General features: G+C 43.0%; 1 protein-coding gene across 1 annotated transcript; it reads right to left on the bottom strand.

Moving 5' to 3' along the window:
- Positions 1–35,720: 35,720 nt before the first annotated feature.
- On the bottom strand, positions 35,721–59,752 carry LOC142775285 (uncharacterized). Its single transcript, XM_075876620.1, has 14 exons — positions 59,650–59,752; positions 56,864–56,916; positions 54,995–55,198; positions 50,512–50,673; positions 49,015–49,106; positions 46,074–46,233; positions 45,046–45,051; positions 44,688–44,860; positions 44,140–44,210; positions 43,128–43,244; positions 42,447–42,922; positions 40,579–40,705; positions 35,924–36,063; positions 35,721–35,852 (listed from the first exon to the last, which is right to left on the bottom strand). The coding sequence occupies exons 1-14, from the start codon at positions 59,750–59,752 to the stop codon at positions 35,721–35,723; spliced, it is 2,016 nt and encodes a 671-aa protein (XP_075732735.1).
- Between the last annotated feature and the right edge of the window lie 12,337 nt (positions 59,753–72,089).

Raw genomic sequence — 72,089 nt, 5'->3', positions numbered from 1 at the left:
GGCCACCTCTCATTAAGTCCTTAGAATTTCCGCTGGATGGCGGTACCTGTATATGATGAATATATGATGAGAAGATGCGAGATAAAAGTACTTGGAGTGTTCACTAGATAGGCGGATGGACAATCAGGCAGACAAATCGCCGTACAGACGGACAAACAGACGCATGAACGAACGCAAGGGTGGAAGGACAGACGGATGGACGTGCGGATGCTTCGACCAACTCATCATCATTCACTCTATGTATATGATCTGACTTCTTTAACCTCATTGGCCCACCCAACTTCCTGTCTCCCATTCGTGCGTTCACGTTCTCTGGGCCTCAAGTCAGTTACCCTTAATGACCAGCGGTTATCCTGCCTACGTGCTGCGTGGTCGGTCCATGTCCATTACTTCTTCTTGACTTCAACTATAATATCCTTAACCCCGGTTTGTTTCCTGACGCACTCTGCTCTCTTCCAGTCACTTACGGTGACACCTATCATTTTCCTTTCCATCGCTCGCTGCATCGTCCTCAATTTGATTGATTAATTGATTGATATGTGGGGTTTAACGTCCCGAAACCACCATATGATTATGAGAGACGCCGTAGTGGAGGGCTCTGGAAATTTCGACCTTTGGGGTTCTTTAACATGCGCCCAAATCTGAGCACACGGGCCTACAACGTCCTCAATTTAAGCTGAACCCCCTTTGTAAGCCTCCAGGCTTCTGCTCTGTAGGTATGTACTGGCAAGATGCACGTGCTATATACCTTCCTATGGAGGGTTAGTGGCAGACAACCATTCATGATTTGAGAATGCTTGCCAGATGGGCTCCACCCCATTCCTAATTCTTCTAGTTGCTTCAATCTTGTGGTTCGACGCCACGCTTATTACCTGTCCGAAGTAGACATACTCCTTAACAAATTCCAGTGCCTCTCCACGTATCACAAAGTGCTCTTTTCTGCCGAAATTGTTGCACATTACTTTAGTTTTGTGCATATCAATTTTCAGACCTACTTTTCTGCTTTCTGTGTCCAGTTAAGTAATCATTAACTGTAATTTGTCCCCTGAGTTACTAGTTATGGCAATGTCATCAGCGAATCGCAGGTTACTAAGGTACCCTCCAATAACTCGTACCCCTAAGTCTTCCCAATCTAGGGGCTTTAAAAGCTCCTGCAGACACGCGGGGAATAGCACTGGAGAGATTGGGTGTTTCTGCCTTGAACCTTTCTTAATTAGGATTCTCTCGCTCTCTTTATGGACAACTATAGTGGCTGTGGATCCACTGTAGATTTCTCCCATTATGTTAATGTAGAGTTCTACGATGCCTTAATTCCGTCGTTCATTCATCACTGCTGATGTATCGACTGAGTCAAACGCCTTCTCGTAATCTACGAAGGTGTGTACAGGGGTTGGTTGTAATCTGCACATTTTTCGATTGCCTGATTGATAGTATTAATATAGTCTATTGTGGAATAGCCTGTTTGAAATCCTGCTCGTTCTTCGGTTGATTTAACTACGATGTCGCCCTGATTTTATTAGCTTGTAGGAAACGGACAGTACGCTGAACAGTTTGTAAATTCTCAATTTATTGACGCCTCTTTTCTTATATATTAAGATGATGCTGGCGTTCTTCCAAGAATCTGGTACCCTTCCTGCCAAGAAACACTGTATATAAAGTGACAAATATTTCTAACCCAATTTATCTACCACCTTTCAAGAAGACCACTGTTTCCTTATCCTCAGCGGCGGCTTTGCCTCTTTGCAGTCCTTTCAGGGCTTTCCTTACTTCTCCTGTCGTTACTGGCAGGATGTCGAATTTTTCTGGACTGATATTGTTTCTCATAATATCATACTGAATATTTTAGCTTCTGTACAAGCTCTCTGTAAAAGTTCTCCACTATTTCAATTATCCTATCTATATTGGTTATGAAATTGCCTTGCTTATTCCTTTATGCATATATCCGATGCTTGCCTATGCAGTAGTTTACCTTCGCAGCTTTTGGGCTTCTGCCACTTTTTACAGCCTTTTCAATTTTCTTCATGTTATACCTTCTGACGTCGGCTACCTTACGTGTATTCGTCCCCTTCGAAAGATCCATTAGCTCTATTTTGTCGGTTGCATTTGAGGCTTTCTTGTTCTTCGTCTTCTCAGACAGTTTTTCATTGTCCTGTCTACTGACTGTACCTCCGACTCTTATGGCACACTCTTTAATGATACTAGTAAGATTATTGTTGATTATGTCAACGCTAACGTTGGTTACCTCGTTTATGTCGTATCTATTGTGAAGCGAAACTCTGAATTCCTGTACTTTCACTCTAAGCACTAGTTAATTATTTGGCTTCTTGTGTATTAGTTTTTTTTGTTGCATTTTTACTTCTAGGTGAACACGAGCTCCTACCATTCTGTGGTCAGTGCATCGAATCCTGCCAACTACTTTTACATCCTGTAAAATACCTGGGTGTGTGCACACAATGAAATCTATTTCATTTTTAGCTTCACCATGAGGACTTCGCCATGTTCACCTACGATTAGCCCATTTTATGAAGAAAGTATCCAAGATCCATAGATTTATACGTTTTGCGATTTCTACGAATAACTTCCCTCTAGAATTCCTAGAGCCGATGCCGTATTTCCCTACTGCATGGTCTCAAGCCTGTTTCTTGCCTACTTTGGCTTTAATTCACCCATCTGAATAGCAAACTGTGACTTTACTTTATTATTGACTGATTATGCGTCTTCATAGAAGCGCTCAACTAAATGATCATGATGGCTTGATGTAGACGTGTTGACCTATCGTAGTGTATGAGTGCGGTGCCGAGAGCCGTCGGGTTTATAATTCAAGCTCATGCATTGTGGCGTGTTACACAAACAAGTCGTTGCTTCCGTACGCAGTTTCTTGCCTTTCGCCACTTTCTAGAACTAGAACTAATTCGTTCTTCACCTTTTCATTCAGTATTTACGTTATTAGGCTAACCTTAGGTATGATTCTTAGTACCTATAGCTGACTCCCGACTGATGGCCACTGCCTACTTGTTTATCTATTTACCAGTAGTTAATTACTACTCCGAAACGCCAAAAAATGGGATGCAGCCCTAAAGGCAGCGCCAGGCTAGTCTTTAGCAGTTAGAAACTTTTCGCGTTTGATTTTTGTGCACTCGAACCACCCGCGACGTATACGCTTAAAAAAACATTCAAATAGGAGTAGCCGGTTACTTCAGAGAACAGGCGCGCGCAACTCATCCATTGACAGGAAACGACAAAGTAGGAGTGTGACCGCTGGATATCAGCGAAAATCCGACATTGAGGAAACTTTGGAGACAATTATGTGAACTTTTAGCGAGAAAAAAATAGGTTAGGGAAGAATAAACGCATGAGGAGGAGGGTCACCAAGGCGCTAAGCCGGTCTAAGCTTGCATAATGAGATGTTCGAAACCACGGCCGTATTTTTTAATTTTTAATTGAGAAATGGACTTTCAAACAGTTAGGAAAAGGCCAGGTGAGCTTTGAGTCATGTGAAGTTGATAGTATATAGGCAATCAGGTGGTTTCTACAGTGCTAAGAAAGTTCAACAGAACCCCCTACTTAGCGATATCGCAGGAGCCTAGCATGTAATGACAAAATTCGGTTCGACTACAGAAGCCGTACCATGCCCAACTGTAAATTTACCTAAAAAGTGTGATAAACTAACCGTTTAAAAAAGGTCTGGGGTGCGGCCTTAATGGTGACCACCTGCCACTAATGCACTTCCTCACCAGAGCAGGATCGGCCACACTGGTGCAGTACTTGGCCACTACAACCAGCGACTACACCAATTAACCCTTGGCCCTCAGTCCCCAGGGGCTGTGAAGCAACTCTAAAAGGCGGTAGTAAGACCTGTGGCACAGCGTATAGTGCTCAGAATTTCTGGGTCTGGACAGGTTGCCATTGGATTATGAACTTGCATGGCTATCGACAACGCTAGAACGCTATCTAGTAAGGCTAGTCCAGCTGCCCTATTCACTGAAGTAGAGGTTGCTCAACGGGATGTAATGGGGATCAGCAAAGTTTGGAGTACACGTGAGGCTGATACAGTGCTGAAGAATGTATACGTCTTACGCTACCATGGATTAGTTGAGAGAAAAAAGTGCGGGTGAGGTTTCTCATACACAAAATTATCACTGCCAACATATAGAAATACTATAGCATCAGTGAGAGGGTGCAAGTATCATAAATATTTTAACAAAAGAATAATTTTAACAAGAGATACAAGATGAAACTGGTACAGGCCTACACACGTACATCAAGCAAAAACTTGGCGTAATCGGTATCACACGAAAGTGAAACTTGTCTTCACAGAGGTAGTTGTGTGAAGGAATGCATGCTACAGAAACAAACTGAAACATCACGAGAAAAATGGCGAGCAGCTCAAAATTGTAGTGCGCACCTTATTCGGAAAGCACGTACGAAATAAGCATAGACAATTCGAGCAAGGACTAACTGTCACCACTCGACAATTCAAACGTGATGTTCAAATAAAAAGAAGGAGGCACGAAATAAATTGTGGTGGTGGTGGCAGTGATTGCTAAAGAGAGGAGAAAACGTGCCGAATTTCTCTCTGCCATAAGGTGACACGGCGCAGTGCACTAGTATATATACATTACTTGTGTGCTGTCACAACTCTTCGTCGTGTGCGAGCAGTGCGCCTCTTTCACAAACGCGGCCGTGCAACGAGCGGAGTTATTTTCGTGATTTTCTTAACCACTGCAACTTCAAAGCGAACTTGCCTGCGGGGGAACCACAGGAGGTAGGAAGCTGTTCATTCAGGAGCTAAGCGTGCGCGTCCAACGTCCTGTCCATGGAGATGCGCTCATTGAAACGCACAGGGCAAACACCTTTACAGTGCACCCAAGGCGTGCCCTTCGTGCTATCTCGCTACTGATGACAAAAGCGCACTGATGTTGTTGACCTCTGAGGACCACCAACGACGTATGGTGTATACAAATGGCTCATATCTAGCTTTCACGGACACTGAATGATCAGCGCTCATATAGGCCACTGCTGGAAGCTATGCTGTGGTTTCAATGAGACAGGGTGATTGTTTGATAATAAAAGTCGTACAGGTGCGTATTTCAAAACTTCTGAAAGGGGGCTCGTTCTATAAGCTCTACTGCCCTTCACAAGTACCGCATTATTAACATCTGGCCTTTCATTCTGTTTCCACGAAGACTAGAGTTTGAACAATGGGATCTTAAGGAAGGTATACTAAAATCACACCTTGTTTTCAGGACAAAAACAGGCCACCTTAAAAATTTGGACAGAAACCTGCAAATTTCTAGTACAAAGACTCCCGTTAGCAAGGCTTCGTGGCGTAGTGGCTAAAGCGCCGCACTCTGCGAAGTGAGAGATCCAAAACTCGACGCCTGTCTATACGAAATTTTCTCTCGTTTTTTGTTCTTTGCTATCTCACAGTAAATACATTTAAACGTCATAAGGGGGACAAAAATGCGTCGGTAGAGCCATGATCGACCTCGGCATAAAACGTTTTCGTGTTAAAAAAAGGGTTAGGTGTCGAATGTGATCCTAAACAATGCGCTTTCTTGGCCTTAAAATTGAAGCAGCAAATATCCTGGTCACCATCACAAGTGAAATACTCAAGTTGCCTTTGTAGAAACGTCACCTGCGATGGCATACCACCAGCGCAAAACTTCAGTGAATTTTAGTGAATGTTCTGCCTGGCGTCGCATAAGTATAGTTTGTTTGCCAGAGTTGGTGGTAGGCATGTGTGCCTGGGAGCCCAGTCACCTTCACCGTGCCGCTTCGGCGCTCTCACTATTTGATAGCATCGCTCTAACACAACCAAAGCTGACCAAAACGCTCTGCTTTACGAATTACGCCATAAGCAACGTTTATACGAAGCTTAAATGTCTCTTCCGCCAATGACGATAACACTTTTACCATGGGTCTCTTTAGGACAGGCAAATGCGCAGCGAACATAGGGCACACTGGAGAGCTATGTAGAAAGAGAACGCGTGGATAAAAGCCCAACAGGCACGCGTCAGCACAAACGTGTGCGCACGAGCAGTACAAGGATTTGCCTCCCCCCCCCCCTTCAATGTTCAGAGAAGGGTGCCAACTTTTCCACAAACATTTACACGGACGAACGTGTCTCTTCATTGTTTTAAGTGAAATCAAGTCTAAAACAGCCGTTTTCGGGAAGCATGTAAGTGCTTGGTTTTCATTGTTGCGTTCACTGTAAAGCTCGTTCTCTTTCGAACGTTTTCAATGAGTGAGGGAAAGGGGAGGAACTGTGAATAGGGAACCCTGCACACTCATATGCATTGAATGCTCCTCTCAGTGTACCTCATGGGGAAGGAGAGGGAAGCCCTCACGACGCCTCGTGGCGTGAGCCATCAAACAACCACTCTGCAATGTTCCGTACGCAAAATAAAAAAAACGCCGTGTTCTCATCGCAGAACACGGCGTTTGACCAATCAACTTCGGCCAAGTTTTTTTTTTGTGACGTCATTCAATACATAAGGGAAGCCTGCTGAGCTTAATGATGATATTTTGTTCAGAAAGAGAATCTATATGAAGTGTGCGGCGGAAAAAAATGCTGGTAAATTTGTTTAAATTTTTGTCTCACAGCTTTCAATAAAGTGAATACGCGTGACCTTATGACCTTAAACACAATACCGGGTTAATTGTCGGAACATGGGAGAGGCCTTGGTCTTGCAGTTGGGCGTAGTAGGCCGATCATGATAATGATGCTGACTTTAACAACTCCTCCGTGACACTCTTTTATTTCTTGACAATCGACCAAGTAGTGCCTTTCAATTTTCATTTTTATTACAGTAATAAAAGATGCATCGCTTCCCAGAAAAGCTGACCTGCACCGTTTGTTACCCGACGCGGCGCCAAGAAGTGTACGTAGGTAAATAGCGGACAACTTCTCAATATGTTTTTCTTCGGCTTCTTTGACTGTTTTAGGGCGAATGTAGTTGTAGTAGTAATATATAGCCACCTCTAATTTAGCTCTTGCAGTGTTTACTAGATAGCGATTCCTGTAGTTGATGAAAAGATGTGAGATGTTATAAAACTAGATGGCCACACTTGGAGTTGGTAGTGAAAGATGCAAAATGTTATCATATGAATGATGTCACATATGGCGCATGTCATTGCTGAAAGGCAATTGCTCGATTCAGTGCGGCGACGTACGCCAGGGGGTAGCGTTGTAATAAAATTCATTCGCTGCTGCCACGTACTCGGGGTCACCGGATGGACAAGACTGCAGAGCGGCGAATGCGCAAGGCGACGACAGCGCGCGCTCTCAGCATCCCGTTGTGCGAGCCCGCGAGGCCGAAGCGCGCCGTGAAGCTGAGCTATGACGCCGCGAAGATCCTGCCGTACGAGAGCGGGAGGCCCAAGTGGCACGGCGTACACACACAGCGTTTCTCACGTCTTTAAATGATGATCGACTGGGCGAATTACACGGAAAATTCACGGTTTACCGATTATTGCCTCCGGTGCTTCGCCCACTCATCATCATTCACCACGTCGATATGCTGTAATTTTTCAAGTTTCTTTAGCTAGGCTAACTTGTTCAATCTTAATAAAAATCATCTGAACATCATCTTCTGATAGCTTAGTTCGTGAAAGGACTCACAGACCCCGAAAAATGCAACAGTTCTGTTGAACGCAAATCCACCTCTTGGGCCAGCTTCTTCCTCACTGGCAAGCGTTCTTGAAAGCGCTTTTTTTAACAGAAAAGTGTTTTATTCCGGGGTCCACCATGGCTCTGCTGACGTACTTCAGTCACGGAAGTGACGAAATAAAATAATACAAAGAATGAAGAAAAAAATTTGGCCCCATATGTGCATGTTACGCTGCAAATGTCGTCGAAAGAGGGTAGTCTTGCGTCTGGAGAGAGTGAACAAAACGTTTATTTGATGTTCTGCGCGAGAAAATCGGTAAGTGGTATTCTGGAGGAAGTGCGTTAGAGTGCCTCAAGCGTGCAGCAGAGGCGAACGATCACAACAAGCCACGTCACACGTGAGACATGAGTGCTATCTGGCAGTTATCTTGGAAAACGAAACGCGCGCAGCCTGCGCGCCCGTCTCGGAGGTGATAAGGTGTACAACGCAAGGTGACGGGTAAGTGCCACCACCGTGTTGTCTTAGCAAAGTGTTGGAAACACTTGCCTTTTCGTGCAAGCGTTGCATGGTCAGAGCAACGTGATAAACGCTACAGTCTTTGGGATTACTTATGTATGCCTTTTCCAGTAAGAGACACACAGAATATGAACGTGTTGCTATGGTGTCTCAGATATGCGCAATGTTAGCTTTTTAATTGACAATCACACAAGTATGAACGCTGAATCTCGAGCAATATTGGTGGGTTCTGCGGATGGCGCCGGCGGATGAGAGTATTGTTTGGACAATTTGGTGCCGTTTAGAGTGCCGTTAAAGGTGGACAAACAGACAAATGAACAAGCAGATAGACAGACAGACAGACCCAAATTTTTGCGTCGAAGGCCCCCAAGAAAGACTATCGTCTTTAAAAAAAACAGAGGTGAGCATTTGTCGCGCGGAATCAAAGCAGTAACCTCTGGAACCCCAGCGTGCGGCGCTAACTGCGCGACAGAGCGTGCGTTGGCGGGAATGCTAACAGAAAGTCTTTTCACACACAATACACCATTTCACATCCCCCCGTGCTTCGAAACAATAGCGCATTTTCGTTATCAGTTTGGAGATGGCGCCACGTGCTCGCGCTGGGCGCGGTCTAGAGGTCGTCGCCTCTACCAAGCGCCACCTACACGGTGCGTGGTCTCTTCTGCGCGTGCGCTTATCAGATTCGTAATTCAGGAGAGAACGAAGGTCACTTTTCATGCTGCCATGGCTAATTTTATGAAAGGATTGGGCTGCTGACACGTGACACAGGGAGAATTGTGAGAGGTGCTCGTGCTTGTCCTGTGTATACTTGAGCACTCGCTTCGTGCGTCTTTTTGTTGGATCAGCGTGCTTTAAGTGTCGAACTGTGACCATTGTTAATCTACGCTCGTAATCCATGCTAATTTCGAGCATGCTTTCTGCTTGAGATGTGCGCTGTTAGTTTCGCGCTGCTTACTGTTCCTAACGTGACTTTGCAATTTGTTTCTGCTGTTGAAACAATGCACAATAAACGCTTAACTACCTCTGTAAATACACGTTTCACATTCATGTTATGCCAATTTTTATATAGAGCGATCAGCTACATTTTCCGTTCTCTTTTTTGGAGCCTCGCATAAAGACTTGTATCCAAACATATTTTGAGCAGCCATCCCACTCTGTGAAGGTGAATGTACAATGGAGCTATTTAGCGCGTGCATGACACCAAGGTGACACGGAAATTCAAACAATACCATTCACACGCCATGAAATTGTGACTAATTCAAAAATGGCTGTCCGCAAAGTTTTGTGCAACTCCCACTGAGTCTTGCAAGGCTACCACACAGCGAAGCTAGTTTGCTTTCGGCTGGTCTTGGCTTGGCTATGCACACGTCCTTTTCACTACCAATTTCATGATTCTTTCGTGAAACATGAGTACCGGCTAGATATCGAGCGGGTTAGATGGTGTATCGCTTGACAATCTCTGCACCAACTCACTTAATAAAATAAATCACTTATAAAGACGATAGCTTATATTGGGACGCTTCCACGCAAAAGGTTTGGTCTGTCTGTCTGTATTTATGTCTGTTTGTCTGTTAGTCAAGTGAAATGAAACAAGCCGACCACATCCGAAGCACCCACTAATATTGCTCAGTTTTTACACTTGTGTGATTGTGGATTAAGAAGCAAATATTGAGCATATCTGAGGCAAAATTACGAACACATCACTATTCTGTAGTGTGTTTCTTTATACAAGAAAAGGCATACATAAGGAATTCCAAGAACTGCCACATTTATCACGCTGCGCTGATATTGTGACGTCCTACCATAAAAGTGATTCTCCTACGCTTTGCTAAAATGGTACGGTGCTGGCACCTATCTTAGAATCTACAAAAAATGGCCTTCAAGGGTGTGCGCGCTCGCTATAACCGATGCAACCCTTTAGTTTTTATGATTATCGCCAGGTGGCACTCATGTCTCCCGCAGTGCCTCCAGAATCCCATTCACAGATTTTCTCACGCAAAATATCTAATGCATATTTTATTCTTTTGACTCTCTCCAGACGGAAGTCTTTTGACGACATTTGCAGTTGAAGATACAGATACGAGACTATTTCACGTCTTTCTATTGTGCTTTCTATTTTGGCTTTATTCCTTTTTTCTCCTTCTTCACCTCTTCTCATGGCTCATACACAATGCAGGGGATTGACAGATTGTTAGTTGAATTTTTTTAATTGTTTCTTCGCAATATCTCTTGTGTAAGCTAGAAATAATCATTAACACAAACTTACTTATGAAGCATTAGCATTGAAATGTCTAAAAGGATAAAGAATTTAGCTCATTATTTTTTTAATCTGACTGATAAATTCCTGTATGGCATAGTAAACATTCCTGTTACTGTAGCCCATAGTTGAGGCTCCAAAAGAAAGAACAAATGATTCGGATATTTCCAAGCGCAAGTTTTGAAGAGGTGGTGCTGTGAATCTTCTCATCAATTACGTGTACTGGTGACGGGATAGAAATTGATGACTGTTTCTTTCCTTCTCCCCATTTTCTCACGCATCTCCGTTATTACACCGCACAACAGATGAATCAGAGCAGCATCAGCGCATGCACCGCGCGCACGTGTTCGGGGTGCCAAGTGGAAGATTACCGAGAGAACAACCCAGCCTGATGATCGCGGTTTTTGTCTGTAAAAGTGCACGCTGAATTTAGCGAAAGTTTCCATTTGAGCAGTACGCGTCTTTTCGCCTGATTCTTCGTTGGCGCGACATGCTTTTTATTGTCTAGGTGTGTGCATAGTTATTCATAGACAATCTTTATTTATACATTTATATATTTATTCGTCTGAAAATACACAATTTCAATCGCGCAGAAGTACGAGCTTCACCTGACTAGGCCTTTGCACCACACCGTACATTCTACGCCCCGAGCGACTGAATTGGCACAAAAAGAAGGGCAAGAACGCAATCAATTTTTCTTAGAAGTTTGAAGTTTGAAGTTAATGAGTAAGTAACAATATAGCCATACATAAAATAAAATACGTTTTACAGACTAGGGTCCCATAGTCCGAAGATAGGGGGTGACGCACAATAAAAAAGCCTGAAGAATACAAGGGCAAATGGCAAGACACTTTAGTAGTAACAGAACAATGTTATAAAACAAGTATCGAAAAATAACGAAGATATAATGGAGTAATAAACACAACTACGACAATGCAATGCCGAAATCACAATTCAAAAAAAGTTATGGGGATAGAAGATATAAATTCAAAGCTTTTTTGAATGTGTATAGGTTACCTAAAGACTTCATAGTTTGTAGAATAGAGTTTCACAATAAAATGGCTCTGAAATAAAAGCACTTTATGCCGTAATTAGTGCAAACTCTGGGTAGTAGTAAATTTTATTTGAATGTGAATCGAGTGCGGTTAGTGTTTATTATTAAGTCACAGTTGATGAGGTTGAATGGTAGCTGCATGACGGTTAATCATAATAAAAATAAACAAGTACACGGAAAATCAACTTTCTGATACACAGAATAAAATCCTGTCTGAGTAATAATTGGTGTTTCAACGACGAGGGCTGAAAGTGATAATATGGGTTGCTTGGTTCTGTACGTGTTGTACAGGTGAGATGTATCAGTGATAGATGTGTGAGGAGGTAGTTACGCCATAGTTAAAATTACTATGGATAAATGAGAAGTAGAGTGATCGTAATGCATTAGCAGAGAAATACGGCCTAGCTTTATTTATAGCGCGAATACCCAAAAGTAGTTTTTATGTCTATAAGTGTAGAACAAAACAAATAGTTTTGTCTAAACATACTAGGAAAAAAGAAACAGAATCACAAGCATAGATAGTATTCAAGCCCAAGGTTATAACAACAGTAGTTAACAAATGTTTTTGAGAAGATCGAAAAATTATGAACTGAGTTTTGGAGAGGTTCGTAGGTAGAACATTATATTTACATCATAAAACTACATCGCTGAGTACAGATTTTAGAATTGATAATAAAGACGGAACTCTCTTGGCCTTACTTGATAGTGTTGCGTCGTCAGCATGCAAAACAAAATGTGCAGAAGATATGACATCAGGTAGATCACTTATATAAATAATGAATAGGAGGGCTCTTTTTTGGTACACCTTGATTAGTAATCCTAATGTTAGAACAAGAGCCATCTGCAGAGACCACATTTTTTCAGTTGGACAGGTATCGTTTCAGAAAGTTCAAAGGTGGTCCAGTGAAACCATAAGAATGTCTCTTATTAAAAATAATGGCGGAAAAAAGGCTAAATTATATGCACGTATCATTTCAAAGCAAGTAAACAAAAGTGATAAACACAGCAATAGTGGCGCAGACACCACAGTTTCATATGAGAACATAAACACAGGCTTTTGCACATGAACAGTCAGTCTCAAGAGCAGGCACACATAAAACGCTTTATGCATACATATATGAGAAAATGGCTTAACGAAGTGCACTCGAGGCTTCAATAAGTACATGTGCTCTAAGAAGTACATCTTCGACATCTTTCTGAAAGATGATATGGAAGAATCATGGATTATCAAAGTCAGTGCTTGGGGATGACTGGTTAGTAGATTAGGGATTCACTATTTTAAGGTTCTGACCATACATAGTTTTAGCTCTTGGTTTCAAAGAAGTGGGATGCCTAAAGTTGTAGTTTCGAGCATTGTTAGTGTAGGTAGTGAGAAATTGTTGAGGGTACGTCCTGTATTCTAAAAATATGTGCTCAGAGAAACGCTCGTGATATATATTTCACGGATGCGAAGAATGTTCTTTGATGGAAAAATGCGTGGTATGATTAGTTATGATTGAAACGAACAGCTCTTTTTTGCATGAGATACAAGTTGTTCAGATTAGTAACTCCCCAAATAAAAACACAATAGTGCAAGCTGGAATGAAATAAAGAAAAGAATAATTAGCCTATTAACGAGTTAGCTAACAAAATCCGATATCTGTTTAGCACATCTGTCGATTGGCTCTGTTGCTTACAAGAAATGCTACGTGTGATGTTTCCCATAAGTTTTCGTAAAATTTCACACCAAGATATTTATATTAGCAGACTCATTACAGTACTTGCGTCTTAAGTATTAGCAGAGGGGATGAAAGAACTGCCTTATTATTACCATGGAATATAATGAATTTAGTTTTGCTGATATTTAACTTTAACTGAATTTCACTTGACATACCTGCTAAATGTTGGAGCTATATGTTTGCCGAATCCACGAGACAAGGTAACTTAGAAGAAAAAAACACTCACAACATTTGCATAGAGGACTATTTCAGGAATATGAGGAACTTAAACAATATTGATACACAACAGCCGGCACAGCCTTGCTGCAAGAAAGAGAAAGACGACGTTGGTGGCTTGTTGTTGATGAACTGTCGCCATCTTGTTCGCCGAGCATGGTTCATCGTATTTAATTTATTAAATAACTTACCCGTAACATTATTGGTGGAGGTGGACGACTCCCGTACCTCCATAGAGACGCGCAGTGGTCGCAACACCGGGGACTCTTCGGCTACTTCAACTGCCAGTGTCTCATCACCACCTGCCTCTCGATCCGAGTCGACAACCTACGTCACTCTGCCACCCTTGCGGGATCCTGGAAATTTCTCTGCTGACGGTACCATCGACGTTTACTCCTGGCTGCACCGGTACGAACGGGTCAGTGCTACCCACCACTGGGATCCCACGCCCATGCTCGCCAATGTTGTGTTCTACCTCGACGGCAGACGCGGACATGGTTCGAAACCAATGAAACCGAAATCACAAGCTGGGACCTTTTCAACTCGAAGATCCGTGACCTTTTTGACGATTCATCTGGTCGTCAGCTCGCTGCCAAGAAGACTCGCCACTCGCGCCCAGACTTCTACTGAATCGTACGTCTCATACAATCTTGACGTCTTGGCGCTTTGTAGCAAGGTCGACCAGCGCATGTCAGAAGACGAAAGAGTGAATCACGTCCTCAAAGGGATTGCTGACGATGATTTCAACCTGCTGGTTTTTATTATTGTCACGAGCATCGACACGATCCTGACAGAATTCCACCGTCTAGAACAGGCTAAAGCCCACCGCGTCACCCACGGCATCACTTGCCTGCCGAACACAGCTGCTACTTCCTCTTGTGATGACGCCGTCCGCCCAGTTTCCCGATGTGACAACCTCACCCGCATCATTCGTCGCGAGGTCGAGGCAGCTCAAGCAGTAGCTACTCCATTTCCAACGTCTGATCCTTCACCGACCACTATCTCACTGATACAAGCCGTCGTTCGTCAAGAATAATCGAACGTCGGCCTACACCCCATTCAACCAGTCTACACTGCCGAGCCTTTTTACCGTCGTCACTCTGCTCCTCGCTTTGGTTCTAACTACTCTCGACAGCACAATTTGTCCGAATGGCGCACACTGGACGACAAGCCTATATGCTTCAACTGCTGACGTGTCGGTCATATTGCTCGCCCCTGCCACAATCACATGGCTCTGTCAGCACACTATGAGCCTTCTACCCAGGCCACTTCTGTCCACCAGTCGTCTTCAGCATTTGATTTTGATTCCCCTATGCCAACCACGTCAACTGATTCTGCCGCACCTCTGACGAGACCTCGCTACGCCCGCTCACCATCCCCTGCTTGCCGTCAATCTCGTTCGCCCCACAACGCCGTTCTGCCTCTCCGACCTATTCGCAGGGCCCCCGACCAGAAAACTAGGCAGTGCAGCTTCTGGAGGTGAAGCTGCATTGACGACGATCTCTGCAAGAAATCCCCGTGTAGCATTACCGACCACCCGGAATCTGTTGAACGTTACTTTAGACAATGTACCTGTACGCGCGTTGATCGATACCGGGGCGCATGTGTCCATGATGAGTGCTGCTCTTCGTCGCCGCCTAAAGAAAGTGATCACACCCGCTTTGAACCGAGCCGTTTGAGTCGCGGACGGGGGAACTGCCGCCATTATTGGCATGTGCTCTGCCCGTGTGACTATCGCCAATAGAAGCAATGCTGTTCTTTTCACCGTTATAGAAAATTGCCCTCATGAAGTAATTCTAGACATGGATTTTATAACCTCTCACTCGGCCCTTATAGATTGTTCAGCCGGCTGTCTTGACCTTAAAATGCCTCTACTTTCTGATCTGACCAACCCACCCTGAAGCCGCCTTTGCTGCATTGATTTCGCACGCCTTCCGCCTAACTGTGTCACACATATTGACCTCTTCTCTACGCCACCTGTACCTGACGGCGATTACATGGTGGCACCAATTCATGCCGTGATGCTTACGCATGACGTCACTATTCCACACACCATTTTGACAATCGTTGAAAACCGCACATGCCTTCCTATTGTCAGTTTTGCCCTTACTGCCCAAATTCTTCCACAAAGTATCTCCATCGCCGATATTACTGCCCTACAAGACCATACGGTTGAACCCCTCAGAGTGTATGATTGCTGCACTTCAGACCATGAGCCAACTCTATCACGTTCATCGGGCGTCGACGTTGACCACATGGTACCATCAGACCTCGCTCCTGATCAAGCGGAAGCCCTTCGTCACGTTCTGGAGTCCTATAGTGGCATTTTCGACTTCGCCAGCACGGCCTTAAGCCGAACGAGTTCTGTTACTTATCGCATCAATACTGGTGACGCGAGTCCAATTCACCGACGTCCATACCGTGTTTCCGCGTCCGAGCGTACAGTCATACAACAAGAAGTCGAAAATATTCCTGCAAAAAACATAATCGAGCCTCTTGTAGCCCCTGGGCTTCTCCTGTCACCCTGATCAAAAAGAATGATGGAACATGGTGCTTTTGTGTAGGTTATCGGCATCTCAACAAAATTACGAAGATGTTTACCCATTGCCCAGAATCGCCGATGCCTTAGACTGCCTTTACGGTGCTGTGTATTTTTCCTCTATCGACCTTCAACCTGGCTATTGGCAGATCGCTGTGGACGAGATGCACCGTGAGAAGACCGCATTCCTCACTCCTGATGGTCTTTGTCACTTCAAAGTTATGCCCTGTGGTCTCTATAATACGCCGGCCACAATCGAAAGAATGATGGACTCATTGCTCCAAGGATTTAAATGGTCAACCTCCTTATGTTATTTACACGACGTTATCTTTTTTTCGCCCACATTCGACTCCCATCTCAAGCATTTATCGGCAATTCTTGAAGTTTTTCGTCGAGCCGGACTTCAACTGAACTCGTCGAAATGTCACTTCGCTCGTCGTCAAATAATCGTTCTTGGCCACATCGTTGATGCCGCAGGAGTCCGCCCGCATCCCGAAAAATTTCGCGCCGTCACGGACTTTCCTGTTCCGAAGTCAACAAAGAACGTTCGAGGTTTTGTGGGCTTGTGCTCCTACTTTCGACGGTTTCTTAAGGACTCCGCGATTATTGCACGCCCACTCACAAACCTCCTAAAGAAGGACACCCCGTTTTTCTGGGGCGCTGATCAAGCCTAATCTTTTTCCCAGCTCACTCACGACGCTCCATACAACACCGCCGATTTTAGCTCATTTCGATCCATCAGCTCTAACCGAGGTTCACACTGACGCTAGTGGGCACGGCATCGTGGCAATGCTATTGCAACACCAACGCGGACATGACCGTGTTACAGCATATGCAAGCCGACTGCTATCTACCACCGAGCGCAACTATTCAATCACAGAGCGTGAGTGTCTCGCTCTTGTGTGGGCAGTCGCCAAATTTCGCCCATACTTATACGGGCGTCCATTCCGGGTAGTCACCGACCACCACGCGCTCTGCTGACTGGCCTCACTCAAGGATCCCACTGGATGCCTCGCTCGTTGGTCCCTACAATTGCAGGAATACACGTTCACCGTAACGTACAAAACAGGGTGGTCACATCAAGATGCGGATTGTTTATCACGCTACCCTGTGGAAGAGGCTCCCAATACTGACACCTTTCCAGACCTTCTGCCTGTGACGCAGCTACTCAACCTTGGCCACGAACAACGCCGGGATGCTTTCCTGCGAACCATCATTGACAAGCTTGAGTCAATGCCTCGTGACGCAAGACGGGATCCTGTATCGCCGTAACCTCGATCCATATGGCCATGACTTGCTCCCCGTCATACCAGCACATCTTCGTGCGACTGTTCTCAACCAACTTCATGACGCTCCTTTGGTGGGCCACTCAAGTGTCTCTCGCACATACGACCGTGTACGTCGTCGTTTCTTTTGGCCTGGTCTTTCCCGCTCTGTTCGACGCTACGTCGCCGCTTGTGAGCCCCGCCAGCGCCGCAAAAAGCCATCTTTCCTACCTGCTGGATTCCTTCAGCCAATCGACATTCCCACGGAATCTTTTTTTCGAGTTTGCTTCGACCTGCTTGACCCATTCCCGATTTCCAGCTCAGGCAACAAATGGATTGCTGTCGCCACTGACTATGCGACACGGTACGCTATCACACGAGTACTTCCGACGAGTTGCGCAAACGACGTGGTGGACTTTCTGGTATATGATATTATTTTAGTGCACGGAGCTCCACGCCACCTTCTCACTGACCGGGGCCGGACCTTCCTATCAGCTGTCGTTGATGAAATTCTGCGCTCTTGCTCTGCCAAGCACAAGTTTGCCGCTTCGTACCATTCGCAAACGAACGGTCTTACGGAGCGCCTCAACCGCACCATAACCGACATGCTTTCTAAATACGTAGCGGCCGACCACCAGGACTGGGACGTTCATTTGCCGTTTGGGACGTTCGCATATAATTCATCACGTCACGATACTGCCGGCTATACACCATTCTATCTTCTATACGGCCGAGAACCCGCCCTACCATTTGACACCTTGCTGCCCTCGGTCACTGAGTACGCCGGCGAAGCCATCGCGCGAGCCGTCCACGCACGATAACTCGCTCGCAGCCATGTGCAGGCCTCACAGGAGCACCAAAGGCAACTATACAATTCCCATCATCGAAGCGTGCACTTTTCACATCCCTCGTGCTTCGAAACATTAGCGCATTTTCGTTATCAGTTTTGTTTCATTCGTTATCATTTTTCATTTTCATTCGTTATCATTTTCGTTATCAGAAACGAAAAGAGATGACAAGTATGCGCACCTGGTTGCGCATGTCATCTCGTATGGGTGTGACGCACGATTTTCCGAGACGAAGATTCTGGGCAGAAGCGCAAGTAAAACTGCACGTGAAGTGTTAGAGGCCTTTTTCATTGAAAAAAAATAAAGATCACTGTGTAAGCGCCCCTTCAATTTCGTTATTACCAAGCGAACTTCAGTTTATCGCTCTAAGGCTATGATATTGATTAGCTGTACGTTTTCGATAATGTATGCTGTTGGCCTTTTTTGGTGTGTGTGCGCACAATGCGTCCTGTATATATTGAAGCCTTCGAGCTATGAATAAATCAGTTGGAGGGCGCTGTGTGTTTGATGCGTGGGTGTGTGCGTGTGTGAGTGATCGTGTCAAGTTTTCGCGCTCGATTTAACTTTTCGGAATGCTCTACCAACTAGCCCAACAACAAGTTCTTTTAGGATGCCTTTGGATGATACACAAATAACTGTGCAGCAAAGGCAAATCAGCAGTAAAAAGAGTGTTCCCATGTTACCAAGCTGTCAAGTAGGGCACTTTAGTAATCAAGGAGCAACGTTGCTATGACTTTGCTTTATTCATAAACATAAGAACATCACAATCTACAATCATGAGTAACCACAACTTCCGAGTTCGGCGCGCCTCTTCAATTCTACGCTCACAATTAACGCTGTCTAACCTCTCGTAAGAATAAATAAACACGATGGGCCCATTCAAGTTTAACGCACGCCCGCACAAACTTCTTAACACAGCTTAATATGAAATAAAGCTGTATATATGGTAAAATCTGCCAGCGAAACGCATGCGATGTGAACAGAGTTTCACTTTCGACGGTGTGATGCAAGTTTGCTTAGCTTCAACGCTTTCCACCAAGCACAATAATGAAGGCGTCGTATAGATTCAGCACGTGTATGTCGTATAGCGTAGGGACAATCGTGGAGTTATCAACCAAGAGTAGCTGCCGTAGACTTCGATGGCACGTTCATGTGGGTGCCGCCCGTCTCGAGCAGCTGGGATAACAGGTACCGATTCTTGCGCATCGGCGACAGAGGCACGACAGACAGCGTGACTTGGGGTTTTCCGGTGCTCAGGAGCTGGTCGACCTGAGGCCGAGACATGCCGTCCACCAACGTGCCGTCGATTTCGAACACCACGTCACCCGGGAAGACCATCTTGTTATTGGAAGTGACGACGTCGGCACACTGGAAGCGTATCACACGTATGCCGAAGTTGTAAAAAATATACTTAAATTGGGGAGTATGCGCAAATTGAGTTATTTCGTGAAGCGAGCAGGTAATGCAAACCTGTTCATCCTCTGCGTCCTGTAGCACACCCGATTACATCACTACATTCATATAGACCCCAAAATGACGCTCAACCACGTCTGCCTACCCGGTCCCCACTTCAGCGGGGTGCCTCCCCCCCTTTGGAAAAAATTTACGCCCTTGATATTGATCAAATAATTTAAGTCTTTGTCAGCACAACGAACGAGATGCCAACACTTGTGTATTCCGCCTACAGGTGCAAAATGTACGAAAATTTTGAGGAATTGGAAAATAATCTGTGTTTTTTTCACAATTTTTTTGAAGTTTTGGAAAAAATAAAAAGAACAATTTTTTTGCTATGATAACAGTTTATTGCCAAATGTCAAAAGCTTTAACTTTCATTAGGTAAAAAATAGAAGTTAAATACGTTCTGTTTTAACGAGCGAATACAGCATTTAACACATTGAAGGCAGGCCAGAAGCATTACCACGAACTGATTCAGTTCTATGCAAATACATGGGGTTTTTGCAATTGTTACGGCAATTAGAACAGCTCAGAAATTTCTATTTGGTGGCTTCGACTATGTAAACATTTATAAAGATGGTACAACGATTAATTTCTACCTTTTATTCAGAGTCGGTATCATTGGCTTCAAGTGTAGCTTCGTTAAAAATGTCGAGATGTCACATATTTATAAACGCGCAGCTGCTGTTCCAATGCTTACAGACATCGTGTCTCCGTTTCCGTCAACGGTCTCCCCGACCGTGAAGCACATTCGCACGTTAGAAGTCGGCCTTACAAGTGAACGTCAGCTTGCACACGGCTTTACACGCGGTCTTCGGCAACAGGTCGCAGAAGTGTTCGAGGAACACTTAAAACTGAATATTAACGGGCACCAAAACATCAGAAACCACCCCCGCCAAGACCGCACCCCAACGAAGAAGCTACGCTAGACTCTACACAGCTACGCTGACACTGGAGGTGACTTAACATATGTTCATTGCGAGTAGCCAGTCGTCGTTTGGGGTTTTCGCATCAAATCTAACGTTTTAGTTCCGCCTTCTGCGTTTTAGTTTCAGGTTAAACGTTAGATTTTACCTAAGCTTTATCTTTGTACGTTGAACTAGGCCAAAAGAAACAGTTTTTTTTTCTCGGAGTTCTCTGGGTTTTTTTTTACACTACGCATATTTACAGCTCCACCTTGTCATTCTCAAGATTTTTAATTATACCTCTACCTCTTTGTAGAACATGTGATTTAGTGCGTCCTTGTGGTACCGGTGAAAACATGCATTGTTCGTGTGAATATGTACCTTGACTTGATTGCATCTGCTGCGAGTGTTAATGCGCAACTTTTATTGAGAAACCTTCACCTTTATTTTTATGTTGCTATAAAGCTAAATAGCTCCCTTTACTGAAAAAATATATTATTGGAATGAACAGTGTTCCCGAAAAACAGTGCTGATTCCATTCTACATTGGTGCATTGACGCTATAAGGGTTTATGGTTCGGTAGCGTCTTGCCTCATAATTCTACAAGCTTTAAAGCATACGCAAACTTCTTATTCGAAAATGTTTACAACGGTGACCATAAAGTGAGTTTTTAGATGAAACCTAGAAGCACGCTGCTTGTGTTAATACACCACGTCTGACTCATGAAAGCTTTGCGTACATGGACACCATCTGTCTCTAGGAGCTGCACTACTCTAAGTATCTTGCATTAGACTATCATTTGTTATTTGATAATAGTCGTCTTAGAAGATGGCATCATGAAGGCAAATGATCTAAAGTATGAAAGCGTCGGTTTACAACGACATGACGACAGGAAAAATATTGAATTGTAGTGCCTCAATATATAAGATTCAAGACGCAAGGTGACAGGGGGAAGAACAGAATGAATACCATCACTTTGTGGTCATAGTCGGGTAACCACATTATGCGCCCACGTTCGCGAATGAACAAACTGCTATCTTTCAGCGAGTTGCTTTTATATACCGAAAATTTCGCAGGAGGCCATGCTTTTTCAAAAATCTCCTATAGTCGTCATTTATGTGACCGTATATTTGCGTCACCATGTCAGTGTTATATTGATATGTGTGGTTTAACGTCCAAAAACCACCATATGATTCTGAGAGACGTAGTAGTGGGGGGCTCCGGAAATTTCATTGGTATATTCAACAACGCTCTTGTCTCACAAAACATACACTAAAGTTTAGTACTCACGGTGTCAAGTGAAACTAACAGCGACGAGCATTTGAAATGACATTGTACGGGCCATTCAGTAAGTCATCGCCGTATACAGGCGCGCAGCACTTCAGTTTGGATGACGGAATGACTCAAAGGCGCCCACTATACCATTGCTATTGTTTTGGCACTGTACAGGTTTCATTTGACGCTGTTAGTAAATTTGTACACACAGTGTAATGTAAATTTCCATACCGACAAATTCAGCAATTTGCGCAACGCTTGAAAACTTTCATATCCAAGCATATCGTTTGAGCCTCACCAGTAACATGAAGCACTTTGCAGATCGCTTCAATTTCTCGTCCGTGACGTCAACGTCGAGGACGGTGATACCGTACGTCTTACCGCCGGTAGAGCTGCCCGGGGCGGCTTTGACAACGGCGCATTCACGGGGTATGCTGTGCATGACGCCCAGCATGTCTCGGCGGCTCGTCAGCAGTCGGTACGGACTCGATGCCATCACCGACATGGTCAGCTGCTCGCCCGCACTGCTAATCGTTTTGTTAATCTGGGCCAGTGGCGTTTCTCCGACGGGGACGTTATTCAAGTTCACGAGGACGTCCAGGGGAAGCACCTTGGCCACGTCGGCAGGTGAGCCCTTGGTCACCGCCTATACAGCCGCCGGCATAGAGAAAGGGCGGCACCTGTCAGGGTCACTGAAAGCATGGCACAGCTATGTCATAGATTCTCAGCAGTTGAAACTGTCACTGTAAGTATTTAAAAAATTGCTGTAGTGCCAACATTTTTTTTAGGTACATGTCCACGTGCTCTTCATTTTCTGTCGCTCTCGTCGAAAGTTTTTTCAGAGTTTGCTTCTCTTCACTTTTCTTACAATTAGAGCTTGTATGTCCTAGACCCACAGTATGCATGCATTGGCGAGATTCACAAATTTTCAATGGTCGGTACAATTATTAATTTTTAAAAAGCCAAGGAACTGAAACTTTATCATACGACAAAATTTTTCTCGAAACAACCTATTTCTTACAACGCTCAAAAAATGACTTAGCCTACATGATGCGAATATTTAAGAACCACGTGCATAAGCACTCCGATGTGTAAGAAACATTTTGTACAACTCGGTAATGGCACATTTTTGCTATTGTTTTTCTACTGTACCTTCCTGTGAAATGCCTTAAACCTATTCATGGAGTGGTCTGTTATTGGTTATTGACGAAGCTCAAGGGTCTAAAAAATGCTGTAGATAGGCTTGTGCACAAAACTCGTACCTTCTGTGGCATTTTCCACAACCATACATAGAACATTGGCTTTCAAGCATGAAACATTCTTTTATAAAAATTCAGCAGAGCCCGCGTACCTTGGGAATTGACGTTATGCGAAGCATATGCAGGGATGGGCACCATGTTGTGATTTGTTTATTGAGTGACATGTTTAGAAGTTATGCTAAATAATTGTGTGAATATTGCACGTACAGACATCTGTTAAAAAGTTGTAAATGTTTATGCAATCGATTGTTTGCACCTACGCAACGATGCCAACAGAAACATGAGTATGAGCAACACCAGAAGCGATAGGCTGACATAAATCGCTGGGGCTCACAAGGATGGTGTATCCCTGCACACTGGTATAAAAATCAACTTCAGCGCATATCATTTAACTACATTTGACAATAACCCGACGTGACGGCTTAATCATAGGACTACATAACTAATGCTAATAAAATGGAATAGCCAGCACCGCAACCATAATCGACGTTTGGCGTACATTAACGTCTATTGGAAAGTAGTGCCACAACTTGTTGTAGCTCTGTGGTACAATTCTTGATTGCCATGCAGAATTTCGGAGTTTGATTCCTGCTGGAATCCTGGAATTTATTCTTTGCATTCTCCGGGTGAACGCTATCGACGTCACGTTTTTCTTAGCGATCACGTGTTAAAACTACACATGTGTGTTCCCGTCGTTCCCTGGTAGATACTAAGTACCAGTCACCCGTGGCACATACCCGCACCTGTCGCATATACCTGCCCACGTGTATGTGCCCCTATTTGCTGTGAAGTGTTTGACGACGTACGCGACGAGATTATGACATTTTTATGTATTCGCCAGCAATTTGTTTTCGTCAAACTATTTCACTCTCCCATACTAATTTTGGTTCCCACCAAGTTCAGGGGCTGATAACGAGAGCACCCAGACGTAAGCTGCTAGATATATAGATAGATACGGAGACATACGCCAAAAGTGCTTGCAGTAGGCAAAGAATCATTTTGCATTTAATACGTATATGATAAATGTGAAATAGCTGATTTCACTTCGCAAAGTCGTGCCATACTTATGAAATCAAATTCAAAATTGGAGCACCCTAAATGCATATCTAGTTTTCAAACTGGCTTAGAACGCGTGCGAATCGAGGAAAAGTCATAATTTAAGAGCTCAAATTTTTAGTTTTTTCCTAGAAAAGTTGCTGCTCAGTTTCTAAAAAAAACAGAAATAAAACAAGTTCTTAAATATCCACTTCTTCTCTTCTTGTTCTATCACCCATGACGCATTTAGTCAGTATGCGAGGGATTGTTGGTCAGCTGCGAGCTCACAATAGGTTCGCGTGCTACGTCACGCCGAACAGGTGGATAAAGAGTGTTTCACACTCGCTGCCGTGGCCACTAGTGGCACTGACTAACACTCCCAGGTTTAAGGGCATTGGACAAATGTGTGTGTGTGGGGGGGGGGGGGGGGGGGGGGATCGCCACTACTCTAGGTCAGCTGCTAGAGTATCAATTTGAAGTTCGCAGGATTGGTCCGTGTCACCAGCAAGTTATCTTTTTGTCCAATTCCCTTTCGTTCAATTTAAATAAAAAGTAACTGCTAATAACACCCTTCACATTCTTTGGCATTATTATCTGTTATTAGTTTTTCTTAATACTAGAACACCTGCATGTGATTCTATTGTATTTATGTTCTGCTTCCCTGCTGCTTTTGTGTTGCATTTATGCCACATGTGTCTACAATGTCAGGAATTAAAGGTCAATGCGTATTAGTTCTGGACGAATGGCCGGAACCACGCTCTTAGCTGCCCTATTTACTTCGGCTTCTGAAAAGTTTAGGATTATGTGAAAATAATCTTGGGCCGTATTCACAAAACACACTTACGAAAAAAATTTCGCGCAATAGAAACTTCGTATCAGAAGATGATTCACGAAACAAAAAAAACAAGAAACATCATAATACGCCATCGTTGTCACATCGGCCGCTGCAATAAAGCGTGCTGTGACTACCCGGAAACATGTCAGCGATGGTGATACAGTTGCTATATTTGCTTACGTCACCGAAAAAGGCTGGTAAGTTGATTCACGAAGCAAAAATTTGCGTAAAAACTGTGTGGCTAGGCAAAAAAAAAAGCTTAACAGTGGTCCGCACCACTCTTAGGAACATTGTGGTTACTTAGAAGCTGCCACTGCGGCGGCATACTTTGGTGCCCTGGCTCGTTTTGAGTGAATTCACGCCCTTGTAAGGCTGATTGATGAGTGCTGGTAGGTTTATGTTTACTTCGGTGCTCTGAGTTTCGTGTGTTGTTTCCCTTGTACGCAGTGGATGGTATTGCCAACCACCGTCGACCAATAAGTTCGGAGTCACAGTAATTGAAAAACTCTATTGGCCGTCAATAGCGTAAAATTATGCTTGTAAAAATTTGTGGTTGGAAGAAAACCAATGTGCAACGTGAATGGTAGGTGAATTCGAACGCGACACGGCATATGATCAACCTTACGTGTTATGAGTTTTTGTTGCACCCCACCTCATCCAATTAAAATTACAGCTTGAGATTCTTGCCTAATTGGTGGTAATTACCACAAAATGGGTTAATAGGAGCACATTTCTTGCATACAGTTGGAAATAAAAATGAGCGGAACTTTTCAGTTAGCGGTTCATAAAGCCTATTCTGTGGTTGTGCTCTAGTGTACTTCAATTGGCTCTAACTGTCCAATCGGCACGATCTCTGAAATACAGCTGTCGATACACTTTGAGACGATCAGTAACGGGTTCGTACTTTGTAAACCGAAGCGTATTGGTGGTGGTGGTAGTGGTTAGAAGATAAGAAAAGGCACCTAATTTCTGCAACCCGGTCGGGAGCACGGCGCAGTGCCTGCAAGCGTATTGGGGGGGTGCGTGATTACGCATGGACTACAAACAAATCAAGTGTTTCCTCCTTCACTGTTCAGAAAACTATATGGTCCGTGATAATATGGCAATCAGTCGTGATGAAATGATCCTAGTAACTTTAAATGAAACCAAAAATGTCGAAAACTTCACGATTCTGAAGCAAACTTCGGCTGAATTCGTTCTTGCGACAATGAGCAGCCGTCTAACGTGGCGCACAAATATTATTCAGAGGCAGAGCGAACCACTGACATGTATTTTGTGTGACGCAGCGACCACTTGACCTGGGAATATTTGCGTTGCGAAGGCGAAACCACCGTCTCATGCTCTGATCGAAGCAGACGACAAACGCGAACAGATTACGGCTTGGGTGACAGGCGCAGCTTGTTATTGGTTGTGAAGCAATACTCTCAACATCAGCTTACTCCGTGACGTTGCCAAGACACTTCTTTCATCTGGCACGCCTGTCGTGTTCGTCATATAATCTCCCTTGCACATAATAGCAAATTTTGTTACGTCATTGAAAATGCGCAAGTACTTCCTAACAGCTCTTTTACGTGCTGCGCAGTTGTCGAAAACAACATGGCGTCGTAAACAGCACGTCGGTCGGTGCGAATTTTAACAAACGCCTCTCGCTTGAGTTCCTTCAGCGTTCGCCTGAATGTGTTGTGAATACCACCGCTTTTTCAGAGCTATTAAGCGGTGTGAAAACCAGTGGCAGTGTATCGGTGTACGGTGACATGTAGCGAACCCTGTGCTTCGGTGTGTTTGTCAAGCGAGATCGGCCCCTGTGCCTCAACGACAGCTAGCATTCGATAAGGCTGCAATGTGTGTTTGGGCGCTGGTAACCATTCGTTCGCTTCACTTTCCAGTCTCTAAGTTGGGTGCTGTGTGACGTTTCAGATTGACAGCATTTTAGTACATTGCTTCAGTGACCCCAAGTACGTATACGGAAAAGTATGAACTATACGCACTGTGTTCGATTCTTGCTTCGCCACTGGTTAGGCCGTACGCTTCTATTTTCTTATGAGCAGTCTAGTGTTCGGGAGCGAAACGATGTTCGTTGTGAACAGTGGTGCTTTGTTGACGTTTCCAAGACTTGTGAAGAGGCTGTGCTCGTGTGACTAAAAATTGAAAGACAGCGTTGATAATTGTTTTGCCTTGCAAATTTGCGGTGGTGGGGGTGGAGGGTTTCGCTTGTTAACTCGTCACTTCTCCTTTTTGTGATAACCATAGCCCTAGCGTAGTGATGTGATGAACCAAAGCTGCGAGATGCTACATTCTGTTGTGTATCGTGTTACTTTGGCAGCGCGCCTTGGCTGTTCTTTGTTAAGAACTTCAAAGTTTTATGTGCCAGTGAGAGCCCGTGTATGTCAAGCTTCCCTCTGGCCCTCAGAAAAAGCAAAGATTCACCAGTGCCGTGCTTTGCATAAAGTTGTAGGCCAGTACCGGCTAACTACAGGATTTTGAGTTAGTCTGGCCATCTTTTTGCACGGCACAAGAGCCTTGACAATGGACGTGCACGCCTGGCCAGCCTTTCATTGCTATGTCATTGGCAGCTTTCAGTGTGCAGATGTTCTTTGCCTGTTGGCCTCAGGGCACACTTGGTCCCTTATGACACTGACGGCTACTAAATGCTGCCATCGGTGAGTTCACTTTGCAGAACTAAATTTGTTGCTTTTCACGTTGTACTACACGTGTGCAAGTTTTTCAGCCCGACAGATGTAACGTTTCCCTATGTTAAGTTTAAGCAAGAAAAATTTACTACTACTGCCATATACATACATATATTATGAAGAGGGAGGCAAATACATCAGCATTTTTTTGTGATTTGATATAAGGGAGCTCTTGTTTGATTATTAGGATGGGCCTGTATATTTACCATGTTCGATAGTTCGAGCGTTATTGTGAATTTATTTTCCAGGAGAAAGGTCTCACTTGAGGAATTGGTGTTATTTTGGAAAATTAATTCTGTAGACGATTGCCACTGTGGTAGCATTATACTACACTAGGACATATATATTGTGGTACGTAAATCCTACATGGGGCTTGCACTTGTATCGAAATGATTATAGCAGATTTAATCCCTTTGACGAAGTGATAGCTTCGTCAAATAAGTATTAGAAGTGCCTGCGTTTAGTGATCGTTTTTATATATATCGTTTTTTGCCCTTCACAGATCGCGGAGTTAATTAAAGTCCTGTGATTCATTAGTACCACGACCTGACACATAAAGCCTCCTCATGATTTGGAGCCCCTGTACAAAAAGAGGAAGGACACGTGCTCCCTAAATTTGCAAGCCTATGTCACTGCTGGGACTGTTATTCAGCGGACTTGAAAGTGGCCTGAAAGCATGCATCGCAGCCTCATCTGGAAGGACTGTGGTCTGCCTGGGAGCTTCGAGGGCACAAAACTGCCTAACATCTGGTTGCAAGGTTAGTTTTTTTTTTTATAAATACATACCTTTAAGTAAGCACCACTTACTGTGGTGCTTATTTAAAATTAAAAACCAAAGCATGGTTGCTTGCAGTGGACACCTGTATTGTTCTCGCACATAATTTATATTCAACATATTAGCATTAAGATGCAGGATAATTGAGAATGTTGAAAGTGGACAGCCTGAAGCTTATGAATAAAACTTAAATCATCTGAGGCCCAAAACCTCGTGCTTTTGAACGAACAATAGCACTTCGATTCTTTATTGATCTCTTGAGCTTGTGAGGCACCCTGTGGAGCAAGTGCTCTGGAAGGAAACAAAGAGTGGGTGAAAATCACCTGGCTGTTCACGACTTGAAGGAGAAGGAGCTCAGAAGCCATAGGGCCGGTAACTGCATCTTTTACTTAATTTAGCTTTTTCTTTGCAGTGCAGTGGCATGTTGTGTTTCAGCCGAACGTGTTTATCACAAATCCAGAGTAATATATTTTTCTACAAATTGTACCTGACCTAAGTATGCATTGTTGATCTCTAAAGGTGGCGCTCGGTGTGCCTCAAAGCCATGGCTATTCATGTACCTGTCTGTGGCTAGCCTACTTGAGCAGAAGTGTGATGCAGCCAGCCCCCATGGAAGAGCCAAGTCAAGGAGCGCTTTTTTGGTGTTCTGTGCAGAGCACAGCATATCGATCTCGCAAGACACTGACATCAATAATATTAGTGAGTGATGGTGGCACCTGAAGGAGCCCGTTGTGTTTGTTGTGTATGATTATTTTCCCCAATTATGTGCATATTTGAAAGGTTCTCTTCGTTTGGAATAATATGTGTGAGCAACACGTGCACTCATCATCCACAAGTTCTTTGTGTCTTCTAGACTGCACATTTGCTCCTATACGCTGTATGGTGAGCTGGCTATATTAAACAGCTTTAAAGTTATGAACATTAGCTGTTGTTTTGTAACGCGGTCTAACTTGTGTTCCCTGGTGAACCTATTTGTGGTCGGCTTCTCGCATCTAGTGTAAAGTCGAAATAAAAGATAGTTTATTGGATTAGTATGCCTGGCAGAAATTTTATGCCTACATATGTAATATTGTAGTTTCGCACTTGTATCATAATAAAATAGATATCCGGTCGTCACTGTTTCTGTGTGTGTTTAGACTTCCTTTCTTATGATTTTTGCATACTTGTCAACGGCTTTTGAAAATATGACATCTGTTAATATGAGCACATATTTAACATCTGTACGCTTTTGCATGTAGCGAGGTTGTAACTATCATCTGTACTTTTCTAAGTTTCAGCAGTAACAAGAGCTCAGATGCTCCACGGTCACGTACAGTGTATTACCAACAGAGCCCAGAAGACCAACAAGTAGAAAGGGACTGCCAGTGAGTGTGTTCTCCTGCTCAAAGTTTATGACAGCAGAAAGAGCACATTGTGATGTCTTGAGCTGTTTGAATGGTACACGTAGTGATAATCTGTGCAGCTGAAGTTTAACTTCTTAACAGTACACTATTCAGCAGTTCCTTTGCACTTGAGCATTCCAAATTAATTAAAATTTGCAAGTAAATACCAATATGCGACACAAATTTAACTGCTGCTGTAGAGCTAGTGGGTAAATATGTGAAATGAAATGTTTAACATGCATGTTAATCAAAGTGCCTGCATGTCTTTGCATTTCACAGCAATACATCACAGCGTCCATGGTCGGCAATGGTAACTGTGTTTGAATTCTTTATAGTATAAGAAGTAAAGCCATGGATGCGGTAATCTTTTATTTACTCGATATAATCCTTCAGTATACGCTCATTTGTATAGCACCAATGATGTTATGTTTGTTTAGGCTCTGGGAAGTGCTTCTATGCTGATTATTTTATTTAGAAGGAAGAGGATCACCCCTACTTCTTGTATATCTAGCATTAGGTTTTAGATTTTGTGCAATGTTATCCCACTGCCTGTCTATGCTTCAACAGCCTACGTTTATATTTCTAATGTGTAAGTGTAACTTTAATGTAGTCTTTGCTCCAATACAATTGTTCATAACGTAATTGTGTGCTATACAACTTACTATCTATGCAGTTTTCCTTATGGGAAAATAATAGTATTTATTTTAATTAATAGGCTGCTATAGCATGTATTTACTTTATTATTAGTATTAGCATGTTTTTCTAGGTGACTGTACCATTGTGTAGCCATACAAGGGTTCTCGTATACTATAGTATTGAATCTGCCATCTAAAAGTTATTTTGTTATTGGAAATAACAATGCGTTTATTACCATTATTACTATTTTCAGATGAGCTGGGAAAACTCTATGAAAATAAATTTACATTTTTTTAACTGCATGAAGGTAAATGTTCTTATGTTCTTTTATTGTGGTCCCTGTTTCATGCAAATGGTACATAATTACTTTGTATGGTATTAGTTGTAATTTTACACATATGGGCTGAGCAACATTGCAGTGGACGCCAGCAGGAAGACATATATGCAGTGCACTGGAGTCAGACCTCACATACTTAGTGTACAGTCTTTGCCCACAAGTGAACTGATTTTTTTTAAGCAGACTAACAGACAGCTGTATGGGAACTGTGCCCATCTGCAAACTTTGAAGCCTTTTTGAGGAGTGTTTTTGGGAACTGAAATGTGGTCTATAGCTGTCAACATAAACACTCTTTGCATCGAGGATCTTAGTAGCTTAGAATTGTATTATTCATGTATTGTCTCGCATTTCTCTGCACTGTGCCAACTTTTCACCCCCAATGTCCTAACATGGCTTGTTACTGTGTTGTGAATGAGCCTAGCTGTGTAAATAACCAGAGTAATATTGTAGACCTGTACCAAATTGTGAATGACAGCCCTTTTTTAGCATGGCATTGTCAGGGGCTTTCCTCTTCCGTTTGTTATAAAACTGCGCGTCACTGAAAATCAGCAGAAACTACGCATCAAGGTTTTCCAAGATGGTTCGAGAAACACCGAGTTCAGACTTAACAGTGCTGGTGGATTTTTCTCGTAAGTTACTTTCTGCATATTCAAAATAAGTGTATAAGAATTGTTGCTTTATATCCATTCATTTTAATATTTACATATCGCTGTATGTATGTATGTATGTATGTATGTATGTATCATTTAAATGAGAATGCGTTTATCATTGATGAGTAAGTTTGATAATGATTTGGCTGAATTTCTTTCTAGTTCATTTTCTGCTGAGCCATTGTACTTTTCAATTTCTTTTTTGCTCCATAAAAACAAATTTAACCATACACGCAATATGTGCATTCGAAGAAGTTGTTTTATTTGCAAACGTATAGTCATGAGCAACAAATTGGGCAAAATGGAACAAACCAGCAAAGATTATATAATTTTGAGCATAGCTATTCTACATGGCAAATCTTGTACACATTGTCGCTGCCGAATATGTTGATTTCAACATATTGATTTTAATCAGAATAAACAAGCCATCACCCGTGGTTGCATATGTGAGTGATATTTATGCATATTGTAATACCTGTTGGCAATTACTATTAAGGGCACAAACCTTGTCAAGCTGAATACACTAATTTTGTTCATGCATCTTTCATCTGTACTGGAACTGTGGTTAATAAAAAACAAACTTCGGTTTAAAAGTTTATTTTAGTAACCAAAAGCAGAGTATCTCTCTATGACGGAAATCAATTTTCCATTGTTCTGTTCAACTCTGGACATTCGGGAACTCTCTCAGCGAAATTCCATTAGCTGCTACGGTTCTTTTTACCTGTTGACATCGGCATTAGACTAAAGCGCGCAACATGACAGGTGGCGAGAGAGAAGACAAACTAATGACTCTGCGTCTTCCTTACCTGACCGTGCTCTTTTGCATTGCTGCATGAAATGATTCCCACCAAATTAGCTCGAAAACGTGTTCCGACAAAAGCAGTCAACTTTGCCGCAAGCAATTAGCTTGCTGCATGTCTAGATTTTCTTCAAAACCGTGTGATGACTCACCGCTGGTCGAATATCCAACACGTGAAAAAGTATTATACCAGGTATGATAACGGTGTTTCGCCACTGGGCACTCTTGCGATAACAGAGGATGGAGGGAAAAAATATGAACCTTGAATTATGCAATTTATGAAGGAGCACGGCACAGCATTTTGGGTCAAAAGGGGAGCAAAAGAAGACAGCACAAAAGCCACGTTCTCAAAAAATGAGTACCCACCGCCACGCTTAATCTCAGGTCAGGAAACCTCTTGAAAAAAGGCTCGGTGACACTTCGAATCGAACCCAGTACCCCCAAGATTGTAGTAGAACGCTGTAACCACTCATTCACAGCTGCAGTGCTTGAAGTGAGAGCTTGCCACTGCAGCATTTACTCTTTTGCTAATATATTGTCAATGCTTCTGAAGACGCCCAATGCGAAACGTGTGGTGAAACTTGGTCAAAAATAGAAAAAAATGATTTGAGTGCGTTCACCCGAGGTTGCTAGGAGGTAGAAACCACCAAATGTGGCTGTGTAACCGTGCACTATTTATCTTGTACGTTACTCTAATGATATTGGAATAGCCGGCTCTACCGTAGGCGGCCTTCCCATATTTTCCCAAATATAAATAAAAATAATAATATATTGGCCTATGACAACGCTAATCAACTACTTGAATTCACTGTCACTAGTGTCACTATCACTAAATTAATACACAGTCTGTTTCTATTATCGGTAATTGAAGAAAATTTTCTCATTAACTCACAATTCTCCTAATTAACATTGATTCTTACATCTAAAGACAGTCACACTTCATCTCGCTTTTAGTGTGGCTGTCACTCCAATAAAACGCGTATTCCGCTCTTTTATGCTCTCCGAGCATACGACGCTGCTTTGCGGAAACTTTCCCTGACGTCTGCTGGGCCGGAAAATTGTCTTTACTATCAAGCATTTTGATTTCAAGCTTTCGCGGAGACGAAAAGAGAGTCTCTTTCTCTCTTTTTTCGTCCTTTTTGCACGTGTGATAACGTCTCTCGACTTCAAGGCTCGTATACACTTCCCTTGCTTCGCTTGCTCACTCAAACAACGCTGGACGAAATATTTGCACCGTGTTTTGTGAAAAGCATTAGCGTTGTAACACCTCCCGACGAGTATCCCCAGTTTTACATAGACACATATCTAAGCGTGAGCGTATGCACGTTCTCACAATCCGGCTTTATAATAGTGCTGCGGTGCATGGAATCAGCGAAATTCCGCTCACAATTTCATTTGATTACTGCTGTTTTATATTTCTGCAGAATACGTTCGTAGGCACAAAAGCCGCTCCTATGTCTTTTAATAGCACAATTGTAAGAAAGACAACCTTCTCCGTCTATCTACAGAACACCCTTACGTTCACCACTACAGCATGCTCGATCACACCGGATTAGTTGAGTAGCAGCGCAGCTTCATTAAAATGTAAGGTAACTGCATGGTTGCGTTAAACAGGGAAGACATTTGGGGCACATTTTGTAACATAACATGTATTGAATTTTGGGTGGTTTCATTGATGTGGTGCAACTGAAGTGTTGTTCAGTTGTACTTGGTGAGATAGTGCATGGATTTTTGCTTAAGACCATCGAGCAATTTCTTTTTTAGCTGCGGTCATTGATGAAACGTGAGCGCTTGGCTTTGCACAGCACACCCAGACGTCTATTACAACGCGGCATCGTGCAAGCGCAGCAGGAAACGCCCATGGGACTGAAACTGAGATGCAGCAAATTATTGGCTATCATCGTATACTCTCGATCCTAGACGCTTTGCGTGCTGCCTTGATTATATCAGTACACAATTCTTTGTTTCCTTGCAGTTTCATCGGATATCGCCTGTTATCCTCGTCCTTTTACTTGCCGAATAAGTTAAATTCATACCCACGCTATCGTAATCCCTCGAGATAAGAGAATTCTTGGCTAAGAAAATGCACAACCAAGAGAAATCTTTGTGAATACGGCCCCTGCACAACCAAGAGAAATCTTTGTGAATACGGCCCCTTTTTTTTGCTCATAGGAATATTAAGCGCGGTTCTTCCTGACACTCAGTGTCATTTAATAGGTACCGTATGAATCATGGCCCTAAGTTTTGTATCTCAGACTGCTAAGTGCCGGTGCCAAATATTTCCATAACTTTTCCTACTCCGATAATTTGTTTTGATGTTTTCTTTTTAGTATGATGGGAACTATATGAGCGCACCACGTCGGTCCTAGGTTTGTAAAACGCTTCATTACTGTATCCTTTTACATGTTTATTGTGTGCACAAGTAGTAATAACTGCCACGTTAATTATCGAAAATTCTTAGCTATTGTGACGTTTGCCAGTGTCTGGTTTTTGCACGTTAAACCCCACATATCAATCGATCGCTTGCCATGTCTCTTATGTAAGGTATGCCTCCCTCTTTATGTAAATCTAACTACAATATTCATTTTTATCAGTTATTACGGCAGTAGCATTCAAGAGCTTGTTTCGCAGAACTTTTGGATACTGTGTCGTGGATGAGAGCGAAAAGTTAGCCTTGTTGGTAGCGTAAATTCTACGTTAAGAAGCGCACTGGCTCCGTAGTAAAAACTGAAGCGAGAAAACACGACGTAGGATGAAACACTTTTAATAATCATTATTAAAATGTTACGTCGTCGTACGTCGGGCTTTCTCGCTTTCATTGTGTGCGTGTGTGTGCGCGCGCGCTTGTGTGTGTGTGTGTGTGTGTGTGTGTGTGTGTGTGTGTGTGTGTGTGTGTGTGTGTGTGTGTGTGTGTGTGTGTGTGTGTGTGTGTGTGTGTGTGTGTGTGTGTGTGTGTGTGTGTGCGCGCGCGCAAGTAAGTACCAATTTTAAGTTTAAGGAGGGAATCGGACCCAGACCTTCTGCGTGCAAGCTGGTATTCTACTACAGAGCTGCGCTAGTCATTTAAACAGCTTCGAAAAATGACCTCCCCCCCCTCCAATGTGGCGTTGTAGTGCCTGAAACCTAAAGTGTCTCATCCAATATTGTTTTGCAGAAGCTTACAATCGCACCATGCGCCAAATATGTGAACTTTGCGATGAGTGGTTGGTTTATTCTATCACAGTTTTCATAGCGCAAGAGCTTAATCTCCTCCTTATTTACTCTTTATTTTTTTGGAGGAGTTTAAACCACTGGCGTAGTTCTGCGGCAGACCACCTGCTTGCAGCGCAAAGGTCTGGGTTTGGTTCCAGCTCCGACTCATGGATTTTTTAAACAATCATCGCAATTTTTCACTCACGGACCACATCAATTCATCGTTCACAACCTACAACATCCATGCACAACAGAAATATATGCGGTACGAGGTCTTTATAAGAATCGCGTAAAAAACAAAAAACAATTAAAATGCCACGTATTCCGGGCGGCATTATCGGTTCAGGTTATATCGCAAGGTGGCATAGTAAATACGAAATAGACCCCGTGCTCTCCTCAACACGTAACCCGACAGTCTTCACTTCAGCTGATCGAATCCCTAATGGCAATGGACTAGTTTAACACACCGCTACTTTGAAAGAAGGTAAACTTGAGACAGAAAAGACAGTGCAGAGTGGTCACAGAACTCGTGCACAACGTCAGCAGACGCCTTCCGGTGTGCACCGCCTGCACTTTTGATAGGATCAAGGTAAAACCCGGGCTTTCGGAAGGAGGATGTATAGTATGAGTAAAAAACTCAATGCCTGCAGCCCTATAGAGTGCGATACTCACGTCCACGTAGATGAAGTTCGCTTCCTCTCCCTTGACGCGCCGCAGAGTAAAACCGAAGTCACAGAACTTGAAGTACTTCTTCTTCCGGTGAAGAACGATATCCACCTTCTCAGGGGCCAAGCTGCTTTTAGAATGCACACCTGCAGTAAATCAATGAGAGTTCGACGAGATCATTTTTATGTTAAGTGGACACGGGACTATGTGACACAGGCCATTAGAGATGCTGAAAAGGTTTGCATAGATGCAGCAAGAAAATGCCACCTGTAAACAGTAGATTTACAATATTAGCAAGATTGCCGAATTCGGGCGAGAGACTATATGTCTTGGCATCTGCTATATTTAGTCCCTAAAATTTTTAACACTTCTTAGTTTTCTGTTTTTCTCTATTCCAACATTCCAGGATAAGCAAACTCATCGCGATGTTCATTAAAAGAGCACAGCAACAATTTTTAAGTAGCCATGTAATGGATTCACTAAAGTAGGCTATTGCCTCACAATATCACCACCGCTAAAATTATCAGAATTTATCCGGCACGAGTGCAGCTTCAAGATTCCCTGAAACACTATTTCAAGTAACCATGAAGTGAATCACTACAAGAAAACGTTGCCTCATTAATTAAACACCACAAAATTTTAAGAATCTGTCCAGTATCAGCGGAGTTGCAAAGATTTGTGGCACGCAGCGAACGCATTCTCTCTTCTCTCGTCCCAACAAAAGCACTGGGAGCTAAGCAGAAAGAGATGGTGGGGTCAAATTAAATTTACAAAAAATGCATCATGCGCGCCGTTTGATCTTGAGCACTTTCTTTTATACGAGACTTTTTCACTGTGATCGCGCGCATGCGCAGACAAGTCCTGGCCTCCCATGGCGATCCCTGTAACGACCGAGGGCCTCATGTTCAAATCAGAGATGACCTTCTACATGTGATTTTTGAGCGCCATCCGTGATTTCTTGTTGATAACTTGTTGTGGATTCTAGGCCGCGTGTTGCGCTGTAATAATTAGCTCACGTGTTCTCGGGAGCCCCTAATACCGATCGGCAGCGTTTTCTGACCATGCTCAAAAAATATTGCAGGGCCCCTTTAAGATTTGTCACACGCTGTAATAGCATTCTCTCTTTTCTCGTACCTACAAAAGCGCTGAAAGCTGAGTAGGGAGAAATGACACGGGCAAGAAAATGCGCCACACGTGCCTCATGACTTTGAGCTCTTTTTATCTCTGCTTTTTTCTTCTTCAAATGCGTGGCTTCTCAGTGTGATCGCGCGTGAACGTGTGGACAAGTCGCGGCCTCCCGTGGTGGCCCCAGTAACGATCCATCCCGCCATGCTCAAATCAGCCAATCACTGATATAGGCCTGGGTCATAGGGGTTGTAGGCCTGTAGCGTCATTTGTCAAGAGAAAAGAAAGCGACATTTAGCTGACTATGAGAAATCTAGCATACTGGCTGCGTGCTGTGCTGTATAGTATTAGGCACAAGCTCTATAGAGCCTCGACTGCCGATCGGCCAGTTTTCCGACCATGCTAAAAAAGTGTTGCAGAGTCCTTTTGAGCTTTTTATCAACGCAGAAGTTCGGACGTAGTCAACGAGTTACCATACAATTATAAAATGTTAGGGCACAGGCAAATGGTCTAACTACTATTAGTTCTTGCCCCTATATGACGGTTCCACGTAAAACTGAAAAAATACTGTGAGAGGCTGTTTTTCTATTCATTAAAGGGACACTAAAGAGAAACATTAAATTGATGTTGATTTTCAAATTTTACTTTGTAAAATCCAATATTACCAGTTCCACCATCATAAGTCTCTTAATTCAGGATTTCATTTTTAAAGTAAACGCCAAAACCTTCAGGCATCACGTTGAAGACTTAAAGTATGCTTATCGCATTTTGTCCCCATTGATTCAACGATGTTTTCTCAAACTTGATGTGTTTTGTCTGTGGCGCCTCTGAAGACAATGCACTTAATTTTAACCAAATAGGAACTGTGCAGCTCCTTTTAGACACCGCAAAATTATGTGACGTCACGGCAGATTGTGTGGAAACTTTGAGGTGGGGCTGCCACCCGCTCTTTTTTATTCTTCAGTGATTTTCGCTGCTTAGGTGCAGGACGCTGTGCTGCTAGCCGGGAAGCGGATGATCACATTTAGCGGGTTGAGCGTGCCAGACAGGTAGCAAACGCCGCAGAAATACTGAACTAAATACTGATCCACAGGAGCTCTACAAAACAGCTCCATTTTCCTCTATCTTTGGCGGCAAGCGTGTTGTTTTTGTCATCGTCAAAAAAGTAGCTTACTAATACAAGAAAAAATCGTTTTCCTCTTTTGTATCCCTTTAGGATGTTTAACGTTTTCTAGATATACGTTCAACTGATCGCTAAGTTTTTGTACTTTTCATAATGTTACTCACTCAAAGTTCTCGAAATCACCTTTTAATGAATTGGGGTGCCTAAATATCAGAATGAATGAGCTGTTTGTGAACGTAAGAATTGACTGAATAACGTTCATTTATTTACAATTTTTTAACCCATTCCACATTTATTGTTTTTGTTTTTAGTAGTAATTTGCACCAGAGCAGGTACAAGTAATTAGACAAAATATCATGTAGGCTGTATCTTCATGCCTTCTGTTTCACTGCAGTTTTAAACGGCCACAAAAAAACCACTTCGTGAGTCATTATTGCCATTGCGATTAAAGTACGGTATATTGTTTTCCACCTATGTAAAGCCAAAGTGTAAGAAAAAATATTGAGAAATTGTCGCTAAGGGCATGTGAGATAAACAACGGATTCATCTGGTATACAAAACGTGGATGTCACATAGTAAATTGGTACATGCCGAACCTCATATAGGTAAGTAGGTGGTTTGGGAACTGCATGAAGGAATCTCGAACGTTGGTGGTAATGTAGTTTATTATTTAGAAGAACTACTTCCATATTCATTTTCGTTTATTGGCAATGATAAATTCCATTTTGCATATTCATTCTAAAACTTGCATCTGCAAGACAGGCCACGCGTTCCTATTCTTCTGAAATTCGTTGGGACACCAATACCTAGCGCCCATTTCCCATTATGGCATTGCTCCAAATATGCTTCAGTATCAAGCTCGCCGACTTTGGATCCATAATAGGGGCCTTTCACCAATAAAATTTGTAGAATACTTCTCGAATGAAGTGTGAGATATCAACTAATTAATTATTGATTAGGCATGCCACCGGACAGTGGCACCAGGTTTTGCGATACTGGTATGAGTGAAAAAAGAAACAGCATGTCTGATTGCTCCGTCGTCAAAATCGGCAAAACAGGAAAGTTAAACATCTCTTCCTAGAGATGTTTGTGCATTTGTTGCGGATTATTTCGCCTCAGCGTCGAAGGAATAAATCCTATAACCAAAAAAATATGTTACCACACGAAGAACAACAAGTCGTTTGAAACTTGGAGCACGTTTCTCTGGCAAAAAGAAAGCATGAAAACAACATACATAGGATGAGCGCAAAATAACAACTGTCACAGCTCGGCGCTTTCAACGCTCTGCTAAAATACAAAGAATGACGCACGGAACGCAGAGTTATGCACAAGACGAGTGCGAATGAACAACTCTGAGAATCGTTAATTGCGAGTGAGCAGCGCGGTCTTTCGCAAGTGTGGACGCTGCAACGAGTGAGCCAAGTGACCTTCGTGATCTAAGAACTACGCATACTTTCAGTGAAAGCCCAAGACGTAGAAACCGCCGTCTGGAGAAGCGTGAGCGAGTGACCACGCAACGACATCTAGTGGGCGCCCTCTGGACCTTTGCGCCATCTCGCTATAATAAAAAGAACACACTGAAATTACGGATGTATAAGTGCAGCCAGTCGAAAGGGGTGTATATAAAAAGCACGATGTTACGAAGTTCAGAAACATAGACTTCATGGTTGAGTCTGTTCGCGCCGCTCGCTGCGGAGTTTGAGGAAGTAGGCTCAAATACCAGTCACAAAGCTTTTTCTTCTACTTTGTTTATTTTCAATTTCTAAATATGTATATCCTTTTCTGTCACAAATTATGATTCATTGTATCAATATGCGCAAAATTCACTTGACATGATTCTAAAATCTACAGTTTTACATTCCAAGAAAGAAATTGATGGAATACTTTCTTTTGAGCAAGCTTCAGAATTATACCTAGTATATAACTAAATATATAATTATTCTGCAATCAGTCAATCAGTCAGCTTCTATACTTTCTAAGAACAAAAAAAACTCTCAAGCCCAAAATGTGTGGACAGCTTTTTTTGTTGTGTTCGTTTTGGGTGAATAAAAAAAAGTTTTGCTGATGGTTCTGGAACGCGGCACATCGAATATTCTTCGAACATGGTAGTGTATCCAGCAAAGTTATCTTGTGCAGCAATGCGCAGCGTAACAAAGTCAAGTGACCGCTATATATATATATATATATATATATATATATATATATATATATATATATATATATATATATTTATTTATTTATTTATTTATTTATTTATTTATTTATTTGTTTATTGCCTTGTCATATCTGTGATAGAAATGCGTAAGTGGAGTCATGGTGCACTCAACCATAAAACTCTTTAGTGTTAAAGTCAATAACACCAAACACCCAATTGTACCAACATGGCTACAGAAAGTTTTTCGCGGGCACTTACTGCTCAGTGCTGCACTCTTGCTTGAGGCTGACGGAGCTGTAGCGTTATAGTCGACAACTACCGAGTTGTGCAGGCTGCTTTCCATAAACGAGTCGGTTACACTGAAAGGGCCTGTGGATGATCTTACCTGGGCAGAAAAGTGTTCGCTGTCACTTCTCAATTTACCGAATACCCGATTAAAACATCTTCACGGACAGTGGCACAACAATAACGTTGGTATATAATTTTATTTAGCAAGAGCCGGCAACCTATGGCTCTGCTACTCGGCATAATGCGGCCCTCGCCTACACGTCCGAACACCAAACTTAGTATTACATGTACCAAACTTAGTATTACGTGACGTGAATGAATGACGACGGTATATATCACTGCTGCAAACATGATAATCATGAGATGCGTGTTATGTAACAACACCACTACCTGCATTGACTCATGATGCACTCATGGCCGTTTTTCTAGCTTCACACACGCAGAATTTGTTATTACGAGACGTGAATGGATGACGGAGGTATGTGGCTGGTGCAAACATGACAATAATGAGATGCGTGTCATGTAACAACAATACAACCTGCCACGCTCATGATGTGCTCGCGGCCGTTTCGCTAGCTTCACATATACCCAATTCAGTATTTGTGACGCGAACGGATGACGAAGGTAAATGACATGTCCAATTCTGATAATTATGTCAAGCGAGTCATGTAATAACATGACTACATGGCACACTGACAATGCGCTCACGGCCGTTCCGCTAGCTTCACATATACCAAATTTGGTATTACGGGACGTGAATAGATGACAAAGATAAATGACACACCCGAAATTGATAAATATGACATGTGTGTCACGTTAAACATGACTGTCTGCTACGCTTATAGCGCACTCACGCCTCGTAAACTTGTGCTAATTTTAAGGTGACATATCAACATTCCTCATTCAGGCTTCGCATATCTTCGATTCGCACTGTACTTGGCATCTGTCAACCTTAGCACAGTGGTCTCAACTCACCGAATACTTTGCCTTTGCGCTCTCCCGCTCTGCTGGGTGGACCCCGCCGTGTAAGCTTCGAGGTATTCTTCCATTCACCTCAAAAGGTTTCCGTCTCTATATGCATACAAGTTGATTCCACTGATAGCAATACTCAAGTGTCACGAAAATTTCATTGTTATATCCAATGATTGCTATAAACGTATTCCACAGATTGTCCAAATAGGAGTCAACAGGCTGCTGTGAGCAAACTAAATTATTGGACGGGATATGCCAATAGACCTCAGTGATAAAGATGACAAAGCTGCCGATTTTTCGGACTTGCTTGAATATTCGGACACTTTCACCGGACCTCCACAAGCACCACAGAGCCAGTGTATGACAATGTCTGAAGATTCGAACGCAGTATACCTCTTCGAAATCTCAACCTTTTACTTAACTTGCACGTTTTTACCTACCAACACTTTCACTTCATAGCGTATTTCAAAAATATATTTTGGCGTTATGCAGTAACGTCGCGTGGTGAGCTATTTGGCAAATTAGAAGGGGCGTTGGGATTTATTTATCTGCAGCATGGATTTCTCAGTTTCTTCTTTCATTTGAAGACCTTCCCATTTCATCACGTTTCGGCACGGGCACGCAGTAGCAGAACTTATTGTTACAACCAATAATGTGGCATGCGGGTATTGCCGTAAGCGAGTTATTTCCCCACAGACAACAAACTAAAGTTGAGTGTTCCGTAGCTTCTCATTGTTATAAACAATATAATGTTAAAACTGCCAACATTTCGAAGAGGGGAGGCAAGTGCATTAACGGCGTTTAAAAGACACAACTAGCCCAATTTTTTATATCTGCAGGCACTGGGGAACTTGTACAGCACATACCTTGAGCATCAGTTTCTTGAAACTAGGAGAAGCGTAGCACAGCAATGGCTTCTGGCTTTCGGCGCTGAGGTCAGTCATTTCATCAATCTGCTGGTGCTTGCGTTTGTCCTCGGGGTCTCCAGTGGTGATTCCTTTCTCGGCGTCACTGTGCATAATCTCGAGGATGCTTGGTAAGTTCAACAGCTCCTTCTGGTAAAGCATCTGCCAGTTGAACTGTTCGAAGAACGGGTGCGTTTTCAAATCGAGGTAGTTCTTCGAGCCTAGGCGATCCGCTGGGTTCTTCTTGAGCATTCGGTACGTCATGTCTTTGCCCGGCGTTGTCGCCGAGTTTGGATGGTCCTCTGGACGGGGCCACTTCAGCGCTGACGAGATGATCCGTTCGCGAAGCAATTGCTTAGACTTGCCGCGAAATGGCACCCGGCCCGTAATCAGCTTGTACATGACGATGCCCGCCGACCACCAGTCCGACGCACGCCCTGCGTCCAATGAAGTGTCATCGAGTGGCCATATGCATCGCAATGAGCCACAGTAGAGCTACGAAAGCACCCTGCCTTATCTCACGAACAAAAGGGGGACAAAACGACTATTCGTGAATCTTACGGCATACCGGTCGTGGACAGAATGATTATTCATTTGGATAAGTTTTAAAATTATCTTTTAGGTACCAAGTGCAAGACCTACCATACGGTCTCCTTTTGAGAATTTCCGGAGCCATGTACGGAATGGTGCCCGCAGACTCTCCGTCGTGGAATTCGGAAGCGGTTCTTCGAAAGTAGCCTCTCAGGAAACGCTTGGAGACTGCGCGCAAGCGTCGGTTGAAATATATATTGAGAATCGCGGGGCCAATCGCTTAAATAACAAATTGGCCCTAAGCTCTCTGCATTATTACTCCCAATTTTGAAAGATCGGTGGTAACGCTGCAGCTAAAGGGCACAATATTCAGGAAGTCAAAGCATACACTTACCGCCTTTAAATTGCTATAAAAGTCCTCCAAATATTTATCCGAAGATTTGAACACAAAGATTTTTAGAGATAAAGGCCAGTTTATGACTGTCAAGGAGTGTGGTGGTGGTGTCATCGTTACTTCTGTTTAATAAATAAATATGCACACGAAAATTATTGAATAATATGTTGTGAGTAGCATTTTAGCGGTTCAAACCTTTTTTTTTTTTCCTTTGTGCGCCACAAGGCGCCGAGTTGTGGTTTGTTCTAGGGCTATATGTAAGAGCGTGTACTTTTCACAACGGGTTCCTCCTCCTCTCACCTTGAGATATTCAAGCATAAGCACCTCGGCTATATAACGGCACCATAGGACTGCTGCTGCTGTTTCATTGGTATACGGCGATATGTTGCTAAGCTCGACGTCATTTCTTTGAATCACAGTGGTGGTGGCCTATTTCCAATGAGGTAAGTGAAGAGATAGTCACATTGAAAGTGTATATATGAATAAAGATGTATTATCTTTCAACGACGTCATGCTGGAACGGGGTTATTGCGCTGCAACCTGATGATGCGTTTGCTGTGCGTAACGTTGCATTGTAATATTTACGTGGTTTAGTGAGCGGTTTATCTAAACATAAGGCACCTGAAAGACCGCTCAGTTGTTTTTTTACAGAAAAAGAGGTTTTCCCGCGTGAGTACACCGATATTTTCTCAAAAGCTAAAGACAGGTAAAGTAAAGAAAAATACTCACAGTGACCACAGCAGGCCTTCGCTGTGTCGAAATCGATGACTTTCACTCGGCCTCCAGGCAAAATGAGCATACTAGAAAAGACAGTGTGTGTGCGTTCAACAAACCCTGATGTACCGTCGTAGGGAGTGAATTTGTTGCACAAAGCAAAACAGCAAAGAATACGCGGTGAGCGTGATGACAAACAGCAACACCACAATGCCGTTTTAAGTCTGTGTCTGTGGAAGGACCACATTGTTACCCACGGTCTTAGAAATATATGCACACAGTGATATAAAGGCGCTTCTACATCACATCAGTTGGAATGTGTCTAAGTCGATAAAAATTTCTGCCTAAACATGATTTAGCGACATACATATTCGTTTATTGATCGGGTTTGTACACATGTGCCACAATTAAAGCGCAGCACCTCCGCGCAACAATATACATCGAGGGCCTCTACAACCCGGTCGAGACAACCTTACGGTGCCCGCCGACTCGTAGTGCGCCTCATCGTAAGCGGTACACAGATATCACGGGAGATCGACCTGCGAGAATGAGCAGCCGCTCACTTGGACACCTTCACATCGCGGTGGAGGAACCCGAGCAAGTGCATGTGCTCGAGCGCAAGGATCAATTGTGCCATGATGACGCGCACCGACTCTGTATCCAAGTACTCTTCCTTGGTGACCACGCGCATCAGGTCCAGGCCGGCGATGTACTCCATGACGGTCACGTAAGCCTCCTGCCAAGATGTAAAGCTTGAGCGTTGGCCAGGCGAACGTGTGTTATAGCCTATTTTTCTTGGACGACTTGGTTTCGGTTCCACTTGCGAGTGAAAGCAAATGAAGAAACCGTGTTATCGCCAGAACCAACTGCTGTATCTATAGAGTTACCTGAGCCGGAAAACATCTACAGAAATACCTAGACGTCGGACTAGGAATGTTACTACATTGTGAAATTGGATAAAAACCTTAGCAAACAAAAGACACAGTAAAACAACAGGATAGCTGGCTCAGCATTTTTTCCCATTGTAGAAAAAATATAATACTTTGGTATAAGTCGTTTTCTTTTCACTGTTTTTTTTGTATCAGCTGGTTTTCATCCGTTTTGACAGTTTGAAGACAGCTCCATTTAAGATATATAGCCATGCCTCCAATGTTCATTTATATATCTCGACTCAGACAAAAACAGAGCGCCCTGTATGCCACATTACATCATGGCTAAATTTTGTTTAAACGCGAACTTGTACGTTGTCCACGTCACGCTCGACTGTGACAAAACGTTTGGGTGAGTTTATTGAGCTATAAATGCCTATCAATGTTAATATATAAGCGCTTAACATTTTCTTATATTTCTCACGCTTTCGATATTTCGTGTCAGTATACCTATGCGAAAATATCTGCAGCTGAGCTCACACGGAGATTATGACATTTTACACGCTTGAGTTGCCTCCCTGATCTGTTCATCTATGTCGTGTGTGTCTGCGCTTTGAATGGAATCTGTACAAACTAACAAGTTGTCGACTAGTGTGCACGACTCCCACACAAACTGAAACAGCGTATGATCAAAAGGATTGCGCAAAACAAGGGAAACTGTGGGGCAAACTAGAACAACTGAGGCCGCGAATCGATTAGCGTACGACATGTCTTAATGTCCGCTACCCCCGTGTACAAAAATTAGAGTTTAGGTGGTGATACTGCTGAACTAGTTGCTAATTACTTCTCATATGAGTACGTCTGATATAGTTGACGATATGGTGCACTTATTTACGTGTTAGCAAAAGGGCTTTCATATATTCTGCCAATGTGTTGATCCTGTGATAACCATTACATGCGTGTGCTCAGGTACTTGCCATTACTTTTTATTTGCAAATGAGCTTGACGAATAGATTTCTACAATTCGTTTGCTAGCAATCTTGTGAAAAGCCATATGTGGGCTTCTGAACTGGCCTTGACGCTGAAGCAGCAGTAGTACTTGACGAGAAACGGGTTTCTGATGACCGCCGCGACAACCTTGTCCATGGCGGCCTGCTTCTGGCGGGTGAACCTATCCACGTTCACAAGCTTCACCGTGGCTACGAAGTTGGCAGGGCTGTAGTTGGCTAGGTACACGGCTCTGTGGTAAACGAGATTGGTTCTCGATCATTCATGGATTGAAACAGAATAAGGTTAATGTATACATTGTTTTTTATATCATTGGTATATGCTGTCAAGAAGAGAAGACTGACGGCTGATGCTACCATTTTGTATAATATTGTGTCGCACGTGTGCTTGAACTAACTGTGTTGTACTGTCTACACAAATGATTCAATTCGCTTGTTGCAGGCGAAATCTTGAGGTTCTCAGATGTGCGAGCACGCTGACATGTGATGCGCGGTACTATCTGTTACACATAAGTCAGCAGAACAATTTATCTGATGCTTCATGCATAACAGCATGTCATGTATATACTCTTTAAGTGTCCCTAGATTAGACGCCTCGAGATTTGGTCAACAAAAAAAAACTGCCGACACTTCAGACGCCAAAAAAGCGAACGAGAATTCCGCTGAATGTCTTTAACGCCGCATTTGTGAGAACGTCTTACTGCCATTTTCACAGCTGCAATGGCAGTGTTATTCGAGCGTAAGTCCAAAAAGGCGCAAAAGTTTTGGTTACGTAGAAACTTCGGTGGTATGATTATAGCTAATACGAATGTCGGGATGATACAAATTTTTCTTTGGTTCCACCCACGACCAGTTGGCATGCAATGTAATGGAGTAAGCTTCTTGTGAACCCGTGATGTTTCATGTGAACGTATGCTACCACAATGCTACGGAGAGGTGTTGTCCGCGCTTTCCGGAAGACGCGTCAAGCACGTACCAGCGCGAAAAGAATGAAAGCGCGACCGTTCACACCGTGCTGCTCATTCGTAATATTCACAGTGTAAGAAGAATACTTTTCATACACCGAGACTATTTTCTCTATGCATATACATTTCTTACATAGTATTCAAATAAACTTCCAGTGATGCGCTCATCGAAGCCTCCAAGATTGTGCACGCGAATCTTGGAGACCCATATTTTAAAGGCGTCAGCGCTTGATGCTGTAATTTTACTGCGTTAACACGTGCCTGCCAAGTCGATGCAAACCACGTCCTCGTGCATCAGACATTCTATGAAATATGGAAAAAGACCGAAAAATAAAAGAGGATGGTCTTGATGTTAGAGCTGCATCTGGAAAACTACTTGCCCGAAAAACATGCCTAACATCACGACAACGATATTGACAGAGTTATGAAAGTTTCTGACCAGAATTTATAGCAGAAAATCGCTCCTTAAGCCACTTTTGCTGCTGTACTTTAGTGTGATGTAAAACAACATAAGATTTTAAAGTGGCTACTACTTCTCGAAGATCCCAGACCCCTAGTTGATTAATTACACGTGCACACATGGGTCGTATATTTATTATTGCAGGTTTGATATTTGACGTCTATAACCTTCACTGGAAATCATTGAGAACTCGACATAGCATTAGGCAAGATATAAACTGGGTTAAGATTGAAAATTTGAATTTAATTGAATTTGATTGAATTTTAAGATTGAAAGGCAAGATTGAAAATGGGGCTAACCCAGACAGAGAGTAAAAAGTGAAACGCAAGAACATATATAACATACGAATAGAACGTCTCATGCCGGAGCTAGCCTTTTTATTTGACCAAAAATATACCCCATGCATCAAAACATTGCCAACGGAGAAAAAAAACGAAAAAATAATAATAACACAAATTTGAACTTAGCTGAGGCACCAAACACTAGTGGGTTCTTTTGTGACCCGTTATCTTTGTTACGTTTCAATTGATGTGCTTATTATTTTAATTTTCCAGCCTTTCATTTCCCTGACAAGGCGTTGATGCGGCGTGTATACTTCTTGGTCGAATGAAAAGACGAGCTCAGTCACGAGGTATTCTATTCGTATGGTTTATGTGTTCCTGTGTTTCAACAATAATTCTGCTGAAAGTCAGTGCCGTGCTTAGCCCATTTTTACTCTATCTCTCGGTTTTCGCTCTTTTTGCCCCAATGAATTAATCAGAACTGTTTATGGTATTAATCCTGCTTTTTCTGATTATCGGAATATCGGATGATACGAATATTTTTTGTGATGCTGCGACATTTGTATCGCTGAGGTTTTGCTGCATTTTGTTTTCATATTTCGCTTGATGGACAATACACTTAGATACAGCAACTAACGCAAAGCTCTAGCGGTGATCCCGAACGTGATTGCATTTCAGCAGTAGTAAAATAAAATCAAAAAGGCTGATGTATTTCAGCTTGAATTGCATAATAAAACATTTAGGGTATTTAACATTAGTATGAAGCCCTTAACTGTGTTGTGTGTAATAAGTATTTCTACGAAATGTTTAAAAAATCCTTCAATTCAATCAATGACCACCGCTGGCATTGGTATTAAGTCTACTGACCTCAATGTTACCACCTCGGCAGTCTAGTTTCAATCTTGCAAAAGTGCGGAAATTCCCATGCAGCCCCGCCGTGGTGGTCTAGTGGCGAAGGTAATTGGCTGCTGACCCGCAGGTAACGGGATCGAATCCCGGCTGTAGCGGCTGCATTTGCGATTGAGGCGGAAATGCTGTAGATCCGTGTGCTCAGATTTAGGTGGACGTTAAAGAAACCCAGGTGGTCTAAATTTCTGGTTCCCTTCATTACGGCGTCTCTCATATACATATGGTGGTTTTGGGACGTTAAATCCCACATAACAATCAATCAATCAATTGACATGCAGATTGGTTTCAGTGCCCGCTATGGATGCTACTAGAAAAAAAACAGTGTTGGTGTGCTTGGACGCACTATTCATGGCGTCCAAACAGAGGAGAAGAAGCCGACTGTGTTGCATCAAGACGTACCCAAAGCCGCCTGCGCCGAGCATCTTCAGGTTTTGGAAGTCGCGTATCCGTGGCATAAACATGGCGAATGGAAGCGGTTGAGGCGGATTCATCTGCAAAGTGTAAAATACGCGCAAAAATTATCACATGAATTGCTTAGAAAGTACCACATATTATATAGCGATGACCAATTATTTACTCTGTGAAGGCGTGTTGCACCTAAGGCAAATTACAATGAACAGACGCATCCTACTAAACTGTCATCTCGCCTAACTTTTTAACATATACCTGTGTTGCCCATGTTGCTTTTATGGAAGTTTCATGTATTCTAAGCGAATAATTAAATCAAGCAATTACCATAACACGCAGGCAATGCAAAGTGCTCACTTGTTCGTGCTCTTTCAGTTTCTCCAGTCCTTGTAATGAAAATAGGTTGATTATTCATAGATCCCTCGCATTAAAACATTAAAGGGAATAGGCATCCTACATGAGTAAACGACAGATCCGAACAATTTTAAATGCATTCAGGTTGCGTACCGCTTCTCTTCAAGGGTCCGTAACAACTTTTTTCTTGTGGTTACATTTTCTCTCCATCATCGTCAGTGGCTCACATGTTTCCCTGTCTTTTTTATCGCCAGTTTTGGCTCTTGTGACGAGTGATAATAGTAAACGTGAAGCAAGTAATCTCTGTAATGTTTCTCGAGATCATTTATTATGCCTGCCACCCAATTGAAATTAAACTATAATCTTAGATTATAGAGGCATATTAGCCCGTTAAAAGGTTTGCCACACGCTTTTAAGGCAAACGCAAGAAGGGCCTCAGCAGACGATGGCCTAGGAAATGCGGCGTGTGCTTCGGAGTGCAGACGCACTTGAAAGGACCCAGCATTACTTCGTCGCCATAACCGTCCAGATAAAACATCCATATGTGCTGCTACGTAAGCGCTCGCATTGTCTTAGAGACGCACACTTCGGCAATGTGTGCAGCTATGGCACTCGCATTGCCTTACAGGCGCGCTGTAAGTACTTCGCTAAAGTCCGCACATCTTCAGAAAAAGACGTACAAAGACAAGTGTGCTCGCACGAGGTGTTCAAACAACGCATTTATTTGCCAAACAAATGATTGCATTTCCACGTTCAGTCTGATTTGACTTACGCGTGTGCAGCAAGCCTTTCGCCTTCGTGTATTAAAAGGCCCACCACCTTACTTTTTTCGTTCAAGGCATAGAGATTGTCTTGTCAATCGGACACGAAGGGGGATGTAATATTCTTTGAAATCTGCTACTGCTGTGCTCAGCGAATATAATTGGCTTTATTTATTTCACAGGGACTGGTACGTTTAGTATTATATTACTGAATGACTCAATCGTTCTATTTGGGCTTGTGGTTGATCTTATTTTGCTCTACGCAGCGATTCTTTCTAAGCAGTACTCTGCGGTGTTTCCTCGCCGAATCCTTTTTTGGATTCCGCGAAACATCAGTCAGTATTTTCGATCAGAACAATTATAGGACGCTTACCCGTTGAAGCTTGTAGACGATTGCGTCACCGATGGCCATCCAGTCTGAGACGGGGACTTCGGCAATCCTCTCCAAGGATGACGCAACCTCGGCCACGATGATAATCAGCTTGCGTACGCTGATGCCGAGTTCTTTCGCAACTTCCGTGCTTTTCTTTATGCACTGCGTGAGAAGCAAGGTCGAGGATCGAGGGTTTTTGTCAGCAAGATTTGATGAACGTGTACTGTGCCTCACAATTAAATAAACAAAGACTACCAAACAGAGGCACTCTGCATTGCATGCTAATCATGACGTACCTGTCTGCATGAACAATTGAACGCTAATATCTGTTCTTTTTCTATACTCTCAAGCCCTACAGAACTAAGTTGTCAAGTACTGTAGAAATAATTGGTAATGTTTTTCATGGAAAACCACGATAATATTACGAGGCATGCAGTCGTGGCAGAACGCTTATTTTGACCACTAATATTGAACATGCACCTAAAATTATACACACGAATATTCTTTGTCACAATGGCCCGATTTTAATGCGCCCACCTCTGTAGCTATTGGTACCCACTCCCTCATGCTCTATTATGATTAAAACAACTAAGGAGTAATAACATAGCCGTACGCCCACTACGTAGAATCAACATTAGCTTTTTGATGTGAATTTGCCAACATTAAAATCATTTTAAACATGTGAAATAGAGATAAAATCTATAGATTAGCGTTTCTCTCGAATAGTTCTTAAAGCTTTATTAGCACAAACGATGATTACACCAAGTTTGTAGACATGCATACAATCCTAATGGCAGACATATCGGCAAATCACGCCAGCTACGACAAGGCGTACTTCCCGGACAAAAGCATTGAAAATTCCCTATAACTTTTGCTCTTGGACCAAACGAAACGTCCTGTTTCAAGCGTAGTTTACTCTGACCCCATCTCTAAAAAATTACCGCAGCTGCGCAGTGGAAGGAGAAAAACTGGAGAAACAGTGCAGATGGTAGTCTTGCCTTTCTTGTCATCCTCACTTCTATTACTCGTTCCTTGCTATCATCATCATCGCCAGAACGACTATGTGCACTGCAGGACAAAAGCCTCTCTCAAGTTCTGCCAGTCAAATCGGTCCTGTGCTTGATGCTGCCAATTCATACCTGCAAACTCCTTAATCTTATCTGTCCGCCTAACTTTCTGTCTCCCCCTAACCCGATTGCCTCTGGGAGTGCAGTCAGTTGCCCCTTATGACCAGTGGTTATCCCGCTTACGCGCTACATGCCCAACTCATCTGCATTTCTTCTTGATTTGAACTATGATGTCATAAACCCCAAGTATAATCGCTAACAAATATAATCGCTAACAGAATTAAGACAACATTACAATTCAATCAAGCAACAGAATAAGCACGATTTCTAACAGGCTGCTCAACAATCGACCACATTCATACTATCAACCACGCATTAGAAAAATGCTCAGAATACAACCAACCACCATATTTAGCCTTTATAGATAACGAGAATGCGTTTGATTCAGTAGAAATATCAGCAGTTACGCAGACGCTGCGAAATCAGGGCGTCGACGAAGCAAATATAAACATCTTGGAATAAATCTACAAGGGATCAATTGCCACTATAGTGCTCCATGAAAAAGCAACAAAATACCAATGAAGAACGGCGTAAGGCAGGGAGATAAATCCTCACCAATGCTGTTTACCGCGTGCTTACAAAGGTTATTGGAGGCCTACAGTGAAAAGTGTCAAAAATAAGAGTTAATGGAGTTGTTAACCTGCGCTTTGCCGATGACATTTCATTGCTGAGTAACTCAGAGAAAAATTGCAACTCATGATTATGAAGTTAGACAAGGAGAGCAGAAAAGTAGGTCATAAAATTATTCTCCAGAAAACGAAAGCAATGCACAACAACCTCGGAAGAGAACAGCGCTTCAAGATAGGTGATTGTGCACTTGAAGTTTTAAAAGACTATGTGTTCTTAGGACAGGTAATAACCTTGGAGCCGAACCACGAGACCGAAGTAAATAAAGGAATAAGAATGGGGTGGAGCCCATTTGGCAAGCACTCTGAAATCATGACAGGTAGATAGCCACTATCACTCAAGAGGAAGGTATATAACAGCTGCATCTTGCCGGTGCTTAGCTATGGAGCAGAAACCTGTAGACTTACAAGAAGGGTTAAGCTTAATTTCAAAATGGCGCAGCGAGCGATGGAAAGGAAAATGATAGATGTAACCTTAATACACGAGAAGAAAGCAGAGGGGATCAAGGAACAAACCGGGGTTGAGGATATCATAGTAGAAATCAAGAAGAGGAAATGGACATGAGCCGGGCATGTAGCGCGTAGACAGGATAACCGCTGGTCATTGAGGGTAACTAACTGGATTCCCAGAGAAGGCAAGCGGGTTAGGTGAAGACAGGAGGTTAGGTGGGCAGATAAGATTAAGAAGTTGGCGGGTATAAATTGACAGCAGCAGGCACAGGACCGAGTTAACTAGCGGAACATGGGAGAGGAATTTGTTCAGCAGGGCACGTAGTCAACCTTATGATGATGATGATGATCCTTAGGTAAGTACCGGCAAGATGAAGCTGTTACATACCTCCCTCTTGATGGATACTGGCAATCTACTAGTCATGAGTTGAGAGTGCTTGCCAAATGTGTACCACCCCATTTTTATTCTTCTAGTCACTTCAATCTCGTGGTTCGGTCCCACGGTTATTACCCGTCGTAAGTAGACGTAGTCTTTTACAACTTCAAGTGCACTATTACCCTTCTCAAAGCACTGTTCTCATCTGAGGTTGTGTATTGCATTAGTTTTCTTCAGAATAAATTTAAGACCTACTTTTCAGCTCTGCTTGTCTAAATAAGTAATCATGAGTTCCAATTCTTCCCCTGAGTTACTCAGGAATGCAATTTCATCGGCGAAGCGCAAGTTATAAAGATACTCTTCATTACCTCTTATCCCTACCTCTCTATAGTATACCGTAAAAGACTATGCTCTGCATTACCCTTTTTTCTCCTCATTTTTTCTTCTCTCACACTAAATTATTTTTGTCACCCTGCTATACTTCACTATATACGACTATGTATTCGTTTGCCCTCTCCTTCTATCTCCTCACACTTAGTTTTGTTACCACTCCCTCATTATACCACGCTATCTATGTCTACGCACTGCTTTAACCTCTCCCCTCCTTTCTCCCATTACATTCCCTTGCTGGTCTACTATATATTACTTTGTTATGCTTTGCTTATCGCTATTTTTGTTTCCAACTCTGTTTCTCTTTCTTTCTCTCTGACTCTATTATTTTCTTCTTCTATCGCCCTTAACTACGCAATCGCCTCGTTCTTTCAATTATTTGTGCGGCACCACTGTTCCAAGTGGTTGCGAGGCGACAAGCGTTAGTGAACTATGTACGGACAAATGAAACACCTCCGCGGCTAAAACCATGCTAACAAACCACCGACAAAAGTCAAGAGCTTTGCGTGGACTGTTGGCCGGAAGCATTTTATAATTTCAAACTGCAATGAAGACATGACTGTTTTCACACTTAATACCCATGCTTGCCTGTGTGCCTAGTTTGAAAACCTCTTCGCTTCCGAAAGAAAAGAACAACGTGTCAAAACGACAGAAAAATTTGCTCAGTTTGTGCTTCTCTAAATAAAACAGTACCAATATTTCCATGAAATGTGATTTCTTTTTTATTTTTTTAATTGTGCACAATGATACCTTATGCGCGGTGTCAGAGGCGGTATTGAAATGAAAGGCGAGGCAGAGGAAGAGGAAGAATAAACTCTATTGAAGAAAGTGTGGCCAAGTTGGGCCATCTCAGGTCGAAAAACCCAACAGTGAATAAAGTCAATTCGGTTCAGCCTGTAACCATTTCTCTTGATGGCGACCGTAATCATCATTGATGATCGTGTTAGAAAAATTAATGACGACTGTACTCGTCAACAGTCGTGAAAACGTCAAGATCGTGCTTGCCGCACTAAACATTTATGCGATGATAAATGCTGCTGCTGCAGTTGAATGAACAAACCAAAACAGAGAGCAAGCTTTTCTTAGACAAGAAAAAGAAAGAAACTGCAGGTAAGTTATGAGACCAGAGTGTAGAAAGCAGAGGTCAATTATGGTGAATCGCATCGCTTCTCGCTGCATCATCGCAAAAAGAAAGGATGCTCAACAAGTAACTAAAGAAATTGAACTGCTGTCGTGTTCCGGAATTATAATTTACTCTTTTACAAAAATATGCACTTCTAGGCCCACGTTGCCAAACTAGAGAGCGTATACCATTTGAATTACTAGTCAATCATTCACATCTCGTAAAATTTTAACTACACGCTGAACTGTCGAGCTTGCGCAATAATATTTCTCTGTTATCTGCTACAAATTTAGATGAATGAACCGATATAGGCAATATTTGCACAGGTCGCAAAACGGGTAGCTAACATTATAGTTCACTAGATACGTCGGCGGAACAAGGCATGGCTTACCATGGTATGGAGGCCGACCAAATTCTCGACCATATCGCGGATGTCCTGGTACGTGATGACGTGCCTGTTGAGCCTTAGCTGACACTCTTGCGCGTGGAGAACTACCTCATCCCGGCAGAAATGCAACAGTGGCTCGCGCATCAGTGACACCTTGCTCTCGCGCTTGATGAAGAAGTCCAGCAGAAGCGAGGCAGTCCTTGGAATCTGAAAAGCAAGCAGATGCATACTTCAATGTGAGGGCAGAAACCTTTCCCGTGTGGCTTTTTTGACGGGGTCACATGCTCGACAATACCTAGAGCTGTGCATATTCGTTCGTCATGCGTATCAACACTTTTGCTGTACTTGATCTAATATGCATGTGCAAAAGAAAAGATTTCAACCTTATCCAACGATCTGATCATGCTTTTGGTGCTTTCTCAGCGCAGGTTCAGCTTTCTTCCGACTTTTCTTGCTTCGATAGTACTTGCGATATTCTGTTTCGTTTTTTTTTTCGTTCTATTGCGTCGTTGTCTTCAGTTCCGGTTGCTTCTTTGCCCCACGTACCTTTTCTCGCTCCTCCAAGCGTGAGCAGCTACGGCTTGATCTCGATGCTTTATAAAAAGCAGGCCACTTGAAAACCGTCGAGGACGTCAGGTTATTTCCAGAAGAGATAAACCGCAGAATCTAAATCAGCTGATTTTCTGAAGTTTGTAAAAGCTCACAATAATATTCGTTCATTGCGGCGCCTACTCTCGAAGTTACATCTTGATCATCTCTTCTCGGCCTCAAACGACAATTCCGGTTGGAAGTGCATGTGGTATTACTTCTTTTTACTGGTAAAAGTCATTGAACTCTCCCTACTCCGCCTCTAAAAAAGGCGTGTGCCTCCAGTACTTAGATTCGTTGCCCTTAAACAACATGCACTACATTTTTTAAGGCGTTGTGTTCCAGCAGAGAATCAGATGTAATATAATACCTCAAGAGAGGATTAATCAGCGAACTGTGCAACAGCTGTCCAACCTAGCAACTCCCCTCCCTCTTATTACTCTCCCCGCCCATATATATTCAACAATTAGGTTTGCATTCTGCAGTACTACTTGACAAGAGTTCTGGGTAGCAGCTAACTTTCATATGGCAACGCGTAAAATAAGAAAAGCTCCACCAATCTGATGACTGTTTCTGAAGCTCTGATGAACGAAAAACACCTAGGCTTTGTTGTAGATGGCAATATACTATTATGCCGATATCCCATTTTGTTTCACCACTTTGGGGTTCAGCACTACCAAAGCTACAGTGTTTCAGTACGCCGCTTACTTTAGCGGCGAAACATAGTCTTCCTTGGGCAGAAACAAAAAAAAAAGAGAAAAGGAGCGTTGCAGCGGGAGGTGCGAAGGAAAGTGTCGACGAAGAAACAGATATACGAGAGCCACGAACAGCGTTAGAGAGAAGCAGCCTCAAAGGGAAGTTATCCGCCGGCATGATATTCTATGTTCAGATGAGCGATAAATTCACGTTTCTTCAAGTGTCCGGTGTAGTTGCTTGTTTAATAGCTTCACTACGTTTTAAGTTATTAAAATTGCTATAATAAGTGCAATTCGGTGAGTGGACGCCGTGAATACGGTGAGCAGACCACACGACGTGAATGAATACATTTGAAGGGGCTAAGCGCCTTTCCTATTTGCTGAGGGGCCTGCAGCCTTCACAGTGCTAAAGGGAACTTCTGAAACAGAATATATTGAACACATAGCATTTTTCTCATCATGAAATTAAACTGTGCTTCTCTACAACGTGCAGTAGCTTGTACTCACGACCTTCATTCAATGATTTTATAAAATATAGAGGTTAAGTATATCAAGCTAAAGAGCATCGTTAAAAAGTGAAATTCCTCACCCTGGGGTTAAGCGACCCGAGCACCTTCGCCGACCCTTTCCTCCTGTTGATATCTGGAATATCAAGAAAAATATGCGAAGGAGCTACTCACACAATCTCCAAACTTTGCTGTGAAGAAAAAAGCAGTAAACCCTCTTTTTGAGCACCTAGTGATTCGTGTGAAGCGTACCTTAAGTACAAGTGAATGTGCAACCGTCCCGAAAACATGAAGAGCTATCTTTCGCACTGGACTTATTTTGCCAGACACGCGTTCCATAGTACGTGGTCTGTAATTGTTAGTGAGCGCGATTGGTTCTTCGATTTCATTACATGGCCCCTATTTGGTATTGAAGGTGACCTGGTGGGCTTCTGGACTTGTGCATCCGGAACAGAGCTAGGGCAGCCGGGTCTCCCACTTTTTGCAGCTTACAATTAAGCTTTTGGAGTTTTTAGGGGAAAGTATGAGTTGGCCATCGTAAAAATGTGTTTCTCTTTGATGTTTTCTGCCCACATTCTGAGCAATCTGGTTTAAATTTGTCTGTGGTAATATTGTGTCATCTGACTAGATTTGGGAGGGTAATGACTTCGAGTTTCCATCTAACCTCTTAAGCTTTACAAATGCTTTAGGGTACCTCAATAATTAGGCATCTGACTCTCTTGCACACTTTCTCCACCCGTTTTACACTGTGCACGTATGAGGACTTGCATACAGGTGTACCGCGATGCATACCAGAATGGAATATTTAGGCTTATATTATCACCTTCAACTTCTTTATTTTCTGTTTATTAAAAAGGCTAGGTAGCGAAACTATACCTTTTCTTCTGGTGGAGAAATAGGGGAGGAGGACGGTGTTTGGCTAAGAAGAGCCTTTATAAGTTCTCATGAAACTTTAAAACAGCTGTTCTACTTATCAGCAATGGGACCAATAATCTTACGACGTTGGTGACACATGTATAGTGTCCTTTCAATAAATCAGTTCATGGATAATAATGTCGATTCACAAAAAAAAAGGAAACAAAGAAAGTGCTCAAACATCATACCTGCGGTTATCACACTTGTGAATTAAGGTGATTATAACAAATCTGAGCTGTCATCTTTAGCAACCAACACTATGATTACGTCGTATACTGTCGAAAATATTACAGCCGCTCCGATTCTGAATCATCTCGCTTATCATCACGAGTCGGTTTTGCGTGCCGTTCGAGAAACGTCATCTTCATACACAAAGGTGCCCCCAGGATCGGTTGCGGAAAATCAGCTCCGTGCAAAAAGCGATGTCACCGCGCTATTAAGAGCATCCTAAAAAAATTGGTGTGGACATGCAAGAGCAGACAAGAGTGTACCAAGCGGCCAACTGGTTAATGAACCAGGGTGATCTCCTCTCGCCAGGCCACCTTGAAAGAGGGCGCGTGCGCCGTGCGGTAGCCTACGATAAAGAGTCCCTTGCTTGATAGCGTGTCACGTGGTCATGTCCTTACGAGAGCGCGATCTAGAACAAAGAGCAAGCAGCTCCTGCCGCATTTGTGCGCAGTGTACGCAACGTTCCCTGCACTCGAGATGCACGGCTTAGACAACGTCGTTTTTAAAGATGATAGTCTTTCTTGGGGACTTTCGACGAAAAAAATTTTGGTCCTTCTGTCTGTCTGTACTTTTGTCTGTTTGTCAGCCCTAACGATATCTCAAACGGAACTAAACGGCCAACCACATCCGGAGTGCCCACCAACATATCTCAAGGTTTACCGTTCATTGTTGTGCGATTGTCAATTAAAAACAATTATTGCGCATATCTGAGGCGCCATAACAACACGTCGATGTTTTGTATGTCTGCCTTTATGCTAGAAGAGGCACACAAAAGTAACTTTAAGGACTGTAGTGTTTATCACGCTGCGCTGAAGTGCAACGCGATGCTCAAAAAGTTAAGTGTTTGCAACGCTTTGCTACGACGACATGGTGGTGGTACCTGCCCGTCGCTTTGCGTTCAACACCTTATCACCTCCGAGACAGGCGTGGATCTTTCTCCGCGGACACGCATGCCCTTGTTTTCCAAGATAACTGCCAGATGGCGCTCGCGTCTAACGTGCCTCAATGCGCTCGTTCACCTCCGCTACAAGCTAGAGGCACTCTTTCGTAGCGCCTCCAGAATACCATTCACCAATTTTCTTGCGCAGAACATCAAATAAACGTTTCGTTCACTCTCTCCAGACGCAAGACTATCGTCTTTCGTGTATGTTTTCAGGGTAACATGGAGATTCGGGGCCACTTTTTTTAGTGCAAAAACCTTGTTTAAAAGGTTTTCACAGTCTTTGTACTACCGAATAAAACGTTCGTGTTAACTGACGTAACGTAATGGAATTCAAACTAGTGAAAGTCTGATTTGTGTAAGCACTGATAAGAAGCTACATTGAGATAATGATCTTCAACGCAGTGATGAACAGTTGTATACTCTCCATGACGACGTATAATGAAAACGTATAACGTTTGCTGTTGAGCGATAAGTTAGTGCCACTACGACAACGAATACATTTGCCCCGCCGTGGTTGGCTAGTGGCTAAGGTACTCGGCTGCTAACCCTCAGGTCACGGATCGAATCCCGGCTCCGGCAGCAGCATTACCAATGGAGGCGGAAATATTGTAGGCCCATGTGCTCAGATTTGGGTGCACGTTCAAGAACCCCAGGTGATCAAAATTTCTGGAGCCCTTCACTACGGCGTCTCTCATAATCATATGGTGGTTTTTGGACGTTACACCGCACATATCAATTATTCAATTAACAATGGATACAGTTACATCATGACATGAAAAGTACCTGCAGCAGGATTCGCGGTGGCCGGCTGGGCAGCGGACGGTGGGGCAGCGGACGGCGGAGCAGTGGCCGGTGGGGCAGCGGCCGGTGGGGGAGCGGCTGCCATCTCACTTGATCTGCTTGTCCTCGGACAGTTAGGAAAGGGCGAATGCAGGTACTATGCCGGAGACGGCGCAGAATACTGGAGGTTGCACGCACTCTGGCCAGACTACAGCAAAGTCGCGGGGGTTTCAGAAGTGAAACTGCGGCGACGTGCGGCTAGAGTGCGCGAGACCGCTCCTGTCGTCTTCTTCTTCTTCTTTTACCTCGAGTGCATGTGCAGGCATGCCACGTGCAAACATTCATTTCTTGATAATATTCATGAATACCACTACAACGGCATTATTCAACCACGAGAGATCGGAAATGAATTGGGTGGCTATATATTACAATAACAAAAGCTAACTGAAAATAAAGAAAGTTGACGGAGGCGAAGAGAAAAGCACAGTGCATTCATTCTTTATTTATATTTAAGGAATTCACTTTGTTGTTTACTCGTTGCTAAACGTTTATATTGTATAAACGTCTCATCAGTGATTTTATAGTCATTAAACGTAAAGAGAAGAAAATATAAGCCCAGGGCAAGTTCGTGATTCTTTCATGACTCTTAACGATGAGGTTGACGCTGCTTGGAATATTGGCACCTATTCACACAGGCGAATAGGCCGAGAGTCAGGCGGATCATGCGTACTGAATTTATTGTTTATATCAAGTAGGAACTAAAATAATTTAGGGATTAACTTTTTATTGTAACGTTAATGATGAATGATTGAAGTTTTGCATTGCACAATATTGTGTAACCTCCCAGTGACCCAAGCCTTTTGACTAGGAAGGTTGAATAAAAAATTGTTAGCAGTTTATACACGTACCAAATCTATTGGAGTAGCATATAAACGTTTCGACAATTTTGAAAATATTCCTGTCTGAGTGTCCCAACGCAGAGCCCCCAAACGATAGCAGAACAGCCTATGTAACTGGTAGACCAGATTGCCGTAATATAATTTCGATACTTCGTTTTTTATGTAAGGAAAAACGGTGACAGCTCAAGAAGCAGTGTTCGACAGTTTCAAGTTTATTACAATGGGATCAAAAACAGGAGGATTCCAAGCCCGCTCTGTGCATGTAAAATTTTACATTTTGCATTCTACGCATTCTGGTTATTACAACTACAGCCCATCTTACTACACCCCATTTCATGCTCCAAGAGAACTGTAGGTGCAGAAAGTCCGGTGATGAATCGAGAATTGGAGCAAGCACAGAAAATGCATACTCTAATAGCCTTGTCGCAGCAACAAACGCCATCACTGGAACGAGAGAGAGAACTGGACCTGCCAGAGAATCTTTTGCCTGAGAGTAGGAAAATTCATTCAATACAATTCCTTTGTGTCCTGGCACCCGAAATAATCGCACATATTGCAGATTATGAGAAAGAAGTATTCATATTTTTCTATTCACAATATTCTTAGAATATCTAAATCTGTTGAAGCAGTTGTGCCGAACACAAAGACAAGGAACCTGTAACTATAGCCACAAATGTTGTTGTTAAAGAAAATCTACGTTGGGGTAGTATAACAGCTAATAACTCGGCCAAAAAAATTTAGGTGTAAGCAGGTATCCCAACAGAAAACGACCAGTCTAGTTGTGCGGACAAAATTCCCACCCCGGCCTTTTCTTCCCACTGTGAAGCAATTGTTGCTATCACAACCGTAGGGGCAATTTTATTTAGGTGCTCCTGAAAAATGCCTTTGAGACGATAAATATGTAAAAATTTCGCATTGTTATGGAATATATCGTCATATGATATGGCTAGTTCACTCAACCTGCCACACATAATCACTATATCATAAAGCCTTATCTCTGATGGTTCCAATAGCTGCTGAGTAAATGTTACCTGCGGGCTGCGAAGTGAGTTTATGTTAAATTAAAAAACACAGCTGGATCACTGATAAATATACATTCTTCTCCTCTTATAAGCGATTCATAGACTCTTAAGAATCTTTTAAGTGTTGAAAATTTGAATCTCACCGGTAAAGAAGGGATTCGTGATTCCTTATACAGGGTGTTATAGCTGAAAAGCACCAAGCAATCAAAAATGAAACATGAGTGCTAGGCGTGCCCAGCTAGCACAGTATTGTTTTTAGCTGTGTGTAGCATGTCAGAATACCTCATTGATCCGCCAACCACGGTAATTAACAAACGTTACTTGATGAACTTTTTAAACACTTACTCTACAGAAATAATTCAATACAAGACTTGTAGCTTTTATCAGGATATAACAAATTAGTAGGTTATGGTAAGCTAACAACGCTGGTATACTTCTTTACAGGGTTGTTTAGAGTCCATGAAATTCGAAAAATGCCATGTGACTTCCACCAAACGCGAGCTCTTTTAGGGCCCTCAAAAGTCAGTTGAACGAATTAGCTAGGGATTCTCACACACGAAGGTCGCTTGAACAGGCTATCGGTGACTACGATGGACATTAAGTGATGTCCATTCAAAAAAAGGTACGATTCAAAAAAAGGGGGGGGGGGGCGAAAACAAGAAATGACGACAATAAACTTCGACGAAAAAGCGGCTGCCACGTGCATTGCGATACGAGACCCGAGTTACCAATCGGCGCAGCGCAGATGTGTTTTGTTTTCTTTTCAGGCCAACAATAAACGTGATGGTGGGGGAAAGGGTGAAGTATTGATAAAAGAGGAATATCAAAAGCACGATGGGAATATCTGGTGCGCTGTTCTTTTTTTTTTTGGGGGGGGGGGGGGAACGCTTCGACGAAGAATAGTCTTAGTCTAGAACGATGCGTTTCAATAATGAACCTGCGAATATGGTACTCGCCCTTGACCGAGCGAATGCAAACAGGAGAGAGGTAGCAGTATTATTTCGCAAACAGAACCCAAGAATTTGGCTAAATAGTTCGACACTAGTGCGAAATTACGAAACGCTCAAGGAGATAGACACGTTCAAAAAGCAGCGTCAGCACACAAAAGGTGTGACTTAGTCTCTTAAACTAGACGTTCTTGCTTACATGGCAGCCCATTCCAACGCATGCGTCCGCGACATGAGTGCTGAGACTGGCGTTTCAAGCAGTAGTGTTTGGCATGTAGTCAAGAGCGGAGGACTTCATAAATACTATGTTTACCTGCCTTATTAGCTGGAAGGCGGATATTTGCAAAGCCGTCTTGACTTCTGCAACTGCATACTCATACAGAAAGATGGTAATCCCGGCTTCCTGAAAAGCAAAATTTGGTCCAATGAAGCTCAATTCTCGCGCAATGCCCAAGTCAATGTTCACAATGGTCATTACTGAGGCGCTACAAATCCTAACTGGCTGTTGCAGTCACAACTCCAGGTGCAGAGGTCTTTCAGTATTTGGTGTGGCATTAACGGCGGCAAGATTATTGGCCCGGTATTTTTCAGTGGAACACTCACAGCAGAACGCTACATCGGCGAAATACTAAATGGCCCACTCAATGACTTCCCCTGAAACCTCCCTCTAGCACAGCTTAGGAATATCCGGTTCGAGCAAGACAGCAAGACTCGAACGTGGCTTGATCGAGGATTTCCCAAGAAATGGATCGGCCGTCTTGAACATGTAAAATGGCCTGCCAGATCCCTAGATTTGACTCCGCTAGATTTCATTTTATAGGGATATATTAAAGACCACGTCTACAACGAAGCGATGACAACGCCCGCAAGACTGAAGTCTAAAATGGTAGGTGTGGGCCGCTCTATTACTCCACGAATGATACGAAACGCGACAGAAAGTGTGCTGACTCGATGTATATTGTGCATAGGGGCCCAAAAAGGGCTGTTTGAGCACGCGATGTAACCGGCCATGACATTTGAAAAAAGCGCTTTGGACTTTGCATTTACGCTGATCTCTTTCAAACACTTAGCTTTTCTACTACTAGATAGATAGATAGATAGATAGATAGATAGATAGATAGATAGATAGATAGATAGATAGATAGATAGATAGATAGATAGATAGATAGATAGATAGATAGATAGATAGATAGATAGATAGATAGATAGATAGATAGATAGATAGATAGATAGATAGATAGATAGATAGATAGATAGATAGATAGATAGATAGATAGATAGATAGATAGATAGATAGATAGATAGATAGATAGATAGATAGATAGATAGATAGATAGATAGATAGATAGATAGATAGATAGATAGATAGATAGATAGATAGATAGATAGATAGATAGATAGAACGGGCTACAGCAGCTCTGGAGAGTGCGCGTAGAGAGATGGGTGAGCTCGTGATCATGACAAATGCGGCCTCTTCTCTTCCCGTCTCGACTTCATTGAAGGAAAAATGGCGTCATCTCCAAGTTTTCACACTGCTTGAGGTGTACGCCGGGAAGAGAATTCGATATATAGTGGTTGATGAGGTGGCTGAAGTTGCGCTTGGGCTCTGCTCTTTATTTCATCGATTTAAGCAGGCTTTACGCTACGTGCTTTTATGACGTGCGTGGTCTGATCGTGTTTTGTAGGTCAGTGGTGTGCATCTGGTGATACAGTAATCAAATACATCCGTGAAAGAGCGTGATGCGCCACAAGTGAGAAATGGGGGCGTGATTCAGTGCGCTACGTGGCCGTTACAGCAATCTGGCTTCCTATTCCTGACTCTGCACCTGCTACAGACTGGTGTTTATCGAGCTTGTTGCATCGATCGTTACGCTGGTTTAAAACACCACTAAGAGTGATCAACAGGTGAGCAATATTTTCCCTTAAGTACGTTACTTGATTTTGTATTTGCGTTCTTGTCACATGAATAACTGAATTATTTTTCATGATTGCTACTGAGAGATCGTTCATGTCAGAAAAACAACTCGTGCCAACTTTAATGCAGTGCATTCTTATCGGCAGTATTCCCTCTGTGTAGGACCTTACAAAACGCATGTGTGGGCACATATTATCAACCACGGTCATGGATTACATGTTATCATAACTATTTATGTGAGAACCGACGAACGAAGGAAGTTTAGTTTTTCTTGCTTTCACAGTCTTAGTAACTTGAAATTGCTCGATGCGTGTTTGGGTATGTGGGCCCAGTGTGTGAGCTTGTGTGTTGGTGAGTATGCATGTGTGTGAGTGAATTTAATTAGCGCCTTTGAGTGTGGGCGTTTGTTCTATGTGTGCTCGCGTGATTGTAATTGTGGGTCTGTATGCACATGTGTTGAGCTGTCAGTGCGTGTGTCTATGTGGGTGAGTGAATGAGGGAGTGAGTGAGGGTGTACTTGTACGTTAGTGCGCGCGTGTATCTGTGCGTACGTGTACATCAGTACGCGTGTGTTTGTGAGTCTTTATGTGCGCATGTGGTTTGTTTGTGTGTGCGCTCGTGTGGGTGTGTGCGTGTCTGTACGTCAGTGCGCGCGTGTTTATGTGTGTGTGGGGGGGGCTTGCGTGTATGCGTGCATGACGTGCACGCGTGTTTTGTGTGTTTGTGCGGGTGTGAGTGCATGCGTGCATGCATGTGTGTACATCAGTGTTCGCGTGTTCTGGTCAGTGTGTGTGCGTGCATATGTGTTCACCAAGGTGGGTATCTGGGCACGTTGGTACTCAATGATTAAGAATGGCAATAGCGCACTAAAAAGGAGGACACAAATAGGCACACACGTTCTTTGTGCCATCTTAGTGACCCCCTTTTTAGAGCCCTGTTCCCATTCTTAATAAGGGAGTGCATGTGTGTGTGTGTGCGTACGTCAGTGCGCGCGTGTACATCAGTGCGCGCTTGTATTTGTGTGTGTTGGTACGTGTGTGTGTGCGTCAGTGCATGCGTGTTTTTCTATGTGTGCGTGCGTTTGTGTGCGTCTGTCCTTGTACATCAGTACACATGTGTTCTTTTTGTGTGTGTTATGTTTGTGTGTGTGTTTTTGTGTTTACGTCAGTGCACGCGTGTTATGTGTGTGTGTGCGTGTGTGTTTTCGTGCGTTTATATCACTGCACGGTTGTTTTTCTATGTGTGCGTTCGTGTGTGTGCCTGTGTCCTTGTACATCAGTACACGTGTGTTCTCTCTGTGTGTGTTCTGTTTGTGCGTGTGTGTGTGTGCGTGTGAGCGCGTGCGTGTACGTTAGTCATGCTAGTCACTAACGTGCGGGGGTGCGTGATGCTAGTCACGTGTGGGGATGCGTGTGTCCTTGTACGTCAGTATGCGTGTGTTCTCTCTCTCTCTCTCTCTGTGAGTGTGTGTGTGTGTGTGTGTACGTCAGTGGGTGTGTGTTTGTATGTGCGTGCGTGTCTGTGCGTGCACATCAGTGAGCGCATGTTTGTGTGTGAAGGAGGGTAAATGAGTTAAAGTGGGTGTGGGTGTGAGTATGCAGTTTCTGCTTTGCTCGACTCCATGCCTCGGGTTTTCTACCTACACCAAATAATTACCTGAGCAGACGGGCCTCCCCAAAATACAAACCTTTTTTTTGCGTTGATCTCAAGTGCAAGCCTTACCACGAATATAAACTGTAGTCATCTTTGTCCCTGAGTTCCACTCATACAGATCACAGTATAATACATTCAAAATTCGGATTACCTCAATTCGAACTCAAGCTTAAGCCACAGCAAGAGGTGCATCGCGTCAGAAAAATAAAATATATTATGCTTTTGCATAATACATTGTCATCGGCGTTATACTTTCTCTTCATCGTTCGATTACGTCGGACCACGTCGCTACTGGAATGGGGCTACGGCTAATGATATGCGAAAATCGGTGGGCTGTTCTGAACTATTATTCAGGTATCATAAATTTTAGTAACGTGCCAAGTAGAAGTTCAAAGGAGTACATGTTCGCTATGGTTAGCTGTCCTCCGATGTTGTTAGTTCCTTGGAGATGTGAGTATGTATTATAGTAGTAAGATGAACTTTCCTGTTAATTTCCTTCTTTTCTAGGGTGAAAGCAAGTAGTCATTATGGTTAAAAAATCTGAATCTATACATGCTACGCATCTGTCAAAGCCGCAGTGTTTCAAGGTACGTAGACAGCACAAATTAAATTTTTGCGATATTATGCGTATTGTGTTGACTATTGTTTCAGCGTATATGTCAAGTAGTCGTGGTGGACCCCGGCATAAACAATTTCGAAAAACATTGGATATTAGGTTGTGAGTAGAATTTTAGCGGTTTAATCCTTTATTTTCTTCTTTGTGCGCCACAAGGCGCCGAGTCATGGTTTCTTCTAGGGCTGTATGTAAGAGCGTGTACTTTTCACAACGAGTACCTCCTCCTCTCACCTTGAGATAATCAGGCATAAGCAACTCGGCCATGTCATGGCACCATAGGACTGCCCCTGTGTTTCAGTGGTACACGTCGATATGTTGCTAAGCACGACGTCATTTGTTTGAATCACAGTGGTGAAGGCCTATTTCCAATGAGGTAAATGAAGAGTTAGTCCCATTAGAGAGTGTATATATGAATAAAGATGTATTATCCTTCAACCACATCATGCTGGGACGGGGTTATTGCGCTGCCAGCTGATGATGCGTTTGCTGTGCGTAATGCTGGGTTGTAATGTTTACGTGGTTTAGTGAGCGATTTATCTAAACATAAGGCACCTGAAAGACCGCTCAGCTGTTGTTTTTACAGAAAAAGAGGTTTTCCCGCGTGAGCAGACCGATATTTTCACAAATGCTAAAGACAGGTAAAGAAAAATATTCACAGTGACCACAGCAGGCCTTCGCTGTGTCAAAATCGATGACTTTCACTCGGCCTCCAGGCAAAATGAGCATACTAGAAAAGAAAGTGTGTGTGCGTTCAACAAACCCTGATGTACAGTCGTAGGGAGTGAATTTATTGCACAAAGCAAAACAGCAAAGATGACGTGGTGAGCGTCATGAGAAACAGACACCACAATGTCGTTCTAAGTCTGTCTTGGTGGAGGAACCACATTGCTATCCACGGTCTTAGAAATATACGCACACAGTGATATAAAGGCGCTTCTATATCACATCAGTGGGAATGTGTCTAAGTGGATGAAAATTACTGCTTAAACATTGTTTTGCGACATACATATCCGTTTATTAATCGGTTTTGTGCACATGTGCCACAATTGAAGCGCAGCACCTCCGCGCAACAATATGCATCGAGGGCCTCTACAACCCGATCGCGACAATCTTACGGCGCCCGCTGACTCGTAGTGCGCCTCATCGTAAGCGGTACACCGCAATCACGGGAGATCGGCCTGCGAGAGTGAGCAGCCGCTCACTTAGACACCTTCACATCCCGGTGAAGGAACCCGAGCAAATGCATGTGCTCGAGCGCAAGGATCAGTTGCGCCATGATGACGAGCACCGACTCTGTATCCAAGTACTCTTTCTTGGTGACCACGCGCATTAGGTCCAGGCCGGCGATGTACTCCATGACAATCACGTACGCCTCCTGCCAACATGTAAAACGGGAGCGTTAGCCAGGCGAACATGTGTTATTGCCTATTTTTCTTGGATGACTCGGTTTCGGTTCCGCTTACGAGTTAAAGAAAATGAAGGAACCATGTTATCGCCAAAACCAACTGCTGTATCTATAGAGTTACCTGAGCCAGAAAACGTCTACATAAATACATACACGTTGGACTGGGAATGTTACTACATTGTGAAAATGGATAAAAACCTTAGCAAACAAAAGACACAGTAAAACAACAGGATAGCTGGCTCAACAAGATTGCCCATTGTAAAAAAAATATAATACTTTGGTATAAGTCGTTTTTTTTCACTGTTTCTTTTGTATCAGCTAATTTTTATCCGTTTTGAGAGTTTGAAGACAGCTCTATTTTAAGATATTTATTTATTTTATTTATTTATCACATACTGCGGACCAAGTATGGTCCATGCAGGAGAGGGCAATACAGTACAAAATTCTTCTACATACATACACTTCCGCTGCAGTATACATTCACTGCAGAACAAAATTCATGTACATTAAAAACTCGTGAAAAACAAGGGACAAATACAGGCAAAGAAGCAGACTTAAGCAACAAAAAAAGGGTATAGTTTCATCTCGGCGTGTTGAGCATAGGGGAATCATGGGGCAGAGCATTCCAATCAGAGACAGTTCTCGGGAAAAATGAATACTTGTAAATGTTAGTGCGTGCAAATATAGGTGTAATGCTACGACTATGTTTATGACGTGAAGACCTGGTTGTGTCCTGTGTTATGTAATCTGGTGCGTGCAATCCTGATCTGGAAAAGTATAAAAGGCGGAAAAAGTTAAGCCGTGCAGTTTTCCTTCGATCGGCCAAAAGTTGGAGGTTCGCATCCTGCAACAGGGCTGACGGCGAATCGCGACATCTATACCGGTTGTATATAAATCGAGCAGCTAATCGTTGTATTTTTTCTATTTTCTGTATATTACCAGCTGTGTGGGGGTCCCACACAATGCTGGCATATTCAAGAGAAGGACGAACTATGACTTTATAGGCTCTAAGTTTTAGTGAACTAGAAGAACGACCCAATTTATATTTTAGAAAGCCTAATTTTCTCCTGGCAGCAGAACATATATAATCCTTTATATATATAGCCATGCCTCCCATGTTCATTTATATATCTCGACTCAGACAAAAACAGAGCACCCTGTTTGCCACATTACATCATGGCTAAATTTTGTTTATACGCGAACGTGTACGTTGTCCTCGTCATGCTCGACTGTGACAAAAAGTTTCGTTGAGTTTATTGCGGTATAAATGCCTATCAGTGTTAATATATAAGCGTTTAACCTTTTATCATATTTCTCACTCTTTAGATATTTTGTGTCAGTATACCTATGCAAAAATATATGTAGCCGAGCTCACACGTGGATTACGACATTTCACACGCTTGTTGTGCCTCCCTGGTCTGCTCATCTATGTCGTGTGTGCGCGCGCTTTGAATGGAATCTGTACAAACTAACCACTTATCGACTAGTGTGCATGACTCACACAAAAATAAAAACAGCGTAGAATGAAAAGGATTGCGCTAAACAAGTGAAAGTGTAGGGCAAACTAGAACAACTGAGGCCGCGAATCGATTAGCGTACGACATGGTCTTAATTTCCGCTTCCCCCGTGTACAAAAAAATAGAGTTTAGGTGGTGATTCTGCTGAACTAGTTGCTAATTACTTCTCATATGAGTACGTCTGATATAGTTGACTATATGGTGCACTTGTTTACGTGTTAGCAAAAGGGCTTGCATTTATTCTGCCAATTCGTTTGCTAGCAATCTAGTGAAGAGCCATATGTGGGCTCCTGAACTGACCTTGACGCAGAAGCAGCAGTAGTACTTGACGAGAAACGGGTTTCTGATGACCGCCGCGACAACCTTGACCATGGCGGCCTGCTTCTGGCGGCTGAACCTATCCACGTTCACAAGCTTCACCGTGGCTACGAAGTTGGCAGGGCTGTAGTTGGCCGGGTACACGGCTCTGTTGTAAAGGAGATTGGCTCTCAATCATTCATGGATTGAAACAGCATAAGGTTAATGTATACATTGTTTCTTATATCATTGGTATATGCTGTCAAGAGGAGAAGACTGACGGCTGATGCTACCATTTTGTATAAGATTGCGTCGCACGTATCCTTGACCTAACTGTGTTGTACTATCTACACAAATGATTCATTTCGCTTGTTGCAGGCGATCTTGAGGTTCTCAGCTGTGCGAGAACGCTGACATGTGATGCGCGGTACTATCTGTTACACGTAAGTCAGCAGAACAAATTATCTGATGCTACATGCATAACAGCATGTCATGTATATACTCTTTAAGTGTCCCTAGAATACACGCCTCGAAATTTGGTCAACAAAAAAAAAACTGCCGACACTTCAGACGCGAAAAAAGCGAACGAAAATTCCGGTGAATGTCTTTAACGCCGCATTTGTGAGAACGTCTTACTGCCATTTTCACAGCTGCAATGGCAGTGTTATTCGAGCGTAAGTCCAAGAAGGCGCAAAAGTGTTGGTTATGTAGAAACTTTGGTGGTATGATTATGACTCATACGAATGTCGGGACGATACAAATTTTTCTTTGGTTCCACCCACGACCAGTTGGCATGCATTGTAATGGAGTAAGCTTCTTGTGAACCCGTGATGTTTCATGCGAACGTATGCTACCACAATGGTACGGAGAGGTGTTGTCCGCGCTTTCCCAGAAGACGCGTCAAGCACGTACCGGCGTGGAAAGAATGCAAGCGCGACCGTGCACACCTTGCTGCTCATTTCTAATATTCACAGTGTAAGAAGAATACTTTTATTACACCGAAACTATTTTCTATATGCATATACTTTTCTTACACAGTAGTCAAAATAAACCTTCAGTAATGCGTTCATCAAAGCTTCCAAGATTGTGCATGCGAATCTTGGAGGCCCATTTTAAAAGGCGTCAGCGCTTGATGCTGTAATTTTACTGAGTTAACACGTGCCTGCCAGGTCGATGCAAACCACGTCCTCGTTCATCAGACATTCTATGAAATATGGAAAGAATACCGAAAAAGGAAACGAGGATGGTCTTGATGAAAGAACTGCATCTGGAAAACTACTTGCCCGAAAAACATGCCTAATACCACGAAATTGATATTAACAGAGTTATGAAAGTTTCTGACCAGGATTTATCGCAGCAAAACGCTCCTTAAGTTAATTTTACCACCGTACTTTAGTGTGATGTAAAACAACATAAGATTTGAAAGTGGCTACTACTTCTCGAAGATCCCAGAACCCTAGTCGATTAATTACACGTGCACACATGGGTCGAATATTTAGTAGTGCAGGTTTGATATTTGACGTCTCTAACCTTCACTGGAAATCGTTGAGAACCCGACATAGCATTAGGCATTATTGTAAACTGGGTGAGTTGGTGCAGATTCATTGCGGCTAACCGGGACATAGAGTAGAATAGGGCTAACCCAGACAGAGAGTAAAAAGTGAAACGCAAGAACACATATACCAAACGTCTCATGATGGAGCCAACCTTTTTATTAGAACAAAAATATACCCTATGCATCAAAACATTGCCAATAGAGAAAAAAAACAAAAAAATAATAATAACACAAATTTGAACTTAACTGAGATACCAAACACTTGTGGGTTCTTTTGTGACCCGTTATCTTTGTTACGTTTCAATTGATGTGCTTAATTTTTTATTTTGGCAGCCTTTCATTTCCCTGACAAGGCGTTGACACGGCGTGTATACTTCTTGGTCGAATGAAAAGACGAGCTCCGTCAGGAGGTATTCTATTCGTATGGTTTATGTGTTCCTGTGATTCAACAAAAATTCTGCTAAAAGTCAGTGCCGTGCTCAGCCTATTTCTACTCTATCTCTGGGTTTTCGCTCTTTTTGCCCCAATGAATTATTCAGAGCTATTTATGGCATTGCTCCTGCTTTTTCTGGTTATTCGAATTTCGGATGATACGAATATTTTTTGTGATGCTACGA

This window comes from Rhipicephalus microplus, chromosome X (assembly GCF_043290135.1).
Source record: "Rhipicephalus microplus isolate Deutch F79 chromosome X, USDA_Rmic, whole genome shotgun sequence".
Lineage (NCBI taxonomy): Eukaryota > Metazoa > Arthropoda > Arachnida > Ixodida > Ixodidae > Rhipicephalus > Rhipicephalus microplus.
This window is presented reverse-complemented; position numbering and strand designations above follow the sequence as displayed.

Excerpts from the sequence above, each read along its gene's own strand:
- LOC142775285 (XM_075876620.1), bottom strand. The coding sequence starts at position 59,752 with ATGGCAGCCGCTCCCCCACCGGCCGCTGCCCCACCGGCCACTGCTCCG. Across the intron at positions 42,923-43,127 it reads TCTCAAAAGGAGACCGTATG|GGCGTGCGTCGGACTGGTGG; the intron begins GTAGGTCTTGCA and ends CATTGGACGCAG. Across the intron at positions 40,706-42,446 it reads TCAAGAAACTGATGCTCAAG|GTAAGATCATCCACAGGCCC; the intron begins GTATGTGCTGTA and ends TTTTCTGCCCAG.